The sequence below is a fragment of the Nicotiana tomentosiformis genome, chromosome 2 (genome assembly GCF_000390325.3).
Source record: "Nicotiana tomentosiformis chromosome 2, ASM39032v3, whole genome shotgun sequence".
In the NCBI taxonomy this organism is placed as follows: domain Eukaryota; kingdom Viridiplantae; phylum Streptophyta; class Magnoliopsida; order Solanales; family Solanaceae; genus Nicotiana; species Nicotiana tomentosiformis.
The window spans coordinates 177,751,129-177,823,217 of NC_090813.1; the positions used below are offsets into that span (position 1 = coordinate 177,751,129).

A 72,089-nucleotide genomic window follows, 5' to 3' on the forward strand; every position below is an offset into this window, starting at 1 on the left:
ACAGTTTTATATATATATATATATATATATATATATATATATCAACTTTTGGGTATGTTTACCCCTCAGATGAGAGAGAAGTTATTTTCAGATGATTCAGAATATGGCCTCATTGGCCTAAGTTAAGGGTTACCCCTCCAGAGTTCATAGTTACAGAATGGTATGCTCGGGCGAGTATGGCACCGGGTGTCGGCCACGCCTCTTCAGGTTTGGGGTGTGACAAATACTAATTCTAAACTAAACATTTATTGTCCTTTTTCAAAATTTGATACTTAAAAGTATTTTTTTTAAAAGATTAGCCAAGCACAATTTGCTTGCAAAAAGCACCACTCAAATGAATTGGTCAAATACAAATTAATACTATGCAGAAGTAATTTTTCGAAAAGAACTTTTGAACAAAAGTACTTTTAAAAATAAGCAGATTTTGATAGCCTCCAAATTAGCAGGTGTTGGGTCATACTTTTGTGGATGGGTAAGATGACGCCTCCAAATTAAATGTCGACTCAACTTGTGAAGAAAATTGCATGTAGAAACTATATAGTAAAATTCAAACTCTTTTGAGCAACTTCACCACAAAAGATCATAACTGACAAGGTGAGGGGGAACGAGGAGAATGATAAAATAGAGTGCAACAGGTACACTTGAGCTAGATAATATTTCAGCAATGCGGGCAGACAGAGTTAAATTGACAAATCAGATGACTAAGATGGCAATGGTCAGGCACATCAGATACAACATGTTCAATAAATGGCTACATGTTATGAAATTTGTGGATATAGTCACATGAGTGACCAATTCCTAGTGAGCCTCGAATCTATTTACTATGTGAGCCAGCAAGGCCGGGGTCCAATGAACCAGAATATGTAATACATGAACACTTATAATTCCAATTGGAGGAATCACCCGAACTTCTCATAGGGGAGGAAATCAGGCAAATCATAATCAATACAGGCCCCAAGAAAAATACAATCAATCCCAGAAACCACCACAACAAGCAGAAGAGAGCACCAATGATTGTTGAAAAAGCTGTTACTTGATAACCAATAACTTAAGACTGATTTTCGAAGTTTAGAAAGGCAGATTGGGAGTTGGTGACACACCAAAATACCTGACCCGTGGGAGCTCTTCCAAGTGGTACAGAAAAGAATCCTCAAGTGAATGTTGTAACTTTGAGGAACGATAGGGAATTGGAAGAAGTACCGAAAAAGAAGAAGAAAAAAGTAACTTTTGAAAGTGAATTAATTCCTGGTAAGATGTAAACGAGATAGTCATGGTTATTGAAAGTGTTGTAGGTATTCGCACAAGCAGCAATTTAAATTGCATCAAAAGATGGGAGCAATAGGTTTTGGGTGAATGAACAAAAGTTGAAACACTATCTTGGTATGGTTGATGAGGAAAGACAGGTTGAATGATACTTGGCCAAAGGACGACATCGTGCCATGATGTTAAATAACGCGTTGCATGGGAGACAACTCCCAATTCTAATTCCTTTTTGTTATGTTATTTTTAGTTTATATTAGTTGTAGTAAATTAATTTTATTTGGTTAATTTTGTGTATTTTGTAGAATTAGTAAATAATATCCCGCCCATGAATAATATCCACGGTAAATAATAATAACACAAGAAAATAACAACAACACTAAATTTTTAAGGTAAAATACAATACCCGAGCGAAGTAATATAATATTATAATTTGGTAGTGCCAAGAGACTACTATAACTTCAAAATAAATAACACTATTTATTTTAAATACCTCACTACAATATTACCTCACTCTATTTTCTCACATACTATAAAAAAAAGTCTATGGATTACTCTCAGAGCTCTAGTACTTCTCTCTTGTTTTGATGTACTTAAATTGAAGAACATAAGCTTCTATTTATAGCAAGCCTCACCGTCCAAACAACCAATCAAATTTGATTTTACAAAATCAGATTTGCCTTTTATTGCCACTCTTTCCTCTAATCATATTTTTTTCTTTTTGTTTCTTTTATTTTATTAGGTAGGTCCCACATATATCTCCTTTTATTTTAATTTTTCTTTTTATTCCAAGATTCAATCTCAATCTTTGAAAATCTTTAAACTTGAGCTGCTTTGTGAAAATATCTGCAACTTGATCATGAGACTCCATATATTTGAGTTCTATCTCCTTACTGCCAATTAATTCTCTAATGAAATGATACCTTATAGTTATATGCTTTCTTCGATCATGATACACTGTCTTCTTCGCGAGTGCATGTGCGGATTTGTTGTCAATACAAATCTCCGTAGATTCAATTTGTGAAAAATTGAGTTCCTTTAATAATCTTCTCAGCTAAATAGCACGACATGTATAGGATGTTGCTGCTACATATTCAGCTTTATAAGTCGAGAGAGTAACAATAGACTGTTTCTTTGAACTCCAAGAAATAACAAAATGGCCCAAAAAAAATACAAAATCAGTTATGCTTTTTCTGTCATCAGTATCTCCCGCTTAATAACTATCACAAAATCCCACAAGGTTGAAATCACTAGAAGAAGAATAAAATAGCACAAAGTCAATCGTACCTTTTAGGCAATAAAGAATTCTTCTAGTGACCCTCATGTAAGTGGAGGTAGGAGCTTCTATGAAGCGACCTACTACTCCAAATGCAAAGAGTATATCTGGTTTGGTACAAGTCAAGTACCTTAAACTTTAAACAAGACTCTTGAAAAATATAGGATCCACTTTTTCTCCTTCATTAGACTTTGATAATTTTGTTTCACTTTTCATTGGTGTGTACATGGGGATGCAATCGAGCATGTTTAAATTATTCAATATATCCTTTGTATAGATTTCTTGAGAGATGAAAATGCCTTCTTCCATTTACTTCACTTCTAGGCCCAAATAGTATGACATAAGACCAATATCCCTCATCTTGAACTCAAGGGACATACATTTCTTCAAATAACCTTGGTTTATTAGCCGTGAATAAAATCATCACCATAAAGACAAACAAGTAAGATATCTTCGTTAGTGTGAACTTTAAGATAAATAGCACATTCATGGAGACAACTAGTAAACCCATTGTCTTGAAAATATTTATTGATGCGACTATTCTATGCCCATGGGGCTTGCTTATATAAAGCTTTCTTCAACCACAATACTTTCTCTTCATGGTTTTTTACTATGAAGCCCAATGGTTGTTTAACATAGACTTCTTTTTCAAGATAACCATTTAAGAAGGCTAACTTGATATCTAGTTGATGGATCTTCCATTTCATTTGCGCCGCCAAAGAGATCAGCAAACGAATCGTCTCCATGCAGGCAACAGGTGCATACACTTCTTCATAGTCAATGTCTTGCCTTTGCTTGTACCCTTTAGCCACAAGTCGTACCTTGTATCTCTCCACATTTTCATCAATATTCTTCATTGTCTTGTATACCCATTTCACTCCAATTGCTCAATGACCCTTGGGAAGAGTTGTTAACTCTTAAGTGTTGTTCTTCTCTATTGACTTGATCTCATCCTCCATGGTTTGTCTCCACTTTTTTGTCTGTAACAGCTTCATCCAAGTTCATTGGTTCATTATCAACTAAAAGACAATATAAAAAATCAAAATTAGTAACTTCTTCTTTTCCATCATAGAGCTCTTGAATGTTCCTCGCCCTTTGTGGTTATTAATTTGAACTTTATTGAGAAGAAGGAAATGCAACATTAGTTGGTGAAGGCGGTGGAGTTGCATCTTACACAAGTTCCACGGTCTCTGGTTCTTCTTCATCACCAAAATATGGAAGAAAATCATATGAAGTTTCTTCCTGAGCTTTGCAATTCCATGCCAATTCTTCATCAAATTCAGCATCGCGACTTACCACCACCTTTCCGCTTCTTGGGTTGTATAACTTGTAGCCTTTTGAACTCGTGTCATAGCCAACAAACACATGCTTGACACTTCGATCGACAAGCTTTGTTCTCCCTTGCTATGGCATATGAGCATAGGCTATGCTTCCAAAGATTCTCAAATGCTTGACGCGTGGCTTCATTCCACTCCATGTATCTTGAGGAATTTGATCTCTAAAATTTCTTGTTATAGACATGTTTTTCAAATAAACTGCACAAGAAACAACTTTGGCCCAAAATTCCTTGGGCATACGTTTAGCTTTTAACAAATATCTAGTCATATTAAGAATCATTCGATTCTTTCTCTCTGCAACTCCATTTTGTTAGGGCGAGTAAGATACCGTTAGAGGAAGACGAATCCCATGATACTAACAAAAGTCATTAAATTATTTAAAAGTGAATTCGCCTCCTCTATCGGACCTTAAAGGTTTTATTTCATAGCCACTTTTTTCCCACAAGTGCTTTGAAATTTTTAAAAGCAGTAAACGCTTCAGATTTTTTGTTCAAGAAATAAATCCAAATCTTTCTGCTAAAGTCATTAATAAAGAGCAGAAAGTATTTACTCTTACCAAAGGAAGGAGGATTTATTGGCCTACACACATCAATGTGAACAAGTTGGAGTGGCTTGGTTTCTCTTGACATGGCCTCATTTAGAAAACTTCTGCTTGCATGTTTTCCAAGAAGACCACACAATTGATTGAGATGGTTGATTGACGGCATCCCATGCACCATATTCTTGTCTCCCATTGATTTGAGTGCTTCAAAATTCAAGTACCCAAATTGCATGTGCCAACACCATAATTCATTTTGCACTTTAGCCTTCAAACACTTTGCATCAATTGCCTTAAGATTCAGAGAGAATAATCTATTATTTGTCAAATGTACTTTAGAAATTAGAATTCCACTTGAATCTCTAATCTAAAAATGCATATTTTTCATGTGGATATCATATCCCTTTTCAAGAAGTTGGCCCAAACTCAAAATATTAATTTTCAGTTTTGGGACATAATAAACATCTTGAATTTACTTGTGGCCACTATCTTTATAGGAGATCATCATACCTATTCCTTCGATTTGAATCTTTGAGGCATCTCCAAAGGATACATTACTTCTCACCATTTTATTTATCTCCATAAATTATCTTTGCATCTACACATATGATTACTTGCTCTATTGTCCAAATACCACGAGCTAGAATCATCCTTGTCTTCTTCCTTGAGCGTCTGTAACAATGTTGACTCATCCTTTTCTTTCTTGTCGTCAACAAGGTTAGTTTTCTCTTCAATATTTCTATAATATTTCGAAGAGTAATGGCCAAATTTATGACAATTATTACATTTAATTTTTGATTTGTCATACCTATGTCCATTATTTTCTTGATAGTAGCCACGTCTTCTTCCTCCTCTTTGTCCACAACCACGACCTCTGAATTTTTGGTGGATTTTAACTTTATTGTTGAATTTGTTAATATTACTTCTTCCTCTTCCATGACCGCCATGGTTTCTTCCTCATCCATTCTCTCGATAGCTTTTTTCACCTCCATAATACTTAAAGGATGCCTAAGTTATAAGAAGTTTCACCAGTGACACTTCTTGTCTCCTTTTGATCTTTTCTTCGTGGGCCTGTAAAGAACCCTTCAATTGCTCCACCGTCATAGAATCTAAATTTTTAGACTCCTCAATAACACACACCACAAAATCAAATTTATGTGTTAAAGTGCGAAGAATCTTTTCTACCATACAAATATCTCCCATGTTGTAACGACCCAGCCAGTCGTTTTGAGTGTATTAGCCCCGATCCACTATTGATTGCTCCCTCTATTTCATTCTATGGTTACGTGACTTACCGGGATGTTTGGTTTTGGTTTCAGGTGAGTTTCAGAGTGAAATGGGACACATAATCTCTAAATTAGAAGTTTAAGTAGTAAGCATTGACCGTAGTTTGATTTGGAGGTCCATAGGTCATTTCGGCGCTAATTGGCGAAAGTTGGAAGGTTGGAAGATTTTTGGAAAGTTTGTCCGGGAGTGAACTTTTTGATATCGGGGCCGGATTCTGATTCCGAAAGTTGGAGTAAGTCCGTAATATCATTTATGACTTGTGTGCAAAATTTGAGGTCAATTGGACTTGATTTGGTAGGGTTTGATATCAATCGGAGGGGTTGGCCGCAGGTGCGGACTCACACGTGCGAGCGAGGGAATGCAAAGGCGGAGAAGGCAGCCCAGGCCAGGGCTCGCAGGTGTGGAAAAGATTCCGCAGATGCGGCATCGCTTTTGCAGTGGGGAGATACGAAGGAGCGACTGTGGTCGTAGGTACGACACATTTTGTCGCAGGCACGCACGCGCAGGTGCGGCCAATGGCTCGTAAAAGTGGACTCTGTGGACTTAAGTGAAATCCACATATGCAATGATTTTACGCAGGTACGGAGCCGCAGATGCGGCAGTAAGGTCGCAGGTGCGACATAACTAGGCAGAAAAGGGGAAAATCGAGGGTTTGATTTCATTTTTATTTTGGGACTTTTAGAGCTCGGATAGAGGCGAGATTTTGAGTGGTTTTCAGAGGAAGCATTTGGGTAAGGATTCTTGACCCATTTTTGATTAATTCCCATGAATCTACTATTAATAATACTTTTTAATTATGGTTTTGGAGTTTAAAATTGAGGGAAAAGTGTAGAAGTTCTTAGACCAAGTTTTTGGATTTTGAAAGGCTAAATGAGGTCGGATTTGGATAATTCTTGTATGGTTGGACTCGATATCGAATGGGTGTTCGGATTTTATAATTTTTGCCGGGTTCCGAGATGTGGGCTCGGGTCGATCTTTTGGAGCAAATTTTCAATTCTTAGCTAATATCATTATTTTATTATTTAAATTAGTTTCCTATACTTATATTATAGCATGAAATTATTTTGGCTAGATTTGAGCCGTTCAGAGTTGGAAAATCGAGGGAAAAGCCTTATAATTGATTGATTGAGCGTGGTTTGAGGTAAGTGACATGCCTAACATTTTGTGTGGGAAATTCCCCTTAGGATTTGGTATTTTGGTGATAGTTTGTGATATGTGAAGGCCGTGTACGCACGACTGTGTACACGGGCTAAATGTTGCAATTCTATTTTTTGCTACGTAGTTTCCTTTTCATGCCTTAATTGAGTTACTTTAGCACGTTATAGTCATCATGTTTAGCCAAATTTCACATGTCTACTTGTCTTATCTCCTATTTGTAACTTGTATCACATGTTTAGTTGAATTACTTGCTTGTCTTGATTTCCGTATTCATTACTTAACTGTGGAAATTCTTTACTTTAAATTGCTATCCTTGAAATATCATTTATTTAATTGTTGTGTTTTGGCTTTCGTGTTATTGTTGAGGTGATTGTGTGGTTGTTTGCACGAGGTTTCTACCGTACGGTTGTTATTGTTTACACGAGGTTTCTGCCGTGCGGTTGTTATTGTTGCACGAGGTTTCAGTCATGCCGTTGTGATTATTGATATGCATGCGGTGATATAAGGTCTGGGTGTTCAAACACATGCGGTGAGATAAGGTGGGCTTGATACACGTGGCTAGTAGGGGAACTACTAGAAGCCATGCAGTGTAATAAGGTGGGCTAAAATGCGGGATGCTATTTCGGGAAAATGATTTTCAAAAACCAAATATAAAGGCTCCCGCGGTGATATAAGGAAAGAATGTGATTTGTTTTTAAGATTTGAGACTACGAGGCGGTACCTCGGAAGTGCCCCTATTGATATTCTTTATTTGCTGTATTGTTTGGTTCTTGTTTTCCTTAACATGAAAAATTCTTGTTTTCCTTTTCTGTTGTATTAGCTTTTCCTTGATTCCGTGTTGTTATTTCCCGTAGATTCTTTATTGTTCACTTCCATGTCATTTTCATTATATCATATTATCTCTGCCTTATTTCTTATTATCTCCAGTAGGGCCTTGACTCGATCTCATCACTACTTTACCGAGGTTAGGCTTGGCACTTACTGGGTACCGTTATGGTGTACACATAATATGCTTCTGCACATCATTTTGTGCAGATCTAGGTACATCCTATCAGCCTTGGTATTAGTGCACTGTGTTGCTGCTTGTAGACTTCAAGGTACACCCGCCCGCATCCGCAGGCCTTGAAGTCCCCTTCTACCCTGTTTTCCTTATTTCTTTATGTTTTTATAGACAATGATGTTTAGGATTGTTCAGCATTGTATCTAGAGCTTGTGACTTATATCTCACCGGGTTTTGGGAAATTGTACGTAATGAGCTTATACTCTATTGATGAAATTGATGAAGTTTTGAAATTTTATGTTTTCATTTGATGTTTTTGCATGTTGTTAGGATTAACTAGTCTTAGAGACTAGGTGCCGTCACGACATCCTACAGAGGGAATTTGGGTCGTGACAAGTTGGTATTAGAGCTCTAGGTTCATGGGTGTTATGAGTCACAAGCAAGTTTAGTAGAGTCTCGCGGATCGGTACAGAGACGTCTATACTTATCTCCGGGAGGCTATGGAACTGTTAGGAAATACTTCACTTCTTTGATCCCATATCGTGCGAAATCTTTGACTTAGGATTCTAAATTTTTGTCTTTCTATTCTCTCACTGATGGTGAGGACACGCACAACTGGATTAGATGACCAGACACCCGCACCCCCTACTAGAGCTGCGAGAGGCCGAGGCCGGGCTAGAGGCCAAAGACGTCCACGTGGTGTAGCCGGTAGCCTCAGTTTAGCCCGAGGTTAGGGTAGCAGCTTCTGAGGAGGAGCAACTCAGGCTCGAGAGGTACAAGAAGTACCACCCTCCTACTTTCAGTGGCTTGGCGTCAGAGGATGCCCGGGGTTTTCTTGAGGAGTGCCACCGTATCCTCCGTACTATGGGTATTACAGATTCTAGTGGGGTTGCTTTCACTATGCTCCAGCTTAGGGGAGCGACTCATCAGTGGTGGCGAGCATATGAGTTAGGTAGTCCATCGAGGCAGCTTCACTCACTTAGACTCAGTTCTCAAATATGTTCTTGAGGGAGTATGTTCCCCAAAGTCTCAGAGATACATGGCGTGTAGAGTTTGAGCAGTTACACCAGGGTTCTATGACCGTGTCATAGTATGTGGTCCAGTTCAGTGATTTGGCTAGGCATGCACCAGCCTTGGCTGCTACTATTAAAGAGCGGGTCCGTCGATTTATTGAGGGGCTCAACCCCAGTATCAGGTTAAGCATGGCCCGATAGTTGGAGATAGACATGGTATACCAGCAGGTAGTGGGGATAGCTAGGAGATTGAAGGGTATGTTGACTCGGGGGAGAGAGGAGAGGGAGGCCAAGAGGTCTCGAGAGCCTGGCACATATAGTGGTACCCGTGCCCCAGCTGCAGCTCGTCATGGTAAGGGTTATGTGAGTCGCCCTGTTCATTCAGCACTTCCAGCGGTATTCCGGCCACTCCTAGGCCTCAGGCTCCCAATTATTCACCGCCATTATCTAGTGCACCTCCTGCACGAGGTGCTTTCAGCGGTCAATCTAACCGATCAGGCCCGAGGCAACCACAACAACCACCTCCTCCGAGAGCTTCTTTTGAGTGTGGTGACATAGTTTGAACCTATAGCCACCATAATGAACCTATGTACATTTGAAGCAGCGATTTTAATTAGTCCGATGACATCCATACCCAAAGCAGAGAAGGGCTAGGGTGAACTCATTGCATTGAGTTCGTTGGGCGTCACTCGTATCATATCAGCATGTATCTGGCATTGGTGACACTTTTGAACATAATTGATGCAATTTGTTTCCATAGTCATCCAGAAATATCCTGCTCTTAATATCTTCTTGGATAGAATGAAACCATTTATGTGGGGTCCGCAAGTTCCGGTATGTATTTCCTCAAGCAATCTAGACGCCTCCTTGGCATCGACGCATCGCAACAATCCCAAGTTAGGAGTCCTTCTATACAGAATTCCTCCGCTTTGAAAGAAATGGTTGGCCAATCTTCGAAGCGTGCGATTCTAAGTGTGTGTAGCGTGCTCTGGATATTCTCCATTTTCCAAGTATTCCTTGATGTCGTGGAACCACATATTTTCGTCAATCTCTTCTTCAACATGAGCACAATAAGCTGGTTGCTTATAAATTCCTATTGCGACATGATCGATGAAATTCTTGTCTGGGTTTTGTATCATGGAGGATAAAGTGGCTAATGCATCTGCAAACTCATTCTGAATCCTTGGAACATGCTTGAACTCTATCTTTGTGAATTCTTTGATCAGCTCTTGTACGCAGTGCAAGAATGGCAATATTCTGGTGTTCTTCATAACCCATTCTCCTAGAACTTGGTGCACTAATAGATCTGAATCTCCGATTACCAGCAACTCCTGAACGTTCATGTTAATGGCCAACCTGAGTCCAAGGATGCAGGCTGTTGGTGCACAAAATACTGAGTTTTGCGAATATTGGATAGTGTTGACCAGTTTCTGACACTAAGACAACTCTGATACCCACTCCTTTGAAGTTTACTACTCCGTCGAAGAACATCCTCCAACCATCGTATGCCTTGGTAATATTTTATCCTACAAACGATACCTCCTCATCGGGAAAATACGTTTTCAATGGTTTGTATTCTCCGTCTACGTGATATTTTGCCAAGTGATCCGCCAATGCTTGCCCTTTGACTGTCTTCTGAGTTACATAGACGATGTCGAAGTCACTCAGTAATATCTGCCACTTTGCTAACTTACCCGTAGGCATGGGTTTCTGAAAGATGTATTTTAGCAGATCCATCCTCGATATGAGATATGTAGTGTACGCACCAAAATAATGCCTCAACTTCTGGGCTATCCATGTCAGAGCACAGCAGGTGCATTCCAATAAAGCATACCGGGCTTCATAATGCATGAACTTCTTGCTCAGATAATATATCGCATGCTCCTCCTTTCCAGTTTTATCATGTTATCCTAGAACACAACCAAAGGCCCCATCCAACACAGACAGATAAAGCAGCAGGGATCTTCCTAGTTCTGGTGGGACCAACACGGGCGATTTGGATAAATACTCTTTGATTTTGTCGAAGGCTTTCTGGCATTCTTCAATCCAACTTGTTGCAGCATCTTTCCTTAGCATTCTGAAGATTGGATCACATATCACCGTCGATTGTGCTATAAAACGGTTGATAAAATTGAGGCGCCCTAGAATACTCATCATATCTTTTTTATTCTTTGGAGGTGGCAAGTCCTGGATAGCTTTGATTTTTGACGGGTTTAACTCAATACCTCGGCGACTGACGATGAAACCTAATAATTTTCCAGCAGGGACTCCGAAGGTGCATTTTGCAGGGTTCAACTTCAAGTTGTATTTTTGAAGTCGATCGAAAAATTTCTTCAGGTCTGCTATGTGATCCGAACTCCTTTTAGATTTGATGATAACATCGTCCACATACACCTCTATTTCCTTGTGTATCATGTCATGGAAGATAGTCATCATGGCCCTCATATAGGTGGCCCCAATATTCTTCAAACCAAACGGCATTATTTTATAGAAATATATTCCCCATGGTGTGATAAAGGCGGTCTTTTCGGCACCCTCTTCATCCATCCAAATATGGTGGTATCATGCGAAGCAATCCACAAAGGATTGAAGTTCATGCTTAGCGCAGTTGTCAATCAGTATGTGTATGTTAGGCAGCGGGAAATCATCCTTAGGACTTGCTCTGTTCAGATCTCGGTAATTGACGCATACTCTAACCTTCCCACCTTTCTTTGGAATTGGCACAATGTTGGCTAACGAGGTCAGGTATTTGTCCACTCGGAGAACCTTAGCTTTGATTTGCTTGGTGATATCCTCTTTTATCTTTAAACTCATATCTGGCTTGAACTTTTTGAGCTTCTTATTTACTGGTGTACATTGATGGGTTGCTTTTGACCTACTATGGATGTGCTCAAACCAGTCATATCGTCGTAGGACTATGCAAAGATATCCTCATACTCCTTTAGGAATTTGATATACCCTTCTTTCTCTAACGGTGATAGATGAATGCTTATACGAGTTTCTTTGACTGTTTCAGAATCCCCTAAGTAAACAGCCTCAGTTTCTTCCAGATTAGACTTCAATTTGTTTTCAAAGTTCTCTACTTCTTTGACAATTTCCTCAGGTATTATATCATCTTCCAGATCTTCCAAATCACTGTCCTTATGTTGCATAGTTTCATTACATGTCACAGTTGTAGGCTCATAGGGATATGTAATAATTATGCTGAAAAGAATGTAGAAAGATAATAATAAATATGAAAAGCAGTAATTCATTAAAACTTTAAAATGTCAATAAGTACGACTCGATGGATCGAGTAATTATTTCAAAACAAATTACTGAAAATGTCTTAAATGCTCAGAACTATGTGAAAGTAATTCATGCTAATTTTCCAGGCTACCCAGGAACTCGATAAGCCCGGGACGATGCAACGGTCTAGTTTTTGAGAACAACTCCCTTTTCCATCTTCTGAATGGTAAAGTCTTCCTCCTCCCCCTCCTTAACAATTGCAATGTAGTCCATGTTTTCTTTATCTAGAAACAGCTTCGTCATGCCGGCTAAAACCTCATCTTCCTCATATCCCCATATCATGTCAGCCTGGTGGAATATCTGGTGTAGCGGTGGTTCGAGTTGTTCCAGTGGATAATAAGGAGCACGCCATGGCGGTGGCCAATCCTGATATTCTTGCAATGCATATTCATATCCGAGTCCAAAGGTCATGCCATGGTACTGTGGATGTACCGGTTTGGTGATCCCCTAAAGCTTTTTGCCAAGACCCTTGCCTGGTTCATATCCCGTCCACAACAATGCTTTCTATCGTCTCGCTCCACCATCGGTCTTTTTCAATTGCATTCACCCATTCAATGCGGTGATATGTTTCTCCGCTTAACTTCCTCCTGTTTTCGATGACTAGAATGGTCTGCTTGGTGTAGATGGGGTTGCTTCCATCCTAGTGCAGAGTTGAAGCCACTGTCCCGGCTGCATGTATCCATGGCCGTACCAATAATAGATTGTAAGTAGCAGATATATCTAGCACTTGGAACTCAACATCAAACCAAGTTGGACCCATCTGTAGATCGAGGTTGATCTCTCCGATAGTGGCTCTCTGAGATCCATCGAACGCTTTCACATTCATGCTTCCCATTCGTATCTCGTGCAGGCCTTTACCCAATCTCTTTAGAGTAGTCAGTGGGCATATGTTCAGACTCGAACCTCCATCTATCAAGACCTTGGTGATGAACTTATCCTCGAATTGCACTGTGACGTGCAACGCCCTATTGTGACTCAATCCTTTTGATGGTAACTCGTCTTCGGGGAAAGTGATTTTGTGGTTCTCCAGTACCTGTCCGACCATGTTAGCCATCTCTCCACTAGTGATGCCGACGGGTACATAAGCTTTACTTCACACCTTTATCAAAGCATTCTTGTGCGCGTCTGAGTTTTGCAACAGTGATAAGATGGATATCTGAGCAGGAATCTTGTTCAGATGGTCAACAACGGAGTACTCCCTTGCTTGTATCTTCCTCCAGATATCGTCAGTGCCAATATCAACAACAGGCGGCTTAGATGCAGCTTTCTTACTTGTTCCTCCCATATTCTCAGGTGTGTAAACTCTGCCAGTCCTAGTCATACCTTGCGCGACACATGTTTCTTCCATTTTGGCTTTTCCCTTTCTCCTTGCTTCCGCAACATAATCCCACGGGATGGCATCAGACTCATAAGATGGTGTGGGAGTTACCATTACAGTGAAATGCATAGCTATCTCAACTTCAAATGGCACCTAGGTTTGTACGACAACTGGTGTGAGGGTGACTAGAGATGTTTTAGGAGCGTCTCCATCTCGAATGAGTCCAATGGAACCTTCCTGATCCCACTCTTCATCAGTTTCTATCACGTTCACTCCCTCACCTCTGTGATCCGGGAGAGGGTTGTTGCGAACATTTGGTGCAACTTCCTTTGCTTGTATAACCTTAGTGTCGATCGGCGTCTGAATCTATTCTTTCAACGTGCGACACTCCTCAATGGTATGACCCTTTATGTCTGAATGATAAGCACGTGTTTTGTTGGGGTTGATCCATTGAGAGGGATTTTTCACAACAACAACAGAAATAGGGGTGACGTAACCAGCGACCTTCGGTCCCTCATATAGTTGGGCTATTTCTTCAGCAATTGGGGTGTATTGTCTAGGTGGTCTGCGGACGAAATTTGGAGGTGAATGGTAATATGAAGGTTGAGTGTTGTAGGCATGGTAGGTGGTGGCAGGGTATTGGTATTTAGGTTGTGAAGGTTGATATGTGGGTGGAGGTGTTTGGTATGTGAGGGGAGACTTAGGGCCCTGGGCTACCATCACGGCACCCACTTCTTTCTTCTTTGAGATACCTCCTGATTGCAAGGATTTATTCGTGGCTTGCAGCGTCTCAAAATTAGTTACCATCCCGCTCTTGATTCCTTCTTATATTCTTTCCCCTAACTTGATGATGTCGGAGAACTTGTGATTTTCGATGACCATCAACCTTTCGTAATACTGCGGATCTTGAGCCCTAACAAAGAACTTGTTCATTTGTTCTTCTTCAAGTGCTGGCTTTACCTTTGCGGCCTCTGATCTCCAACGAGTAGCATACTCGTGGAAGGTTTCTGTCGGCTTCTTTTTGAGGTTTTGAATGTAGAAAACATCTGGCACATTTTTAGTGTTGAACCTGAATTTATCCATGAAATCTGATGCCATACTCACCCAATTAACCCACTTCTTTGGGTTTTGACTGATATACCAAGATAAAGCATCTCCTGTAAGGCTTCGCATGAACAGTTTCATGCAGATTTGTTCATTCTTACCAACTCCAACAAGATTGTCGCTGGAGGTTTGTTCATGCACATTCGGATTACCAGTACCATCGAACATTTCGAACTTGGGAGGTTTGTAACCCTTCGGCAGTTCCACATCCGACTGAATACACGGGTCCTCATAGTTTAGACGTTCAACGCCTTTCCCACCTTCAACACTCTGGACTCTTCCTGTGAGCTTCTTAAGTTCCTCTGCCATATTTCTAATGAGCAGGTCCTTCTTAGTTGGTTCAGGTATGTATAGGGTTTGCTGCGGGGTATGGAGTAAGGTTTCCACATATATCGGATTGCTTTGATGAGTTCTTGGAACTTGGGTATACGGGTGGTCGTTGGTCAAGTTTTTGTGATCGGTTGTAGGTTGTGGTGCATTTTGGGGAGTGTGATAAGTGGTGATTTGCGGGTATTGAGGTTGATGATGGTGGTGTTATTGGGGGGTTGGCATTGGTGGCGGGTTAAGGTTCTAGAGAGGTGCGAGATTATGATACTAGTGTTTTGCGGGAGGGTTCAGAACTATGGGTGGTGGATTTTGATTTTGTGCGTTTTGTGGTGGTGTTTGGTTCTGGAAAGTAGGGTTTTGCTGGTTGATGTCGGGAACGTTGAGAGTAAGAGAGAGGTTTGCCAGATTTCGGACCTGTTCACGCTCGCCCAATAATTTAAGGTTTTTCTGCTCTAAACGTAAACCAACATATTCTGCCCCGGAGTGCTTCTACCATCTGAAGTTTTAACATTTTTTGCCATAGTAGTATTATCTTTCCGGATACCACTTAAATCATCCATTTTCCCTTTGCCCTTGATTTTGCCTTTTGGGTCGCTAGGTGGAGGAGGTGGTGGAGGACCTCTAGATCTACTGTGGTATGCTGATGATGCCAGTATACACGAACCAACCTTTTAGAATTGGAAAAATCAGAAAAAAAGAAAAACAAAAGGTAACCAAGTCAGTAAGGTGAAATAAAAGAGTGTTCGCAATATTTAAACATGTTTCACAAAGTCATACAATAATTCGCGTCCTAATTTGGGGACCTCATTGTGCCTGAGGTAAGCCTAAGCGACACATAAACTTGGAGAAAATTGGTGCTTCATTTCATTAATGCGAAAATGAGCCAAAACAATCTTTTACTAAATCGACAATAATAAAATAAAGTTATTAATGGCATTTAGCCTTATTACATCGATATCTAATCTAAGCTAGAAAGCAGTAAAGAACATCATCTCCTAATCTACTTGGTCCCTGAAGGACCTTCTCCATGCTTGGCTCTCTTGATCCCATCAATTATATTTCCCAGATCGCGCATATCCATCAATAAGTAAGCTTTTTCCATCTTTCCTCCTTCATCGTCGTCCACGTCTTGATAATCCGAAAGTCTTTTTCTCATCTTCCCTTCTAGCTCCATCAGTTCTTGTTCCAGGTATTCCAATCTTTTCGTTGACTTAGTGGAAATCTCCTTCCATTCCCTTATCACCTCCATATTCACTTAGTGCTGTTCCAGACGTTTAGCCTCGGACTCTAACACTTTTTCGCGTAGCATCTTGTACTTCACCTGTGCCTCAGCCACTTCATCTATGATCCTATCCTTTAGGTTGACTCCTAGTTTGACATCCCCAGCTACGTCGTCTTCCAGCCATGATAGATAGTAGTACATATGACCGGCGTAATACCTGTTTGGCTCAATAGTTTCTCTTTCCACAACGATCTTTTGGTTCCACATGTGTTGCGCTTCGAACTTGAACGAGATGACATCTCCCTTGAAATCTGCCTTGTACTGGACCATGTTGGAAACCCTAGGTATGACTTGTTTTCTTCCTACTTGTCTCATTACCCTTATAGGAGCTTAAGGGTAGATACCTCGTAGCCCGATCAGTACCAAATGAGTAGTCCCCCTTGACCTGATGATGAACTCACTACTAGGAAACTATTCAAACATCCAATGCACTTGCTCGTCTGTCAGATTACTGAAGAAACACACCCAACTTACAGTATTTCCAGGCTTTGCAAACTTGTCTGGAGTAAACGTCATTTTCTTTCGGTGATGGTTGGTTATGTAGTCATATAGTGGCTTCGCAGAAGCTGTTGACAATACTCACCCCTGTGAAAGTGTTCCAGCAGCCAGACTTGTAGTAATAGATTGCAACCCTCTAAGTGGCCGAACCCACGCTTACACCGATCTAGAACATGGTACATCTCAGCTAAGATCCTTGGTATGATAGTATAAGTTTGTCCTTCGATACCATCCATTAAGGTCCTGGCGACCATGGCTAAGTGAGTATGCATTCTCGCCCCTTTTATTGGAAAGATCAACAACCCCAGGAAGCAGACAATGAAAACATAAATTCGGCGATGCACCCATCCTAAAGAAGTAATGCCTAGTTCATCATGATGAAGACGATATAACTTTCTATGCCCATAACGCTTGTAAAGAAACTCAAAAGGGATGTTTGATTTCTTCAGACAGAGCAGTTCATCATTCTTCTTGAAACCCAACATTTTCAAAAAACTGTGGGAGTGAGATTCTCTGGTACTAGAAGTCCCGGACTATCCTATGGTAACCTGGTGAAACCCCCTATTTTTTCTCGGAGAGGAGCCATTTCTATATCGCCGAACCGAAAAATATCTAGTTTTCGTCCCCCTCGTTTTCCTATTTGGTTGAATGTTCAGCAAAGATGGTAGGTCACCAAGTACTCTCCTCATATGATTCTTGTCACAAGGCGCAAGGTCTTTCCACTAGTCAAGTAGCAGAGGCGGGATATTCTGGACCATACCCAACCTGGGGATTTCGTGCTTCATTTTCTGCAAACAAACAAAGGTTAGCCCTTTTCCCCTTCAAATTTGACTACTTACGCAATAATGATCAACACGTTGGCACATTTTCTCCAAGTAATGCACATAATATGATAGTGTCCATTGGGACTGTGGAAATCCCGTCGGACTTTGGACAAGGCTCATCTTAGCAGGTTGTTTCGTTAACAACGCTTCAACCCGTACTAGGTTTAGCATGATGCATGTACATTTCAAATTGGAGTAGGGTTTCTAGAGGGGTCTAGAGTGGTACTCCTAAATGGGCGACTTGAGAACAATCTTAGTAGAGTAGTTTTAGCATAAAGAATGACAATATAAGTTCATAACAAGTGAAAGACTAGCATGTGCAACATTAGCAGAATTGAGGAGGCATATCACTTAGATCAACATGGCAAGCATACATGCTTAGTTTCAGAACAACAAGATTATAGTAAAGCATGAATTAGCCTAAAAGAGACTCAAAACTAAGAATTTAAGGCATGAAGGTCTAACAAGTTATAGTCAGAGAATGGCAAGTAAACAAGTAAGTAGGCATGGTTTATAATAGTCGATAAGAATCCTAATTACAAAGATTTCTAAGTCCAAAGATCATGGTAGGAAGATATATCAATCTTAAGGTTATAGGATAGACAAACTTCAAAACTTAAGCAAGTCATAATGATAAAACAAAGTTTATTGGGGTTTAACTAGAAACCTGGGCAATACTAAAGAATGCAGGATTTACCAAATGCCAAATTAGCAATATGTTAGGCTAAAACATTGAGACAGTAATGGACACATAAGGTTCATGTAAGCAGAAGAGCAGTAGATCATGCATGAAGGATTCATTTAGAAAGAAATTTTCTCAAACAAATTCTGAGAAGGAGATAACATCCTTTAGAATGCAGGAATCCAAGGCAAAACATGAGGAAAGGCTTTTGAAGAATAGCTAGTAATCAGAATAGCATAAAAGGCTAAGAATAATCATAAATCTTTCAATTGCGCACATATAACATGCATGAAACTCAGAATTCAAGTAGGTTCAGACATTAAAAAAAACACAGGGGTGCAGGATAATGATAATACAAACATGAATACGAACAGAGACACGCTATATCATATTGGTTCACAAAAGACTGACTGACATGGATGCAGGTAAAAGAGAGAAAAATAGCAAGAGTCACATTACTCACCAATTTGCAGAATTAACGAGCTAGTAAGGTAGAGATTAAGAGTCAACAACTTGCTTATCATTAACACGGAAAGAACAGTAGAAACCTCCAAAATTCTCAGTGCGTTAGAGTTTCCAAGGGCTCCAGGTGAACCTCGAGCAATGCTCGCACTGAGAGAGGTCGTATAATTGGATTTCGGTGGTCTTGGCTTCCAGCCGGCCAAGAGCTCGAATTTTAGAATAGTATAGGACTTAGTGAGAGTAAGAATATAGTGCTTAAGGTCCGTCCTAGGAGATTTGGGGAAGGGTTTATATAGTAGAAGATATTGAAAGAACAAACATGGAAAACAATCAATTAAGTGAGAATAAGGAAAGAAAATATCACATGCAAATCAAAAGCAGTAAAGGAAATTGAGAGTCTCAAACCCTAGTTATGGTTTAATCGTCTGAAAATCAATCCAAAAGTACAAATCGTTCTTCGTTGTGCGTATATAGACTAAATAACGCCCAAAAATTAAAGATTCGAGCCGTTCCAGTTCGATCTCGAAAGTGATACTTGCCAAACTTAGGCTAGTACCTAAGTAACACCATAAACGGGAGACCAATGATGAGAGAAGATTAATAAGGTAAGTGTATCATAGGCAGATCCCATCTCTAGGTTGGAATCGAAGAGGAATTAAGTAGTAGAGACTAGGGTATGTAAAGAAAAAGAGAGGAGTAGAGAGAGTAGAGGCGGCGAAGATGAGAGAATGGGGTCTAGGGTTTGGGTTATGGGGGATATAAGGAGAATAGGGGAATTATTATGGGTCGCTGATCATTTGAGATCAACGGCCAGGATCGAAAGGGAATGTGGCGGGTTGTTTAAATGGGCCGCGATCGGGTTATTTAAAAGAGGGTAGTTTGGTTTGGGCTGAGGCGTTATTGGGCTAAGGTGTGGTGTCTGGGCTGCCAATTAATCCAAAAAATGGCATGTTTTGGGCCAGCTTTTAAAAATAAAAAAATTAAGGAAAACAAAATTAATAAAATATCTGAATAAGTGTAGAAAATATTATTTAAGAAAATAAATATTTTAAAATAATAGCTGAAGGTTGTAAACATAATTTTGACTTTGAATAAATTAATAAAATGCAAAATATAGGCTACTATCGCAAAAATGTGTAAATAGCACAAACAATGTAAATGAAATTATATAAAATGAAATAAAATATTGTAAAGTATATATGTGATTGTAAATAATAAATTTGGATGATTTAGTATTCAAAAAACAATTTAAAAGGGTAATTAATACATATTTAAATAATTTAAATGCAAGCAAAATCGATTTTAAAGTTTTAATAATTATGAATAATTATAGAAAATACTTGTATGACTCTTGTAACTTGGTGATGGTGCATGAGTGATATTTTAAAAGCATATATGATCTTTATAAAAATATGAGGGCAAAATTGGGTATCAATAGCTACCCTTCTTTACCTGGGAATGATGAAAGAGTTATCGGGTAAAGAAAATGATGACTAATTTTGTCCGAAGTGAGTGAGGAATGACGTGTTTTGAAAAATGGGGGCCGAACCCTGGTTCTTGAGTTGCCTACATATCCCTGGTGTTAAGCGAATCAGGATGTGTGTAGTTCTGGGTCCAACGACGAACGAAGACGATGGGGTTGTTATAAGAGTAGTCGTATGTTTCGGAAAAGATCTTTTGGATGCAATATTGTCATGAGTAACATATGATTTCAGGTGGAGATTTTGATGAGAATTTGAATATTACAGATGTATAAGGCAAATATTTGAACGGAGATGGAACAAAGGGTAATCAATTGCTGATTATCGGTTACGAAGGATGTGAATGTTGTGAACGGAAACCGGAGCAAGAATTGCTCTTGTTTGTATAACGGTTACCCCTTGAGTTACCTACAAAACTTAAAACACGATGCACACGAATATATATGGGTTATTGCGACAATTTAAACATGATGCAAATTCTCTTTGGGCTGTGAAGGTCACCTTCGGACGGTGAGGATGATGTCCTTAGACCATGACGTCCTGGGCCATGAAGTGTATGACAAGGGATTTGCCGACCATGGAATGGTGTCCTCGGGCCATAAAGATGGTGCCTCTGGACCATGACACCTTTGAATAATGATATGCAATTTCGAGAGATCCTCCGGCCATTGCATTATGTCTTCGGGCTACGCGGATGATGCCCTCAGACTATGACACCTTCGAAAAATATGGCGATGTTTCAGCCCATGAGATGCAAAGATGCGGCGATATCGATCGTGTGATAGAGGAAACATATAAATGCTTAGTCATAGGTAAGAACGAGACGAGACAAGGTTTAGTCTTGTATGAGATGAGGGCAGTGCTTAGCCCGATGCAAAGTGCGGATACAATGTTTAGTCTCATGCAAGGAAAGGCAATTTCTAGCATTATGTAACAATGAAGGCAATGCTCAGCCTCGTACAAAGAATGGAGAAAATGCTTAGTCTCTGGCAAGGAAAGCCAATGGTTAGCCATATGCAATAATTGAGGCAATGCTTAGCCTCATGCAAGAAATGGAGACAGTGTTTAGTCTTATGCAAGGAAAGGCAATGCGTAGCCTTATGCAATAATGGAGACAATGCTTAGTCTCTGGCAAGGAAATGCAATGCTTAGCCTTATTCAATAATGGAGGCAATGCTAAGCCTCATGAAAGTAATGGTGATAGTGTTTAGTCTTATGTAAGGAAAGGCAATGCTTAGCCTTATGCAATAATGGAGGCAATGATTAGCCTCGTGCAAGGAAAGGCAATGCTTAGACTTATGCAATAATGGAGTCAATGCTTAGTCTCATGCAATAAATGGAGACAATGTTTAGTCTCATGCAAGGAAAGGCAATCCTTAGCCTTATGCAATAATGGAAGCATTGCTTAGCCTCATGCAAGGAATGGAGGCGGTGTTTTGTCTCATGTAAAGAAAGGCAGTGCTTAGCCTTGTGCAATGTGGAGACAATGCTTAGCCTCATGTAAAGAATGGAGACAGTGTTTAGTCTCATGAAAAGAAAGGCAGAACTTAGCCTTATACAATGTGGAGACAGTGCGTAGTCTCATGCAATAAATGGAGACAGTGTTTAGTCTCATGCAATGAAAGGCAATACTTAGTCTTATGCAATGTGGAGGCAGTGCTTAGCCCTATGCAAGAAAAGCAATGACTGAATGTGAGATAATAAAGCATTTCTTAGCTTGATGTGTTTGCGTTTGGCGATCTTTATCGTTGTGAAGATAGTGATCTTGCATTGTGCATGTATTTGCGGATGTTCCTGTTATGTTCATTGTGCTTGCATCCAAAGAAAAATCATGAGTTTTCCGGGGGAAAGGTTGGTTCATGCTCTCTATTTCTTGCTTCACCTTTTCTTTTGTCCGAAGTCCCTACTTGAGTTACCCCGAGTAACGTCTGGCTGCTATAGAAATAAAACTTTTGAAAAACATGCGTTTGACAAATTATTTATGAAAAATATAGTTGTTTGATATATGTGATAATGCACGAGAGCAAATAATTTGTTGAATTGATGATTGTGACACGCTTTTGAGACATTGCAACCTCCTTGACTCGGAATTTTGAGGATCCTCCTCAAAATTGTGCCCCAGTTTAAGTGCATACTTCTTGCGATATATTCCTTGGCGATTCTAAACATGATGAGGTCAGGTAAACTCGAGATCCTACCCCAGTTTCTAACCATAGGGGGAATGAAGATTTTATTGTGATGTGACCGAACCCACATGGCTGCCTACATATTCCCTCTTAAACAGGAATCAGGTCAAGCATAGTTCAGTTACATCAAATAGAAAGTGCGAACATAGTCTTAAACATAGTATCTCTTGACTGCGTCCAAATTGATGGGTTTTGGCCAAATCTCTCTGTCCATTTCTTCAAGTATAAGTGCTCCTCCTGTTAATACTCGATGAACCATGTAAGGGCTGTTACACCCTATATTTTCGTATGTAAAAATGCGTCGTAAGCAAACTAATGTAGGACAAAAAAATGAGATAATATTTAAAAGTATATAAAGTAAGTTAATCATGTTACCTCTGAGGTTACAAATATTGAAGATCATGAACAACAAGTACAAAGAGGGTTGGACAGTTCAGAAGCTAAAGCAATTAAATAAAATAATGTTTCATCGAAAGTCGACAAGTTGGGAATGTTATAACATGTACCTTTGGGGTGAGACTAGGGTGATTAACATGATAAAGAGATTATGTTATGATTTATATTAGTCGTATTACATCCGTGTGTTATGTTTTTAAGTCAAGCGAGTTGTGGAACAAAAGTCGATGAAAGTCATCACAAGTTACATTCATAAGTTTTACTGAAACTTTGGGTCAAATGTAACTGCAATTTTCTCCCAATATACTTAGAGTTATGGTGTGTTCCACACATCAAATTAAATATCTATGAGTCTATTTTCCAACGCATTAAACCATTTGTCAATACGACATCGGAGTAGAGAGATATGTGCATTTTTGCGATACTGCGCAAGCTGCTAGGTGACAAGTAGGTGTGTCACCTACTTGCTTAAATGAAAGCCCAAAAATGGGCCATTTCGGGTCGTCCAAAGAGGCCTTTTAAGGGCCTATTTTCTTCATATATTAGACTTAAAATAGAGCATAATAACCAGACATAAGCTCTGCAAAGAATCCTCCCAAAACTTTCCCACAAACCCTAATTGATTTTCTCTCCCTTTCAAGTTCCAATTGGAGGTAAAACTTAGAGTTTGAAGAACCAAGATAGGAGCTGAGTTATCCAACAAATAAGGTGAGTTTACTGCTCTCTTTCATCCATTTTTTCTTCTGTAAATTCATGGTAAGTCGTTCTATACTTGTAAGAACTCACGGGATGGTGATCGGAAGCCGTGAGTTCGAGTTATTCACTTGTAGCGGACTGTTTTGTGGACTGTTTTGTGTTGCTGTTGGGCTGCGTGTTTTATTACTATTTTGTGGAGTTTTGGAGGAGGAAGGGGGTTTATAAACACCATATAAATGTAGGGTGGTTGGCTGGTCGTTCGTCATAACATTTTCGGGTCGTTTGACACTACTACGGTGGTCGTTTTGTGTACGAAGAGATTGGGGTGTGTTGGGCTGTTTTGTAGTATTTGATGGTGTATATAGGGCTGGAAAATGATGTATATATGTTGTTATTGTTCTGTCCTTGTATTGTTGGTGTTATCTTGAAGTTGGAGGAAGGGCATATTATAGGGGAGATGCTGCCCGTTTTAATACAAAATAGGTTTGTCGTTCGTTGTGCGATAGTTGTACCTTTCGTAACTTAACGATAGTATTATTATCATTCTTGTAGATTAAGGTGCGAAGAGGTGAGTTCAACTTGGTGATTGAAAAGATTGTGATAAGGTATGTTAAGGCTAAGCCTTCCTTCATTTTGGCATGATCTCGTAGCTACATGTGTTAGTAATGAGACAAAAAGAGAAGTTCATATTCATGAATTTATTCACACTATTCTAGTCTCATAAGTTACAATATTATTCCTTATCGAGACTCTATATTCAATTTTAGTATTGTCTTCTTCCAGTCAAGAGAGCAGCAAGCCTATATATACAGTATTACAGTATTTTCATTACCATCGAGCTATAATCGATGGGCAGGCCCCTATTGGGCAACCTCTGATCAGATGGAAAGTTATATACCGAGCCTACTGTGGCCGAGCGCCTATGAGCGAGCCCAGCATGGTCGAGATACATAGCCTAGTATGGCCGAGCGCCTATGAGCGAGCCTACTATGGCAGAGCAGTTATATATACCGAGCCTTATAAGGCCGTACAATTATTTTACTTACTATATTGAAGGAGTTGAGTCAGTATCAGCAGGTAAGTATATCTCCAGATCATCTTTGACTCCCAGTTAATTTCAGTTATCATATTATCAGTTCAGTTTCAGATTTCAGTTATTTTATTGCCTTACATACTCGGTACATTATTTCGTACTGACGTCCCTTTTTGGGGGCGCTGCATTTCATGCGTGTAGGTTCAGACAGACAGACGGGTAGACCTCCTCAGTAGGTGTTTTCCGAGTTCCGCCTGATCGGTAAGCTCCACGTCTTTCGGAGTTGCCAGGACTAGAGTTTTGTGTACATCTTATGTATATCTGTATATATGTTATGGGTAGGTCGGGGCCCTGTTCCGATCACAGTACATCTATCAGTAGAGGCTTGTAGGCATATCCTGTTGGTTAGTGCATTATGTTGGGTTTGTATAAATTGGTGGTTTGTCAGCTGTAGTAGCTATGACGGCCTTGTCGGCCTAGCTTTATATTGATATTTAGTTAGTGCTAGTTTCCATTCAGTTTTATATTTTGCTTCGCAAATTGTCTTGCAAGGTGGCCCCATGGCCAAAGTATGACATTATGTGTTCAGAGTCCCTTAGTCGCAATTTGGTACGCCAGGTTAGGTGAGGCACGGGGTGCTTGTCTCGCTCCTAGGTTCGGGGCGTGACAAGGGCCTTGCCAGTTGGGTGAGAATTTTCCCTTTGCTTCATTCTGATACGGGAAGATATGTTTTAGTACCAATTGCCCCAGTGTGAATAGCCTAGACCTAACCTTTCTGTTGAAAGATCTTGCCATTCTATTCTGGTAGAGTTGACCATGACATATTGCGTTCATTCTTTTTCCATCAATGAGAGCTAGTTGTTCATACGGGCTCCGTACCCATTATGCGTCGCTGAGCTCGACTTCCTGTATGATTCTTAACGAAAGGATTTCTACTTCGGCAGGAATAACGACTTCAGTACCGTAAACCAATAGATAGGGGGTTGCCTCAGTGGATGTACGAACTGTGGTGCGATACCCGAGCAAAGCAAACAGTAGCTTCTCGTGCCATTGTTTGTAATTGTCTACCATTGTCCTCAATATCTTCTTGATGTTCTTGTTAGAGGCTTCTACGGCTCCATTCATTTGCGGCCTGTATGCTGTAAAGTTTCGATGCTTGATCCTGAATGTTTCACACATGGATTTCATCAAGTCACTGTTGAGATTGGCGGCATTATCAGTAATGATTGACTGGGGTAATCCAAACCGACAAACGATGCAGTCCGGAACAAAATCTGCTACCACCTTCTTAGTTACAGCCTTGTAGGATGCGGCTTCAACCCATTTCGTGAAGTAGTCTATAGACACCAAAATGAACCTATGTCCGTTTGAAGTAGCGGGTTCAATTGGTCCGATGACATCCATACCCCAAGTAGAGAAGGGCCAAGGTGAACTCATTGCATTGAGTTCGTTGGGCGGCACTCGTATCATATCAACATGTATCTGCTCTTAATATCTTCTTGGCCAGAACGTAATCATTCATGTGGGGTCTGCAAGTTCTGACATATATTTCCACGAGCAATCTAGATGTCTCCTTGGCATCGACGCATCGCAACAATCCCAAGTCAGGAGTCCTTCTATACAGAATTCCTCCGTTTTGAAAGAAATGATTGGCCAATCTTTGAAGCGTGCGCTTCTTAGTGTGTGAAATGTGCTCTGGATAATCTCTCTTTTCCAAGTATTCCTTGATGTCGTAGAACCACGAATTTTCGTCAATCTCGTCTTCAACATGAGCACAATAAGCTGGCTGCTTATGAATTCCTATTGGGATATGATCGATGAAATTCTTGTTTGGGAGTTGTATCATGGAGGATAAAGTGGCTAATACATCTGCAAACTCATTCTGAATCCTTGGAACATGCTTGAACTCTATCTTTGTGAATCTCTTGATCAACTCTTGTACACAGTGCAAGTATGACAATATTTTGGTGTTCTTCGTAGCCCATTCTCCCAGAACTTGGTGCACCAATAGATCCGAATCTCCGATTACCAGCAACTCCTGAACGTTCGTGTCAATGGCCAACCTGATTCCCAGGATGCAGGCCTCATATTTCGCCATATTGTTGGTGCACGAAAACCTGAGTTTTGCAGATAGCGGATAGTGTTGACCGGTTTCTGACAACTAAGATAGCTCCGATACCTACTCCTTTGAAGTTTGCTGCTCCGTCTAAGAACATCCTCCAACCATCATATGCCTCTATAATATCTTCTCCTACAAACGATACCTCATCGTCCGAAAAATACATTTTCAATGGTTCGTATTCTCTGTCTACGGGTTTTTCTACCAAGTGATCCACTAATGCTTGCCCTTTGACTAACTTCTGAGTTACATAGACGATGTCGAACTCACTCAGTAATATCTGCCACTTTTCTACCTTACCCATAGGCATGGGTTTCTGAAATATGTATTTTAGCAGATCCACCCTCGATATGAGATATGTAGTGTACGCATAGAAATAATGCCTCAACTTCTGGGCTATTCATGTCAGAGCACAGCAGGTGCGTGAACTTCTTGCTCAGATAATATATCGCATGCTCCTTCTTTCCAGTTTCATCATGTTGTCCTAGAACACAACCAAAGGCCCCATCCAACACAGACAGATAAAGCAGCAAGGGTCTTCCTGGTTCTGGTGGGACCAACATGGGCGGTTTGGATAAATACTCTTTGATTTTGTCGAAGGCTTTCTGGCAATCTTCAGTCCAGCTTGTTGCAACATCTTTCCTCAACATTCTGAAGATTGGATAACATATCACCATCGATTGTGCTATAAAACGGTTGATAAAATTGAGGCACCCTAAAATACTCATCACATCTTTTTTATTCTTTGGCGGTGGCAAGTCCTGGATAGCTTTAATTTTTGACGGGTCTAACTCGATACCTCGGTGACTGACGATGAAACCTAATAATTTTCCAGCAGGGACTCCGAAGGAACATTTTGCAGGAATCAACTTCAAGTTGTATTTTTGAAGTCGATCGAAAAATTTCTCCAGGTCTGCTATGTGATCCGAACTCCTTTTAGATTTGATGATAACATCGTCCATGTACACCTCTTTTTCCTTGTGTATCATGTCATGGAAAATAGTCGTCATGGCCCTCACATAGGTGGCGCCAGCATTCTTCAAACCAAATAACATTATTTTATAGTAATATATTCCCCATAATGTGATAAAGGCGGTCTTTTTGGCATCCTCTTCATCCATCCAAATATGGTGGTATCCTGCGAAGCAATCCACAAAGGATTGAAGTTCATGCTAAGTGCAGTTGTCAATCAGTATGTGTATGTTAGGCAGCGGGAAATCATCCTTAGGAGTTGCTCTGTTTAGATTTCGGTAATTGACGCATACTCTAACCTTCCCACCTTTCTTTGGAGCTGGCATAATGTTGGCTAACCAGGTCAAGTATTCGACCATTCGGAGAACCTTAGCTTTGATTTGCTTGGTGACCTTCTCTTTTATCTTCAAACTCATAGCTAGCTTGAACTTTTTGAGCTTCTGCTTTACTGGTGGACATTGATGGGTCGCTCAAACTCAAACCAGTCATATCGTCGTAGGACCATGCAAAGATATCCTCATACTCCTTTAGGAATTTGATATACCCTTCTTTATCTGACGCTGATAGATGAATGCTTATACGAGTTTCATTGACTGTTTCAGAATCCCCTAAGTAAACGGCCTCAACTTCTTCCAGACTAGACTTCGGTTTGTTTTCAAAGTTCTCTACTTCTTTGACAGTTTCCTCAGGTATTATATCATCTTCCAGATCTTCTGAATCACTGTCCTTATGTTGCGTAGTCTCATTACATGTCGCAGTTGTAGGCTCATAGGGATATGTAATAATTATGCTGAAAAGAATGTGAAAGATAATAATAAATATGAAAAGCAGTAATGCCTTAAAACTTTAAAATGTCAATAAGTACGACTCGATGGCTCGAGTAATTATTTCAAAACAAAATACTGAAAATGTCTTAAATGCTCATAACTATTTGAAAGTAATTCATGCTAATTTGTCAGGCTACAGAGGAACTCGGCAAGCTCGGGACGGTGCAGCGGTCTAGTTTTTAAGAACAGCTCCCTCTTCCATCGTCTGAATGGTAAAGTCTTCCTCCTCCTCCTCCTCCTCCTCAATAATTTCACTTTAGTCCATGTCTTTTTCATCTAGAAACAGCTTCCTCATGCCGGCTAAAACCTCATCTTCCTCAAATCCCCACATCATGTTAGCCTGGTGGAATGTCTTGTGTAGCGGTGGTACGGGTTGTTCCAGTGGATAATAAGGAGCACGACATAGCGATGTCCAATCCTGATATTCTTGCCATGTATATTCATATCCGAGTCCAAAGGTCATGCCATGGTACTGTGATTGTACCGATTTGGTGATCCCCTGAAGCTTTTTGCCAAGACCCTTGCCTGGTTTATATCCCGTCCACAGCAATATGCTTTCTATCTTCTCGCTCCGCCATCGGTCCTTTTCAATTGCATTCACCCGTTCAATGCGGTGATATGTTTCTCCACTCAACTTTCTCCTATTTTTGATGACTGGAACGGTCTGATTAGTGTAGATGGGGTTGCTTCCATCTCCATGAATGATCACCTCCTGATGATTAAACTCAAACTTCACAGCCTAGTGCAGAGTTGAAGCCACTGCCCCGAATGCATGTATCCATGGCCGTCCTTACAATAGATTGTAAGTAGCAGATATATCTAGCACTTGGAACTCAACATCAAACCAAGTTGGACCCATCTGTAGATCAAGGTTGATCTCTCCGATAGTGTCTCTCTGAGATCCATCGAACACTTTCACATTCATGCTTCCCATTCGTATCTTGTGCAGGCCTTTACCCAATCTCTTTAGAGTGGTCAGTGGGCATATGTTCAGACTCGAACCTCCATCTATCAAGACCTTGGCGATGAACTTATCCTCGAATTGCACTGTGTTGTGCAACGCCCTGTTGTCACTCAATCCTTCTGATGGTAACTCGTCTTCGGGGAAAGTGATTTTGTGGTTCTCCAGTACCTGTCCGACCATGTTAGCCATCTCTCTACTAGTGATGCTGGCGGGTACATAAGCTTCACTTAACATCTTCATCAAAGCATTCTTGTGCGCGTCTAAATTTTCCAACAGTGATAAGATGGATATCTGAGCAGGAGTCTTGTTCAGGTGGTCAACAACGAAGTACTCCCTTGCTTGTATCTTCCTCCAAATATCGTCATTGCCAATCTCAGCAACATGCAGCTTAGATGCAGCTTCCTTGCTTGTTCCTCCCATATTCTCAGGTGTGTAAACTCTGCCAGTCCTAGTCATACCTTGCGCGACACTTGTTTCTTCCATTTGGGCTTTTCCCTTTCTCCTTGCTTCCGCAACATAATCCCACAGAATGGCATCAGACTCGTAAGATGGCATGGGAGCTACCATTACAGTGAAGGACGTAGCTATCTCAACTTCAAATGGCGCCTATGTTTGTACCACAACTGGCATGAGGGCGACTAGAGATGTTTTAGGAGCGTCTCCCTCTCGAATGAGTCCAATGAAACCTTCCTGATCCCACTCTTCATCAGTTTCTATCACGTTCACTCCCTCACCTCTGTGATCCGGGAGAGTGTTGTTGCGAACATTTGATATAGCTTCCTTTGCTTGTATAACCTTAGAGTCGATCAACGTCTGAATCTATTCTTTCAACGTGCGGCACTCCTCAATGGTATGACCCTTTATGACTGAATGATAAGCACGTGTTTTGTTGGGGTTGATCCATTGGGAGGGATTTTCCACAACAATAGCAGAAATAGGGGTGACGTAACCAGGGACGGTCCCTCATATAGTTGGGCTATAAGTTCAGCAATTGGGGTGTATTGTCTAGGTGGTCTGCGGACGAAATTTGGACGTGGCTTTGGGTAGTTTTGGCAGGCGGGTGGTGGTGAATGGTATTATGAAGGTTGGGTTTTGTAGGCATGGTAGGTGGTGGCAGGGTATTGGTATTTAGGTGGTGAAGGTTGATATGTAGGTGGAGGTGTTTGGTATGTGAGGGGAGACTTAGGGCCCTGGGCTACCAACACGGCACCCACTTCTTTCTTCTTTGAGATACCTTCTGATTGCAAGGCTTTATTCGTGGATTGTAGCGCCTCAAAATTAGTTACCATCCCGCTCTTGATTCCTTCTTCTCTTCTTTTCCCTAACTTGATGATGTTGGAGAACTTGTGAATTTCAATGATCATCAACCTTTCGTAATACTGCGGATCTTGTGCCCTAATAAAGAACTTGTTCATTTGTTCTTTTTCAAGTGCTGGCCTTACCTTTGCGGCCTCTGATCTCCAACGAGTAGCATACTCGTGGAAGATGTTTGTCAGCTTCTTTTTGAGGTTTTTAATGTAGAAAATGTCTGGCATATTTTTCGTGTTGAACCTGAATCTATCCATGAAATATGATGCCATACTCACCCAATTAACCCACTTCTTTGGGTTTTGACTAATATACCAAGACAAAGCGTCTCCTGTAAGGCTTCACATTAACAGTTTCATGCAGATTTGTTCATTATTACCCACTCCTACAAGCTTGTCGCAGTATGTTCTTAGATGCACCTTTGGATCACCAGTACCATCGAACATTATGAACTTGGGAGGTTTGTAACCCTCCAGCAGTTCCACATCTGACTGAATACACAGGTCCTCATAGTTTAGACCTTCAACGCCTTTCCTATCTTCAACACTCTAGACTCTTCCTGTGAGCTTCTTGAGTTCATCTGCCATGTTTCTAATGAGCAAGTACTTCTCAGTTGGTTCAGGTATGTATAGGGTTTGCTGCGGGGTATGAGGTAAGGTTTCCACATATATCGGATTGCTTTGATGAATTCCTGGAACTTGGGTATATGGGTGGTCGTTAGTCGAGCTTTGGGGATTGGGAGTAGGTTGTGGTGCATTTTGGGGAGTGTGCTAAGTGGTGATTTGCAGGTATTGAGGTTGATGGTGGTGTTGCTATTGAGGGGTTGGTACTGGTGCGGGTTAAGGTTCGGGATTATGATACTAGTGTTTTGTGAGAGGGTTCAGAACTATGGGTGGTGGATTTTGATTTTGTGCGTTTGTGGTGGTGTTTGGTTCTGGATAGTAGGGTTTTGCTGGTTGATGTCGGGAACATTGAGAGTAAGAGAGAGGTTTGCCAGATTTCGAACCTGTTCAAGCTCGCCCTGTAATTTAAGGTTTTTCTGCTCTAAACGTAAGACCAACACATTCTGCCCTAGAGTGCTTCTACCATCTGAAGTTTCAACATTTTTTGCCATAGTAGTATTATCTTTCCGGATACCACTTAAATCACCCATTTTCCCTTTGCCCTTGATTTTGCCTTTCGGGTCGCTAGGTGGAGGAGATGGAGGAGGACCTCTGGATCTACTGTGGTATGCTGATGATGCCAGTATACACGAACCAACCTTTAGGAATGGGAATAATTAGAAAGAAAGAAAAACAAAAGGTAACCAAGTCAGTAAGGTGAAATAAAAGAGTGTTCGCAATATTTAAACATGTTTCACAAAGTTATGCAGTAATTCGCGTCCTAATTTGGCGACCTCATTGTGCCTGAGGTAAGCCTAAGCGACACATAAACTTGGAGAAAATTGGTGCTTCATTTCATTAATGCGAAAATGAGCCAATAAAATCTTTTACTAAATCGACAATAATAAAATAAAGTTATTAATGGCATTTAGCCTTATTACATCGATATCTAATCTAAGCTAGAAAGCAGTAAAGAACATCATCTCCTAATCTACTTGGTCCCTGAAGGACCTTCTCCATGCTTGGCTCTCTTGACCCTATTAATTATATTTCCCAGATCGCGCATATCCATCAATAAGTAAGCTTTTTCCATCTTTCCTCCTTCATCGTCATCCATGTCTTGACAATCTGAATGTCTTTTTCTCATCTTCCCTTCTAGCTCCATCAGTCCTTGTTCCAGGTATTCCAATCTTTCCATTCACTTAGTGGCAATCTCTTTCCATTCCCTTATCGCCTCCATATTCACTTAGTGCTGGTCCAGACGTTCAGCCTTGGACTCTAACACTCTTTTGCGTAGCCTCTTGTACTTCACATGTGCCTCAACCACTTCATCTATGATCCTATCCTTCAGGTTGACTCCTGGTTTGACATCTCCAGCTACGTCGTCTTCCAGCCATGATAGATAGTAGTACATATGACCGGCGTGATACCTATCTAGCTCAATAGTTTCTCTTTCCATAATAATCTTTTGGTTCAACATGTGTTGCGCTTCGAACTTGAACGTGATGACATCTCCCTTGAAATTTGCCTTGTATTGGACCATGTTGGAAATCTAAGGTATGATTTGTTTTCTTCCCGCTTGTCTCATTACCCTTATAGGAGCGTATGTGTAGATACCTCACAGCCCGATCAGTACCAAATGAGTAGTCCCCCTTGACCTGATGATGAACTCACTACTAGGAAACCATTCAAACATCCAATGCACTTGCTCGTTTGTCAGATTACTGAAGAAACACACCCAACTTACAGTATTTCCAGGATTTGCAAACTTTTCTGGAATAAACGTCATTTTATTTCTGTGATGGTTGGCTATGTAGTCATTTAGTGGTCTTCGCAGAAGCTGTTGACGATATTCACCCCTTTGAAAGTGTTCCAGCAGCCAGACTTGTAGTAATAGATTGCAAACCTCAAAGTGTCCGAACCCACATTTACACCGATCTAGAGCACGGTACATCTCAGCTAAGATCATTGGGATGATAGTATAAGTTTGTCCTTCGATACCATCCCTTAAGGTCCTATCGACCGTGGTTAAGCGAGTATGAATTCTTCCCCCTTTCATTGGAAAGATCAACAACCCCAGGAAGCATAAAATGAAAACATAAACCTGGCGATGCACTCATCCTAAAGAAGTAATGGCTAGTTCATCATGATGAAGACAATATAACTTGCTATGACCATAATGCTCATAAAGAAACTCAAAAGGGATGTATGATTTGTTCAGACATAGCAGTTCATTATTCTTTTTGAAACCCAACATTTTCAGAAAATTGTGGGGAGTGCGATTCTATGGTACTAGCAGTCCCGGGCTATCCTATGGTAACTTGGTGAAACCCCCTATTTCTTCTAGGAGAGGAGTTATTTCTATATCACCGAACCGAAAAATAGCTCATTTTTCATCCCGGAATATGGTAGAAGCCTCGATCAATTTCCTATTTGGTTGAATGTTCAACAAAGATGGCAGATCAGCTAGTACTATCCTCACATGATTCTTGTCACAAGGCGCAAGATCTTTCTACTAGTCAAGTAGCAGAGGCGGGAAATTCTGGACCATACCGAACCTGGGGATTTCGTGCTTCATATTTTGCAAACAAACAAAGGTTAGCCCTTCCCCCCTTCAGATTTGACTATTTACGCAATAATGATCAACACGTTGGCACATTTTCTCCAAGTAATGCACATAATATGATAGTGTCCATTGGAACTGTGGAAATCCCGCCGGACTTTGGTCAAGGCTCATCTTAGCAGGTTGTTTCGTTAACAACGCTTCAACCCGTACTAGGTTTAGCATGATGCATGTACATTTCAAATTGGAGTAGGGTTTCTAGAGGGATCTAGACTGGTACTCCAAAATGGGTGACTTAAGAGGGAAAGGCACGGGACCGTTGACTGCACCGCGGATTGACTAGTCTACCGCAAATAAGCCTTTCCGATCTTAAAAAAAAGGTGATTTCAGGAAAGCGCGGACACCTATTTGAGAATAACTCTGTTTGACTAGTCCGTGTCAGCAAAGATCGGGTAAGGGCTCAAATTACCTCAAAGAGAAGGTGTTAGGCACTCTTCGAGGTCCACAACTGTGGGTCCCGACCGAACTTTAAACTATGTGGATTATGTAATTAGACTAGGTGAGTAAATAAATAAAAGAAAATTTAGAAGTCAGAAAGTCTTATTATAACTCATGAGAATCGATACAAAATCTTAATGACTACAATGATACAACTACATTGATTTATGTTAAGTGACTAAGTGTAAATAACGAGTTCAAAAAGAAAGGTGGGAGGGGTCCTAAGTTTTTTAGCCTAAAGGGTCACCTCGTGCAACATAAATAATATTTTGCAACTCCCTTAACGTATGAAGTTGCTTATATTATTCAGCGGGCACAAACTATCATCTTCTGCTACCCAATTACTATGTTGAAGTCGTTACCTAAATGTTTTCTAATTCAATTCTAAACCATACCCTATGCGTGCACTACCCGTCCCATACCTGTGGTCCATGAGGCTTTGGACCTCTATTGGGTGATTATAGACTTTACCTAGGTTGCTCAAAATGATAAACTAATCGCGCATTCAAAACAAGTAGGACTGCACATAATCAATACCAAAGGCTCAAATTCACCTCCTCATATAGACACGAATTCACGCTATCAATTAGGCAGACAATTATAGCTATACTAGCGATGTTCAGGTTATTTAAACGGACAACTTAGATAAGCAAGTTTGGTATGTTAAATTGTTCCAGACCTATAGGCATAGTTTCTATGTGATTCCGATTTTAGCATTATACAAGCATTGCTGCAGCTAGTAGACTAACGCATATGCAGGTTGAAAAGCATCGCAAATCCTATAGGCAAGATCTCTTATTGTTTGCACAAATAGGTAGTAAAACAATTCGAAAACTTAAACTTACCAGTGTCTGAGTTTAGTCTGAGTTTATATACAGGCTCTCTAGGTGGGCGACATTATCTTATAGGCAGGATTTCTAATAGTTGGAACTAATTTTTGTATATTTTTATCCTTATAGACATGTCGTCTAAGTGTGGTAAAGCGACAAAATAACCAAGTAGTTGATTAGAATCCTATATGCATGATATCTAATGGAGCAGTGTGCCAAAAGCAATAAAAATAATTGATTGACTGATTAATTGAAACCCTATAGACATGGTATCTATATGGGCAGTATGAATATGTGTTATTCATCCTATAGACATGTTGTCTAAGTGGTGAAGGGTAGAAAGGGAAACAACATAACAATTACTTGAGTTCGACATGTTTTGACAAGTTAGGTGAAGTATGTGCATGATTCCGATAGACATGATTTCTATTGATGTGCAGAAATAAAGAAAGTTAAACAAAAGAACACATAAAGCATGTAGACCCTATAGGCATGTTTTCTACCCTTTCATGCAAATATTAGAATATCCCAGCCCCCTTTTATTAACTTCCCCATCATTCGTTATTACAAGTTATTATAGCCCGAATGAAATAATACAAATCAAGTATGAATAGTTATAGAAGAAGATACCTATCGGCTTAATGTTAAGCCCAGTACAGATAACCTAATGCTTTTCCTAGGCCTTCGACGGCCCCAGTAGACTCAAAACCCAGCTCATAAGACCAGTAGTAAGTCTGAACCCAACAGCCACGCCCAACATCACATAGAACATACACCAAGCTCAAATGAATGATTCACGCATGATTACAAGCAACAGACTATATGTTGGACTAACTAAACAAGGAAGGAAGCCCACACGCTTATTTCTTAAGACTGTAAAGCTAATTATCACCAAGATGTATAGACAAATTCATGTGACATGTTGGCAGGGCACACACAAGATGAGTTCATGCTTGCATCTTCCAGGTTTAGGGGGGACATGATGGATCATCATAGGATAATAGACTACTTCTAAAGATGTCTCAAACATTAACATGGTAAAAAATAGCTTAAGGCAATTTCAAGTAGGGGATCTAATTATGAAAGCTGAAGGATCAACAGAGAATAGTCTTAATAGAGTAGTTTTAGCATAAAGAATGACAATATAAGTTCATAACAAGTGAAAGAGTAGCATGTGCAACATTAGAAGAATTGAGGAGGCATATCACTTAGATCAACATGGCAAGCATACATGCTTAGTTTCAGAACAACAAGATTATAATAAAGCATGAATTAGCCTAAAAGAGACTGAAAACTAAGAATTTAAGGCATGAAGGTGTAACAAGTTATAGTCAGAGAATGGCAAGTAAACAAGCAAGTATGCATGGTTTATAATAGTCGATAAGAATCCTAATCACAAAGATTTCTAAGTCCAAAGATCATGGTAGGAAGATATGTCAATCTTAAGGTTAGAGGATAGACAAACTTCAGAACTTAAGCAAGTCATAACGATAAAACCAAGTTTATTGGGGTTTAACTAGAAACCTGGGCAATACTAAAGAATGCAGGATTTACCAAATGCCAAATTAGCAATATGTTAGACTAAAACATTGAGACAATAATGGACACATAAGGTTCATGTAAGCAGAAGAGAAGTAGATCATGCATGAAGGCTTCATTTAGAATGAATTTGCTCAAACAAATTCTGGGCAGGAGATAACACCTGTTAGAATACAAGAATCCAAGTCAAAGCATGAGGAAAGCATTTTGAAGAGTAGCTAGTAATCAGAATAGCATAACAGGATAAGAATAATCATAAATCATTCAATTGCGCACATATAACAGGCATGAAACTCAGAATTCAAGTAGGTTCAAACATTAAAAGAAAAAAACACAAGGGTGCAAGATAATGATAATACAAACATGAATATGAATAGAGACAAGCTATATCATATTGGTTCACAGAAGACCGACTGACATGGATGCAGTTAAAAGAGAGTAAAATAGCAAGAGTCTCATTACTCACAAATTTGCAGAATTAACGAGCTAGTAAGGTAGAGATTAAGAATCAACAAATTTCTTATCAGTAACACGGAAAGAACAATAGAAACCTCCAAAATTCTCAGTGCGTCAGAGTTCCCAAGGGCTCCAGGTGAACCCCGGGCAGTGCTCGCACTGAGAGAGGTCGTATAATTGGATTCCAGTGGCCTTGGCTTCCAGCCGGCCAAGAGCTCGAATTTCAGAATAGTATAGGACTTAATGAGAGTAAGAATATAGTGCTTAAGGTCCGTCCTAGGAGATTTAGGGAAGGGTTTATATAGTAGCAGATATGTGCAGAACAAACATGGAAAACAATCAATTAAGTGCGAATAAGGAAAGAAAATATCACATGCAAATCAAAAGCAATAAAGGAAATGGAGAGTCTCAAACCCTAGTTAGGATTCAATCGTCTGAAAATCAATCCAAAAGTGCAAATCGTTCTTTGTTGAGAGTATATAGACTAAATAACTCCCAAAATTCAAAGATTCGAGCCATTCCAGTCCGATCTCGGAAGTGATACTTGCCAAACTTAGGCAAGTACCTAAGTAACACCATAAACGAGCAACCAAATGATGAGAGAAGATTAATAAGGTAAGTGTATCATAGGCAGATCCCATCTCTAGGTTGAAATCGAAGAGGAATTAAGCAGCGGTGACTAGGGTATGTAAAGAAGAAGAGAGGAGTAGAGAGAGTATAGGCGGAAGAGACGAGAGAATGGGGTCTAGGGTTTGGGTTATGGGGGATATAAGGAGAATGGGGGAATTATTATGGGTCGTTGATTTTTTGAGATCAATGGCCAGGATCGAAAGGGAATGTGGCGGGTTGTTTAAACGGGTCGCGACCGGGTTATTTAAAAGAGGGTCGTTTGGTTTGGGCTGAGGCATTATTGGGCTAAGGTGTGGTGTCTGGGCTGCCAATTAATCCGAAAAATGGCCTGATTTGGGCCAGCTTTTAAAAATAAAAAAATTAAGGAAAACAAAATTAATAAAATATCTAAATAAGTGTAGCAAATATTATTTAAGCAAATAAGCATTTTAAAATAATAGCTAAAGGTTGTAAACATATGAAAAATTATTTTGAATTTGAATAAAATAATAAAATGCAAAATATAGGCTACTATCGCAAAAATGTGTAAATAGCACAAAAAATGCAAATGAAATTATATAAAATGAAATAAAATATTGTAAAGCATATATGTGGCTGTAAATAATAAATTTGGATGATTGAGTCATCAAAAAATAATTTAAAGGGGTAATTAATACATATTTAAATAATTTAAATGCAAGAAAAATCGATTTTAAATTTTTAATAATTATGAACAATTATAGAAATTACCTGTATACTCTTGTAAATTGGTGATGGTGCAGGAGTGATATTTCAATAGCTGCCCCTCTTTACCCGGGAATGATGAAAGAGTTGCCGGGTAAAGAAAATGATGACTAATTTTCTCCGAAGTGAGTGAAGAATGACGTGTTTTGAAAATGGGGAACGAACCCTAGTTCTTGAGTTGCCTACATATCCCTGGTGTTACGGGAATCAGGCCGTGTGTAGTTCTGGGTCGAACGACGAACAAAACCGATGGGGTTGTTATAAGAGTGGTCGTATGTTTTGGAAAAGATCTTTTGGATGTAATATTGTCATGAGTAACGGATGATATCGGGTGGAGATTTGGATGCGAATTTGAATATTACGGATGTATAAGACAAATATTTGAACGATGATGGAACAAAGGGTAATCAATTGCTGATTATCGGTTTCGAAGGATGTGAATGTTATGAATGAAAACCAGAGCGAGAATTGCTCTTGTTTGTATAACGGTTACCCCTTGAGTTACCTGCAAAACTTAAAACACGATGCACATGAATATATATATATATATATATATATATATATATATATATATATATATATATATATATATATGGGTTATTGCGATAATTCAAACATGATGCAAATTCCCTTTGGACCGTGAAGGTCACCTTCGGACGATGAGGATGATGTCCTTAGACCATGACGTCCCGGGCCATAAAGTGTATGACAAGGGATTCACCGGCCATGGAATGGTGTCCTCGGGCCATAAAGATGGTGCCTCTGGACCATGACGCCTTTGAATAATGATATGCAATTTTGAGAGATCCTCCGTCCATGGCATGATATCTTCGGGCTATGAGGATGATGCCCTCAGACTATGACGCCTTCGGAAAATATGGTGATATTTCAGCCCATGAGATGCAAAGATGCGCCGATATCGATCGTGTGATAGAGGAAACATATAAATGCTTAGTCATAGGTGAGAACGAGACGAGACAAGGTTTAGTCTTGTATGAGATAAGGGCAGCGCTTAGCCCGATGCAAAGTGCGGATACAATGTTTAGTCTCATGCAAGGAAAGGCAATTCCTAGCCTTATGTAACAATGGAGGCAATGTTTAGCCTCGTGCAAATAATGGAGACAATGCTTAGTCTCTAGAAAGTAAAGGCAATGCTTAGCCTTATGCAATAATGGAGGCAATGCTTAGTCTCATGCAAGAAATTGAGACAATGTTTAGTCTTATGCAAGGAAAGGCAATGCTTAGCCTTATGCAATAATGGAGACAATGCTTAGTCTCTAACAAGGAAAGTCAATTCCTAGCCTTATGTAACAATAGAGGCAATGTTTAGCCTCGTGCAAAGAATGGAGACAGTGCTTAGTCTCTGACAAGGAAAGGCAATGCTTAGCCTTATGCAATAGTGGAGGCAATGCTTAGCCTCATGCAAGAAATAGAGACAGTGTTTAGTCTTATGCAAGGAAAGGCAACGCTTAGCCTTATGCAATAATGCAGAAGTCTCTGGCAAGGAAAGGCAATGCTTAGCCTTATGCAATAATGGAGGCAATGCTTAGCCTCATGCAAGAAATGGTGATAGTGTTTAGTCTTATGCAAGGAAAGGCAATGCTTTGCCTTATGCAATAATGGAGGCAATGATTAGCCTCATGCAAGGAAAGGAAATGCTTAGCCTTATGTAATAATAGAGTCAATGCTTAGCCTCATGCAAGAAATGGAGATATTGTTTAGTCTCATGCAAGTAAAGGCAATCCTTAGCCTTATGCAATAATGGAAGCAATGCTTAGCCTCATGCAAGGAATGGAGACGGTGCTTAGTCTCATGCAAATAAAGGTAGTGCTTAGCCTTATGCAATGTGGAGACAATGCTTAGCCTCATGTAAAGAATGGAGATAGTGTTTAGTCTCATGAAAAGAAAGGCAGTACTTAGCCTTATGAAATGTGGAGACAGTGCTTAGTCTCATGCAAAGAATGGAGACAGTGTTTGGTCTCTTGCAAAGAAAGGAAGTGCTTAGCCGGCTTCTACGGCTCCATTCATTTGTGGCTTGTATGCTGTAGAGTTTCAATGATTGATCTTGAATGTTTCACACATAGATTTCATCAAGTCACTGTTGAGATTGGCGGCATTATCAGTAATGATTTACTCAGGTTATCCAAATCGACAAACAATGCGGTCCCGAACAAAATCTGCTACCACTTTCTTAGTTACAGCCTTGTAGGATGCGACATCAACCCATTTTGTGAAGTAGTCTATAGCCACCAAAATGAACCTATATCCGTTTGAAAGAGCGGGTTCAATTGGTCCGATGACATCCATACCCCAAGCAGAGAAGGGCCAAGGCGAACTCGTTGCATTGAGTTCGTTGGGCGGCACTCGTATCATATCAACATGTATCTGGCATTGGTGACACTTTTGAGCATATTTGATGCAGTCTGTTTCCATAGTAATCCAGAAATATCCTGCTCTTAATATCTTCTTGGCCAGAACGAAACTATTTATGTGGGGTCTACAAGTTCCGGCATGTATTTCCTCGAGCAATCTAGACGCCTCCTTGGCATCGACACATCGCAACCATCCCAAGTCAGGAGTCCTTCTATACAGAATTCCTCCGCTTTGAAAGAAATGGTTGGCCAATCTTCAAAGTGTGCGCTTCTTAGTGTGTGTAACGTGCTCTGGATAATCTCTCTTTTCCAAGTATTCCTTGATGTCGTGGAACCACGGATTTTTGTCAATCTCTTCTTCATTATAAGCACAATAAGCTAGCTGCTTATGAATTCCTATTGGGATATGATCGATGAAATTTTTGTCCGGGTATTGTATCATGGAGGATAAAATGGCTAATGCATCTGCAAACTCATTATGAATCCTTGGAACATACTTGAACTCTATCTTTGTGAATCTCTTGATCAGCTCTTGTACACAGTGCAAGTATGGCAATATTTTGGTGTTCTTCATAGCCCATTCTCCTAGAACCTGGTGCACCAATAGATCTGAATCTCCGATTACCAGCAACTCCTGAATGTTCATGTCAATTACCAACCTGATTCCCAGGATGCAGGCCTCATATTCCGCCATATTGTTGGTGCATGGAAACTTGAGTTTTGCAGATACCGGATAGTGTTGACCGGTTTCTGATGCTAAGACAACTCGATACCCCCTCCTTTGAAGTTTACTGCTCCGTCGAAGAAAATCCTCCAACCATCGTATGCCTCGGTAATATCTTGTCCTACAAACGATACCTCCTCGTCAGGAAAATACATTTTCAATGGTTCGTATTCTTTGTCTACGGGATTTTCTGCCAAGTGATCCACCAATACTTGCCCTTTGACTGCCTTCTGAGTTACATGGACGATGTCGAACTCACTCAGTAATATCTGCCACTTTGCTAACTTACCCGTAGGCATGGGTTTCTAAAAGATGTATTTTAGTGGATCCATCCCCGATATGAGATATGTAGTGTACGAATAGAAATAATGCCTCAACCTCTGGGCTATGTATGTCAGAGCACAGCAGGTGCGTTCCAATAAATAATAACGGGCTTCATAAGGCGTGAACTAATTGCTCAGATAATATGAGGACCTGTATATAACAGGAAGAGTCCAGAATTGCCTTAAGCTGTTTTTGATGATCCATCATGCCCCCTAGACCTGGAAGATGCAAGCATGAACTCGTCTTGTGTGTGTCCTGCCAACATGTCACATGAATTTATCTATACATATTGGTGATAATTAGCTTTACAGTCTTAAGAAATAAGCGTGTGGGCTTCCTTCCTTGTTTAGTTAGTCCAACATATAGTCTATTGCTTGTAATCATGCGTGAATCCTTCGTTTGAGCTTGGTGTATGTTCTATGTGATGTTGGGCATGGCTGTTGGGTTCAGACTTACTGCTGGTCTTATGAGCTAGGTTTTGAGTCTACTGGGGCCGTCGAAGGCCTAGGAAAAGCACTAGGTTATCTGTACTGGGCTTATCATTAAGCCGATAGGTATCTTCTTCTGTAACTATTCATATTTGATTTGTATTATTTCATTCGGGCTGTAATAACTTGTAATAACGAATGATGGGAAAGTTAATAAAAGGGGGCTGGGATATTCTAATATTTGCATGAAAGGGTAGAAAACATGCATATAGGGTCTATGTGCTTTATGTGTTTTTTTGTTTAACTTTCTTTATTTCTGCACATCAATAGAAATCATGTCTATCGGAATCATGCACATACTTCACCTAACTTGTCAAAACATGTCGAACTCAAGTAATTGTTATGTTGTTTCCCTTTCTACCCTTCACCACTTAGACAACATGTCTATAGGATGAATAACACATATTCATACTGCCCATATAGATACCATGTCTATAGGGTTTCAATTAACCGGTCAATCAATTATTTTTATTGCTTTTGGCACACTGCTCCATTAGATATCATGCATATAGGATTCTAATCAACTACTTGGTTATTTTGTCGCTTTACCACACTTAGACGACATGTCTATAAGGATAAAAATATACAAAAATTAGTTCCAACTATTAGAAATCCTACCTATAAGATAATGTCGCCCACCTAGAGAGCCTGTCTATAAACTCAGACTAAACTCAGACACTGGTAAGTTTAAGTTTTCGAACTGTTTTACTACCTATTTGTGCAAACAATAAGAGATCTTGCCTATAGGATTTGCGATGCTTTTCAACTTGCCATTCTCTGACTATAACTTGTTACACCTTCATGCCTTAAATTCTTAGTTTTGAGTCTCTTTTAGGCTAATTCATGCTTTATTATAATCTTGTTGTTCTGAAACTAAGCATGTATGCTTGCCATGTTGATCTAAGTGATATGCCTCCTCAATTCTTCTAATGTTACATATGCTACTCTTTCACTTGTTATGAACTTATATTGTCATTCTTTATGCTAAAACTACTATATTAAGACTATTCTCTGTTGATCCTTCAGCTTTCATAATTAGATCCCCTACTTGAAATTGCCTTAAGCTATTTTTTACCATGTTAATGTTTGAGACATCTTTAGAAGTAGTCTGTTATCCTATGATGATCCATCATGTCCCCCCTAAACCTAGAAGATGCAAGCATGAACTCATCTTGTGTGTGCCCTGCCAACATGTCACATGAATTTGTCTATACATCTTGGTGATAATTAGCTTTACAGTCTTAAGAAATAAGCGTATGGGCTTCCTTCCTTGTTTAGTTAGTCCAACATATAGTCTGTTGCTTGTAATCATGCGTGAATCGTTCATTTGAGCTTGGTGTATGTTCTATGTGATGTTGGGCGTGGCTGTTGGGTTCAGACTTACTACTGGTCTTATGAGCTGGGTTTTGAGTCTACTGGGGCCGTCGAAGGCCTAGGAAAAGCATTAGGTTATCTGTACTGGGCTTAACATTAAGCCGATAGGTATCTTCTTCTATAACTATTCATACTTGATTTGTATTATTTCATTCGGGCTATAATAACTTGTAATAACGAATGATGGGGAAGTTAATAAAAGGGGGCTGGGATATTCTAATATTTGCATGAAAGGGTAGAAAACATGCCTATAGGGTCTACATGCTTTATGTGTTCTTTTGTTTAACTTTCTTTATTTCTGCACATCAATAGAAATCATATATATAGGAATCATGCACACACTTCACCTAACTTGTCAAAACATGTCAAACTCAAGTAATTGTTATGATATTTCCATGTATACCCTTCACCACTTAGACAGCATGTCTATAGGATGAATAACACATATTCATACTGCCCATCTGGATACCATGTCTATAGGGTTTCAATTAATCGGTCAATCAATTATTTTTATTGCTTTTGGCACACTGCTCCATTAGATATCATGCATATAGGATTTTAATCAACTAATCAACTACTTGGTTACTTTGTCGCTTTACCACACTTAGACGACATGCCTATAAGGATAAAAATATATAAAAATCAGTTCCAACTATTAGAAATCCTGCCTATAGGATATTGTCGCCCACCTAGAGAGTCTGTCTATAAACGCAGACGCTGGTAAGTCTAAGTTTTCGAGCTGTTTTACTATCTCTTTGCGTAAATAATCAGACATCCTGCCTATAGGATTTGCGATGCTTTTCAACCTGCATATGCGTTAGTCTACTAGCTGTAGCACTGCTTGTATAATGCTAAAATCAGAATCTCTTAGAAACTATGCCTATATTTCTGGAACAATTTAACATACCAAACCTGCTTATCTATAACTGTCCGTTTAAAAAACCCGAACATCGCTAGTTTAGCTATAATTGTATTCCTAATTGACAGGGTGCATTCGTGTTTATATGAGGAGGTGAATTTGAGCCTTTGGTGTTGATTATGTGCAATCCTACACGTCGAATCCCGCTTTGGCGAGAAAACAAGGCACGACAGTATGGCGACTCAGCTGGGGATATACTTAGGCTCTTTCCGTAATGAACTTGACTTATATGTATTACTTTCTCTGTCTTAAAAATGCTATTACATGCACATACCTTTCCCTATTCACCTTTATTTGTATTAAAACACTATTGCCTGCAACTCCCTTTCCTCATTCACATTTATTTTGCTATGACATGCATATCCCTTCCCTTACTCTCCTTTATTTGCTATGACATGTTCGACCTCTCTCCATTCCCTTCATCTTCTGTAAGACCGGTATATTATGACTCTCCCATCCCTATTTCCCTACCTGCTTCATTACTTTCTCGCATATTTTTTTTATGAGCTAAACTAACTTCTCTCTTTTGTCTCTCTTTTCTTTTCTCTTCATGCTCACTTTTGCTATTTTATGCTTTTACGTACTTTTATCATGCAAATACTTGGAAATGTGTTAATATTTTTGCATAAAGCATTCTCCGCATCATACTCTACTCGTGCCAATTATCAACATAGTGGCGCTTGATGAGTGTCCGCGCTTTCCTGAAATCACCCACTTTTAAATCGGAAAGGCTTATATCCGGTAGACTAGTCGATCAGCGGTGCAGTCGACGGTCCCGTGCCTTTCCCTCTCAAGTCGTCCACTTGGGAGTACCAGTCTAGACCCTTCTAGAAACCCTACTCCAATTTGAAATGTACATGCATCATGCTAAACCTAGTACGGGTTGAAGCGTTGTTAACATAACAACCCGCTAAGATGAGCCTTGTCCAAAGTCCGATGGGATTTCCACAGTCCCAATGGATACTATCATATTATGTGCACCACTTGGATAAAATGTGCCAACGTGTTGATCATTATTGCGTAAGTAGTCAAATCTGGAGGGGAAAGGGGCTAACCTTTGTTTGTTTGCAGAAAATGAAGCATGAAATCCCCAGGTTCGGTATGGTGCAGAATATCCCGCCTCTGCTACTTGACTAGTAGAAAGACCTTGCGCCTTGTGACAAGAATCATGTGAGGAGAGTACTTGGTGACCTTCCATCTTTGCTGAACATTAAACCAAATAGGGTATTGATCAAGGCCGCTACCATATTCTGGGATGAGAAACGAGCTGTTTTTCGGTTTGGCGATATAGAAGTGACTGATGTTAAACCAGGAGTCAACCTGAAGGATAGGATCATAGATGAAGTGGCTAAGGCACATGTGAAGTAAAAAAGGCTACGCAAAAGGGTGTTCGAGTTCGAAGCTAAACATCTGGAGCAACACAAAGTAAACATGGAAGCAATAAGGGAATGGAAGGAGATTGCCACTAAGTCAACATAAAGAATGGAATACCTGGAACAAGGACTGATGGAGTTAGAAGGGAAGAGGAGAAAAAGACTCTCGGATTGTCAAGGCATGGACGATGATGAAGGAGGAAATTTGGCGAAAGCTTACTTACTATCGGATATGCGTGATCTGGAAAATCTGATTGATGGGGTCAAAAGAGCCAAGCATGGAGAAGGTCCTTCAGGGACCTAGTATATTAGGAGATGATGTTTTTACTGCTTTCTAGCTTAGATTAGATTTCAATGTAATAAGGCTAAATGCCATTAGTAACTTTATTTTATTATTGTAAATTTAGTAAAAGATTGTTTTGGCTCATTTTCGCATTAATAAAATAAAGCAAACGTTGGCACCAATTTTCTCCAAGTCTATGTGTTGCTTAGGCCTACCTCTGGCACAATGAGGACCCCAAATTAGGACACGAATTATTGCATGACTTTGTGAAACATGTTTAAATATTGCGAACACTCTTTTATTTCACCTTACTGACTTGGTTACCTTTAGTTTTTCTTTCTTACTGATTATTCCCATTCCCAAAGGTTGGTTCGTGCATACTGGCATCATTAGCATACCACACTAGATCCAGAGGTCCTCCACCTCCTCTTCCACCTAACGACCCGAAAGGCAAAAGCAAAAGCAAGGGCAAAGGGAAAATGGATGATTTAAGTGGTATCCGGAAAGATAATACTACTTTGGCAGAAAATGTTAAAACTTCAGATGGTAGAAGCACTCTGGGGAAAATGAGTTGGTCTTATGTTTAGACAAGAAAATCCTGGAATTACAGGGCGAGCTTGAACAGGTCTGAAATCTGGCAAACATCTCTCTTGCTCTCAACGTTCCCGACCAACTAGCATAACCCTAACACACATAATCAAAATCCACCACCCATAGTTTCGAACCCTCCCGCACAACACCAGTATCATAATCCCGTACCTCCCCAGAACCTTAACCCGCCACCAGTGCCAACCATCAACAATACCATAATCATCCAACTCAATACCCGCAAACCACCATTTATCACACTCCCAAAATGCACCACAAACTACTCCCGATCCCCAAAACTTGACCAACGACCACCCGTATACCCAAGTTCCAGGAACTCATCAAAGCAATTCGATATATGTGGAAACCTTACCCCATACCCCGCAGCAAACCCTATACATACCCAAACCAACTAAGAAGGACCTGCTCATTAGAAACATGACAGAGGAACTCAAGAAGCTCATAGGAAGAGTCCAGAGTGTTGAAGGTGGGAAAGGCATTAAAGGTCTAAACTATGAAGGCATGTGTATTAAGCCGGATGTGGAACTGCCGGAGGGTTACAAACCTCCCATGTTCGAAATGTTCAATGGTACTGGTGATTCCAAGGTGCATCTGAGAACATACTGCGACAAGCTTGTAGGAGTGGGTAAGAATGAAAAAATATGTATGAAACTGTTCATGCGAAGCCTTACAGAAGACGCTTTGTCTTTGTATATCAATCAAAACCCAAAGAAATAGGTTAATTGGGTGAGTATGGCATCAGATTTCATGGATAGATTCATGTTCAACACGGAAAATGCGCCAGAAATTTCTACATTCAAAACCTAAAAAAGAAGCCGATAGAAACCTTCCACGAGTATGCTACTCATTGGAGATCAGAAGCCACAAAGGTAAGGCCAACACTTGAAGAAGAACAAATGAACAAGTTCTTTGTTAGGGCTCAAGATCCGTAGTATTACAAAAGGTTTATGGTTATCAAAAATCATAAGTTCTCCGACATCATCAAGTTAGGGGAAAGAATAGAAGAAGGAATCAAGAGCGGGATGGTAACTAATTTTGAGGCGCTGCAAGTCATGAATAAAGCCTTACAATCAGCAGGTATCTCAAAGAAGAAAGAAGTGGGTGCCCTGATGGTAGCCCAGGGCCTTAAGTCTCCCCTCACATACCAAACACCTCCACCCACATATCAATCCTCACAACAAAAATACCAATACCCTACCACCACCTACCATACCTACAACACTCAACCTGTGTATTACCATTCATCTCCACCCGCCAGCCAAAACTACCTAAAGCCACGGCCAAATTTCGACCGAAGACCACCTAAACAATACACCCTAATTACTGAACACATAGCCTAACTATATGAGAGACTAAGGCCGCTGGTTACGTCACCCCTATTCCTGTTGTTGTTGTGGAAAATCCCTCCCAATGGATCAACCCCAACAAAATATGTTCTTATCATTCAGGCATGAAGGGTCATACCATTGAGTAGTGCCGCACGTTGAAAGACAAGATTCAGACACTGATAGACACTAAGGTTATACAAGCAAAAGAAGTTGCACCAAATATTCGCAACAACCCTCTCCCGGATCATACAAGTGAGGGAGTGAACGTGATAGCAACTGATGAAGAGTGGGATCAGGAAGGTTTCATTGGACTCATTCGAGCGGGAGACGCTCCTAAGACATCTCCAGTCACCCTCACGCTAGTTATGGTACAAACCTAGGCGCCATTTGAAGTTGAGATAGCTACGCCATTCACTGTAATGGTAGCTCCCACACCATCTTATGAGTCTGATGCTATCCCGTGTGATTATGTTGCGGAAGCAAGGAGAAAGGGAAAAGCCAAAATTGAAGAAACAGGTGACGCACAAGGTATTACTAGAATTGGCAGAGTTTACACACTTGAGAATCTAGGAGGAACAAGCAAAGAAGCTGCACCTAAGCCGCCTGTTGTTGAGACTGGCACTGACGATCTCTGGAGGAAGATACAAGCAAGGGAGTATTCTATTGTTGACCACCTGAACAAGACTCCTGCTTAGATATCCATCTTATCACTGTTAGAAAATTTAGACGCGCAAAAGAATGATTTGATGAAGGTGTTAAGTGAATATTATGTACCCGCCAACATCATTAGTGGAGAGATGGCTAACATGGTCGGATAGGTACTGGAGAGCCACAAAATCACTTTCACGAAGACGAGTTACAACTAGAAATATCGGTAGCCTGGGTAGCCTGGCAAATTAGCATAATTTACTTTCAAATAGTTTTGAGCATTTAAGATATTTTCAATATTTTGTTTTGAAATAATTACTCGACCCATCGAGTCGTACTTGTTGACACTTTAAAGTTTTAATGCATTACTGCGTTTCATATTCATTATTATCTTTCTACATTCTTTTCAGCATAATTATTACATAATACCGATGAACCTACAACTGTGACATGTAATGAGATAATGCAACATAAGGACAGTGATACGGAAGATCTGGAAGATGATATAATACCTGAAGAATTCATCAAAGAAATTGATAAATTTGAAAATAAACCGAAGTCTAATATGGAAGAAACTGAGGCTGTTAACTTAGGGGATTCTGATATAGTCAAGGAAACTCATATAAGCATTCATCTATCACCGTCAGATAAAGAAGGGTATATCCGATTCCGATATCTTTTCATGGTCCTACGACGATATGACTGGGTTAAGCACATCCATAGTAGCTCACAAGCTACCTACCAATCCCATGTGTCCATCGGCAAAGCAGAAGCTCAGAAAGTTCAAGCTAGATATGAGTCTGAATATAAAAGAGGAGGTCGCCAAGCAAATTAAAGCCAAGGTTCTCCGAGTGGTCGAATACTCGACCTGGTTTGCCAACATTGTGCCAGTTCCAAAGAAAGATGGGAAGGTTAGAGTATGCGTCGATTACCTAGATCTGAAAAGAACAAGTCCTAAGGATGATTTCCACTGCCTAACATACACATACTGATTGACAACTGCGCTAATCATGAACTCCAATCCTTTGTGGATTGCTTCGCAGGATACCACCAGATTTGGATGGATGAAGAGGATGCCGAAAATACCGCCTTTATCACACCATGGGGAATATATTGCTATAAAATGATGCCGTTTGGTTTGAAGAATGTTGGGGCCACCTATATGAGGGCCATGATGACTATCTTCCATGACATGATACACAAGGAAATATAGGTGTACGTGGACGATGCTGTCATCAAATATAAAAGGAGTTCGGATCACATAGCAGACTTGAAGAAATTTTTTGATCGGCTTAAAAAATACAACTTGAAGTTGAACCCTACAAAATGTGCCTTCGGAGTCCCTGCTGGAAAACTATTTGGTTTCATCGTCAGTTGCCGAGGTATCAAGTTAGACCCGTCAAAAATCAAAGCTATCCAGGACTTTCCACCGCCAAAGAATAAAAATGATGTGATAAGTTTTCTAGGGCGCCTCAATTATATCAGCCGTTTTATAGCACAATCAACTGTGATATGTGAGACAATCTTCAGAATGCTGAGAAAAGATGCTGCAACAAGCTAGACTGAAGAATGCTAGAAATACTTTGACAAAATCAAAGAGTATTTATCCAAATCACTCGTGTTTGTCCCACAAGAACCAGGAAGACCCATGTTGCTTTATATGTCTATGTTGGATGTGGCCTTTGGTTGTGTTCTAGGACAACATGATGAAACTGTAAAGAAGGAGCAGGCGATATATTATCTTAGTAAGAAGTTCACACCTTATGAAACCCGGTATTCTTTATTGGAACGCACCTGCTGTGCTATAACATGGATAGCCCAGAAGTTGAGGACTTATTTCTGTGCGTACACTACATATCTCATATCGAGGATGGATCCGCTAAAATACATCTTTCAGAAACCCATGCCTACGGGCAAACTAGCAAAGTGGCAGATATTGCTGAGTGAGTTCGATATCATCTATGTAACCTAGAAGGCAGTCAAAGGGCAAGCACTGGCGGATCACTTGTTAGAAAATCCCATAGACGGAGAATACGAACCATTGAAAATGTATTTTCCTGACGATGAGGTATTGTTTGTGGGAGAAGAACTTATCGAGGCATACGATGGTTGGAGGATGTTCTTCAATGGAGCAGCAAACTTCAAAGGAGTGGGTATCGGAGTTGTCTTAGTGTCAGAAACTGGTCAACACTATCCGGTATCCGCAAAATTCAGGTTTCCGTGCACCAACAATATGGTGGAATATGAGGCCTGCATCCTGGGACTCAAGTTGTCTATTAACATAAATGTTTAGGAGTTACTGGTAATCAGAGATTCAGATCTATTGGTGCATCAGGTTCTAGGAGAATGGGCTACAAAGAACACCAAAATATTGCCATACTTGCACTGTGTACATGTATGGAACGGTCCAACGGACATATTACAACATACCCGTTCAATGCCGTGATATGTTTCTCTGCCCAACTTCCTCCTATTTTTGATGACTGGAATGGTCTGATTTGTGTATATGGGGTTACTTTCATCTCCATGAATGATCACCTCCTGATGATTCCACTCAAACTTCACAGCCTGGTGCAGAGTTGAAGCCACTGCCTCGACTGCATGTATTCATGGCCGTCCTAACAATAGATTGTAAGTAGCAGATATATCTAGCACTTGGAACTCAACATTAAACCAAGTTGGACCCATATGTAGATCGAGGTTGATCTCTCCGATATTGGCTCTCTAAGATCCGTCGAACACTTTCACATTTATGCTTCCTATTCGTATCTCGTGCAGGCCTTTACCCAATCTCTTTAGAGTGTTTAGTGGGCATATGTTCAGACTCGAACCTCCATCTATCAAGACCCTGGGGATGAACTTATCCTCGAATTGCACTGTGATGTGCAACGCCCTGTTGTGACTCAGTCCTTCTGGTGGTAACTCGTCTTCGTGAAAAGTGATTTTGTGGCTCTCCAGTACCTGTCCAACCATGTTAGCCATATCTCCACTAGTGATGCTGGCAGGTACATAAGCTTCACTTAACACCTTCATCAAAGCATTCTTGTGCACGTCTGAGTTTTGCAACAGTGATAAGATGGATATCTGAGCAGGAGTCTTATTCAGGTGGTCAATAACAGAGTACTCCCTTGCTTGTATCTTTATCCAGATATCGTTAGTGCCAGTTTCAACAACAGGCGGCTTAGGTTCAGCTTTCTAGCTTGTTCCTCCCAAATTCTCAGGTGTGTAAACTCTGCCATTTCTAGTCATACCTTGTGTGGCACCTGTTTCTTCAATTTTGGCTTTTCCCTTTCTCCTTGCTTCCGCAACATAATCCCACAGGATGGCATCAGACTCGTAAGATGGTGTGGGAGATACCATTACAGTGAAGGGCATAGCTATCTTAACTTCAAATGGCGCCTGGATTTGTACCATAACTGGCGTGAGGGTGACTGGAGATGTCTTAAGAGCGTCTCCCTCTCGAATGAGTCCAATGAACCCTTCCTGATCCCACTATTCATTAGTTTCTATCACATTCACTCCCTCACTTATGTGATCCGGGAGAGGGTTGTTGCAAACATTTGGTGCAACTTCCTTTGCTTGTATAACCTTAGTGTCGATCAGCGTGTGAATCTTGTCTTTCAACGTGCGGTACTCCTCCATGGTATGATCTTTCATGCCTGAATGATAAGCACATGTTTTGTTGGAGTTGATCCATTGGGTGGGATTTTCCACAACAACAGCAGGAATAAGGGTAACGTAACCAGCGTCCTTCAGTCTCTCATATAGTTGGGCTATGGGTTCAGTAATTGGGGTTAATTATCTAGGTGGTCTGCGGTCGAAATTTGGATGTGGCTTTGGGTAGTTTTGGCGGGCGGGTGGAGATGAATGGTAATATGCAGGTTGAGTGTTGTAGGTATGGCAAGTGGTGGAAGGGTATTGGTATTTTGGTGGTAAGGGTTGATATGTGGGTGGAGGTGTTTGGTATGTGAGGGGAGACTTAGGGCCCTGGGCTACCATCATGGCACCCACTTCTTTCTTCATTGAGATACCTCCTGATTGCAAGGCTTTATTCGTGGCCTGCAGTGCCTCGAATTAGTTACCATCCCACTCTTGATTCCTTCTTCAATTCTTTCCCCTAACTTGATGATGTTTGAGAACTTGTGATTTTCCATGACCATCAACCTTTCGTAATACTACGGATCTTGAGCCCTAATAAAGAACTTGTTTATTTATTCTTCTTCAAATGTTGGCCTTACCTTTGTGGCCTCTAATCTCCAACGAGTAGCATACGCGCAGAAGGTTTCTGTCGGCTTTTCTTTTTAGGTTTTGAATGTAGAAAACGTCTGGCGTATTTTTTGTGTTGAACCTGAATCTATCCATGAAATCTGATTCCATACTCACCCAATTAACCCACTTCTTTGGGTTTTGACTGATATACCAAGACAAAGTGTCTCTTGTTAGGCTTCGCATGAATAGTTTCATGTGGATTTGTTCATTCTTATCCACTCCTACAAGATTATCGCAGTATGTTCTCAGATGCACCTTCGGATCACCAGTACCATCGAACATTACGAACTTGGGAGGTTTGTAACCCTCCGGTAGTTCCACATCCGGTTGAATACACAGATCCTCAAAGTTTAGACCTTTAATGCCTTTACCACCTTCAACACTCTAGACTCTTCCTGTGAGCTTCTTGAGTTACTCTGCCATGTTTCTAATGAGAAGGTCCTTCTCAGTATAAGGTTTGCTGCAGCGTATGGGGTAAGGTTTCCACATATATCAGATTTTTTTGATGAGTTAATGGAACTTGGGTATACGAGTGGTCGTTGGTCGAGTTTTTTGGATCGGGAGAAGGTTGTGATGCATTTTTGGGAGTGTGATAAGTGGTGGTTTACGAGTATTGAGTTAGATTATGGTGGTGTTGTTGAGGGGTTGGCACTGGTGGCGGGTTAAGGTTCTGGGGAGGTACGAGATTATGATATTGGTGTTGTACGGGAGGGTTCGGAACTATGGGTGGTGGATTTTGATTTTGTGTGTTTTGTGGTGGTGTTTGGTTCTGGATAGTAGGGTTTTGTTGGTTGATGTAGGGAACATTGAGAGTAAGAGAGAGGTTTGCTAGATTTCGGACTTGTTCAAGCTCGCCCTGTAATTCCAGGATTTTCTGCTCTAAACGTAAGACCGACCCATTCTGCCACAGTGTGCTTCAACCATCTGAAGGTTTAACATTTTCTACCATAGTAGTATTATCTTTCCGGATACCACTTAAATCATCCATTTTCCCTTTGCCCTTGCTTTTGCCTTTTGGGTCGCTAGGTGGAGGAGGAGGTGGAGGACCTCTGGATCTAGTGTGATATGTTGATGATGCCAGTATGCACGAACCAGCCTTTTGTTCACAATATTTAAAAATGTTTCACAAAGTCATGCAATAATTCGCGTTCTAATTTGGGGACCACATTGTGCCTGAGGTAGGCCTAAGCGACACATAGACTTGGAGAAAATTGGTACCAACGTTTGCTTCATTTCATTAATGCAAAAATGAGCCAAAATAATCTTTTACTAAATCGACAATAATAAAATAAAGTTACTAATGGCATTTAGCCTTATTACATCGAAATCTAATCTAAGCTAGAAAGCAGTAAAAATATCATCTCCTAATCTACTGGGTCCCTGAAGGACCTTCTACATGCTTGGCTCTTTTTACCCCATCAATTCATATTTCCCATATCGCGCATATCCAACAGTAAGTAAGCTTGCGCTAGATTTCCTCCTTCATCGTCGTCCATGCCTTGACAATCCGAGAGTCTCTTTCTCATCTTCCCTTCTAGCTCCATCAATCCTTGTTCCAGGTATTCCAATCTTTCTGTTGACTTAGTGGCAATCTCCTTCCATTCCCTTATTGCTTCCATGTTTACTTTGTGTTGCTCCAGATGTTTTGCTTCGGACTCGAACACCCTTTTGAGTAGCCTCTTGTACTTCACCTATGCCTCAGCCACTTCATCAATGATCCTATCCTTCAGGTTGACTCCTGGTTTGACGTCCCCAACTACGTCGTCTTCCAGCCATGATATATAGTAGTACATATGACCGGGGTGATACCTGTCTGGCTTAATAGTTTCTCTTTCCACAATGATCTTTTGGTTCCACATGTGTTGCGCTTCGAACTTGAACGAGATGACATCTCCCTTAAAATCTGCCTTGTTTTCTTCCTGCTTGTCTCATTACCCTTATAGGAGTGTAAGGGTAGATACCTCGCAGCCCGATCAGTACCAAATGAGTAGTCCCCTTTGACCTGATGATGAACTCACTACTAGGAAACCATTCAAACATCCAATGCACTTGCTCGTCTGTCAAATTACTGAAGAAACACACCCAACTTACAACATTTCAAGGCTTTGCAATCTTGTCTGGAATAAACGTCATTTTCTTTGGGTGATGGTTGGCTATGTAGTCATTTCCTTTGCAGAAGCTGTTGGCGATACTCACCCCTCTTAAAGTGTTCCAGCAGCCAGACTTGTAGTAATAGATTGCAACCCTCAAAGTGGTTGAACCCACGCTTACACCGATCTAGAGCACGGTACATCTCAGCTAAGTTCATTGGGATGATATTATAAGTTTGTCCTTCGATACCATCCATTAAGGTCCTGGCGACCATGGCTAAGCGAGTATGAATTCTTCCCCCTTTCATTGGAAAGATCAACTACATCACGAAGCAGACAATGAAAACATAAACCCGACAATGCACCCATCCAAAAGAAGTAATGGCTAGTTCATCATGATGAAGACGATATGACTTGCTATGCCCATAACGCTCGTAAAGAAACTCAAAAGGGATGTATGATTTCCTTAGACATAGCAGTTCATCATTCTTCTTGAAACCCAACATTTTCAGAAAATCGCAGGAGTGCGATTCTCTGGTACTAGCAGTCCCAGACTATCCCATGGTAACTTAGTGAAACCCCCTATTTCGTCTAGGAGAGGAGTCATTTTTATATCGCCGAACAAAAAAATAGCTCGTTTCTCATCCTAGAATATGGTAGAGGCCTCGATCAATTCCCTATTTGGTTGAATGTTCAGCAAAGATGGCAGGTCGCCAAGTAATCTCCTCACATGATTCTTGTCACAAGGCGTAAGGTCATTCCACCAGTCAAATAGCAAAGGCAGGATATTCTGGACCGTACCGAACCTGGGATTTTGTGCTTCATTTACTACAAACAAACAAAGGTTAGCCCTTTTTCCCTTCATATTTAACTACTTACGTAATAATGATCAATACGTTGGCACATTCTCTCCAAGTAATGCACATAATATGATAGTGTCCATTGGGACTATGGAAATCCCGTCGGACTTTCGACAAGGCTCATCTTAGCGGGTTGTTACGTTAACAACGCTTCAATCAGTACCAGGTTTAGCATGATACATGTACATTTTAAATTGGAGTAGAGTTTCTAGAGGGGTCTAGACTGGTACTCCCAAGTGGACGACTTGAGAGGGAAAGGCACGGGACCGTCGACTGCACCGCTGATCGACTAGTCTACCGCAAATAAGCCTTTCCAATTTAAAAAAGGGTGATTTCTGAAAAGCGCGGACACTCATCAAGCTCCACTATGTTGATAATTGGTATGAGTGGAGTATGATGCGGATCATGATTTATGCAAAAATAATAACACATTGCCAAGTATTTATACGATAAAAGTACGTAAAAGCATAAAATAGCAAAAGTGATCATGAAGAGAAAAGAAAAGAAAGACAAAAGAGAGAAGTCAGTTTAGCTCATAAACAATGTGCGAGAACGTAATGAAGCAGCTAGGGAAATAGGGATGGGAGATTCATTTATAGCGGTCTTAGACAAGATGAAGGGGGTGGAGAGAGGTTGTACATGTCATAACAAATAAAGGAGAGTAAGGGGAGGGATGTACATGTCGTATCAAAATAAAGGTGAATGAGGAAATGGCAGTGCATGTAATAGCATTTTAAAATAAATAAAGGTGAATAGGGAAAGGGATGTGCATGTAATAGCAGTTTTAAGATAGAGAAAGTAATCCACATAAGTCAAGTTCATTATGGTATGAGTCTAAGTATATCCCCAGCAGAGTCGCCATGCTGTCGCGCCCCATTTTCTCGCAAAAGCGGGTTTTGACTTGTGACAACTCTTTTAAATGGGTATTAAAATAGAAGAGTTGCCACCTAACGATTTTAAGGTACATTAGGGCACCTATTTACAAATAACTCTGTTTGACTAGTTCGGGTCACCAAAGATCAGGTAAGGGCTCAAATTACCTCAAAGAGAAGGTGTTAGGCACTCTTCGAGGATTATGTAATTAGACTAGGTGAGCAAATAAATAAAAGGAAATTTAGAAGTCGGAAAGTCTTATTATAACTCATGAGAATCGATACAAAATCTTAATGACTACAAGGATACAACTACATTGATCTATGTTAAATGACTAAGTGTAAATAACGAGTTCATAAAGAAAGGAGGGATGGGTCCTAAGTTTTTTAGCCTAAAGGATCACCCTGTGCAACATAAATAATACTTCGCAACTTCCTTAAGGTATGGAGTTGCTCATATTATTTAGCAGGCACAAACTATCATCTCCTGCTACCCAATGCGTTACCTAAAGACGTGTTAATTAATTCTAAACCGTACCCTATGCGTGCACTACCCGTCCCATACATGTGGTCCACGAGGCTTTGGACCTCTATTTGGGTGATTCTATACTTTACCTAGGTTGCTCAAAATGATAAACTAATCGCGCATTCAAAATAAGTAGGACTGCACATAATCAACACCAAAGGCTTAAAGTCACCTCCTCATATAGACTCAAATGCACGCTGTCATTTAGGCAGACAATTATAGCTATACTAGCGATGTTCGGGTTATTTAAACGGACAGCTATAGATAAGCAGGTTTCGTATGTTAAATTTTTCCAGACCTATAGGTATAGTTTCTATGTGATTCCGATTTTAGCATTATACAAGCAGTGTTGTAGTTGTAGACTAACGCATATGCAGGTTGAAAAGCATCGCAAATCCTATAGGCAAGATCTCTGATTGTTTGCGCAAAGAGGTAGTAAAATAGTTCAAAAACTTAGACTTACCAGCGTCTGAGTTTATAGACAGGCTCTCTAGGTGGGCGACAGTATCCTATAGGCAGGATTTCTAATAGTTGGAACTGATTTTTGTATATGTTAATCCTTATAGGCATGTCGTCTAAGTGCGGTAAAGTGACAAAGTAACCAAGTAGTTGATTAAAATCCTATATGCATGATATCTAGTGCCAAAAGTAATAAAATTAATTGATTGACATATTAACTGAAACCCTATAGACATGGTATCTAGATGGGCAGTATGAATATGTGTTATTTATCCTATAGACATGTTGTCTAAGTGTTGAAGGGTAGACATAGAAACATCATAACAATTACTTGAGTTCGACATGTTTTGTCAAGTTAGGTGAAGTGTGTGCATGATTTCTATTGATGTGCAGAAATAAAGCAAGTTAAACAAAAAAACTAGCACGTAGACTCTATAGGCATGTTTTCTACCCTTTCATGCAAATATTAGAATACCCCAGCCCGCTTTTATTAACTTCCCCATCATTCGTTATTACAAGTTATTACAACCCGAATGAAATAATACAAATCAAATATGAATAGTTACAGAAGAAGATAACTATATGCTCAATGATAAGCCCAGTATAGATAACCTAGTGCTCTTCCTAGGCCTTCGACGGCCCCAGTAGACTCAAAACCCAGCTCATAAGACCAGCAGTAAGTCTGAACCCAACAGCCATGCCCAACATCACATAGAACAGACACCAAGCTCAAACGAAGGATTCACGCATGATTACAAGCAACAGACTATATGTTGGACTAACTAAACAAGGAAGGAAGCACACACGCTTATTTCTTAAGACTGTAAAGCTAATTATCACCAAGATGTATAGACAAATTCATGTGACATGTTGGTAGGACACACACAAGACGAGTTCATGCTTGCATCTTCCAAGTTTAGGGGGGACATGATGGATCATCATAGGATAATAGACTACTTCTAAAGAAGTCTCAATCATTAACATGGTCATAAACAGTTTAAGGCAATTTCAAGCAGGGGGTCTAATTATGATAGCTGAAGGATCAACAGAGAACAGTCTTAATAGAGTAGTTATAGCATAAAGAATGACAATATAAGTTCATAACAAGTGAAAGAGTAGCATGTGCAACATTAGCAGAATTGAGGAGGCATATCACTTAGATCAACATGGCAAGCATACATGCTTAGTTTCAAAACAACAAAAAGCATGAATTAGCCTAAAAGAGACTCAAAACTAAGAATTTAAGGCATGAAGGTGTAACAAGTTATAGTCAAATAATGGCAAGTAAACAAGCAAGTATGCATGGTTTATAATAGTCGATAAGAATCCTAATCACAAAGATTTCTAAGTCCAAAGATCATGGTAGGAAGATATGTCAATCTTAAGGTTAGAGGATAGACAAGCTTCAGTACTTAAGCTAGTCATAATGATAAAACCAAGTGTATTGGGGTTTAACTAGAAACTTGGGCAATACTAAAGAACGCAGGATTGACCAAATGCCAAATTAGAAATATGTTAGGCTAAAACATTGAGACAGAAATTGACACATAAGGTTCATGTAAGCAGAAGAACAGTAGATCATGCCTGAAGGATTCATTTAGAAAGAAATTTGCTCAAACAAATTCCGGGCAGGAGATAACATCCTTTAGAATGCAGGAATCAAAGGCAAAGCATGAGGAAAGGCATTTGAAGAGCAACTAGTAATCAGAATAGCATCACAAGCTGAGAATAATCATAAATCATTCAATTGCGCACATATAACAGGCATGAAACTTAGAATTCAAGTAGGTTCAAACACTAAAATAAATAAACACAGGGGTGCAAGATAATGATAAGACAAACATGAATACGAATAGAGACAAGCTATATCATATTGGTTCACAAAAGACCGAATGACATGGATGCAGGCAAAAGAGAGTAAAAAAGCAAGAGTCTCATTACTCACCAGTTTGCAGAATTAACGAGCTAGTAAGGTAGAGATTAAGAGTCAACAACTTGCTTATCAGTACCACGTAAAGAACAGCAAAAACCTCCAAAATTCTCAGTGAGTCAGAGTTTCCAAGGGCTTCAGGTGAACCCCGGGCAGTGTTCGCATTGAGAGAGGTCAAATAATTGGATTCTGGTGGCCTTGGCTTCCAGGCGGCCAAGAGATCGAATTTCAGAATGGTATAGGACTTAGTGAGAGTAAGAATATATTGCTTAAGGTTCGTCCTAGGGGATTTGGGGAAGGGTTTATATAGTAGCAGATATTGAAAGAACAAACATGGAAAATAATCAATTAAGTGCGAATAAGGATAGAAAATATCACATGCAAATCAAAATCAGTAAATGAGATGGAGAGTCTCAAACCCTAGTTAGAGTTAAATCATCTGAAAATCAATCCAAAAGTGCAAATCGTTCTTCGTTGAGCGTATATAGACTGAATAACGCCCAAAAATCAAAGATTCGAGCCATTCCAGTCCGATCTCGGAAATAATACTTGCCAAACTTAGGCAAGTATCTAAGTAACACCATAAACGGGCGACCAATGATGATAAAAGATTAATAAGGTAAGTGTATCATAGGCAGATCCCATCTCTAGGTTGGAATCGAAGAGGAATTAAGCAGCGACAGCTAGGGTTTGTAAAGAAGAAGATAGGAGTAGAGAGAGTAGAGGTGGCATAGATGAGAGAATGAGGTCTATGGTTTGGGTTATGGGGATATAAGGAGAATGGGGGAATTATTATGGGCCGTTGATCTTTTGAGATCAATGGCCAGGATAGAAAGGGAATGGGCAAGTTGTTTAAACGGGTCGCGGCTGGGTTATTTAAAACAGGGTTATTTGGTTTGGGCTGGGGCATTATTGGGCTAAGGTGTGGTGTCTGGGAGGCCAATTAATCCGGAAAATTGCCTGGTTTGGGCCAGCTTTTAAAAATAAAGAAATTAAGGAAAACAAAATTAATAAAATATCTAAATAAGGGTAGAAAATATTATTTAAGAAAATAAGCATTTTAAAATGATATTTGAAGGTTATAAACATATAAAAAGTTATTTTGACTTTGAATAAAATAATAAAATGCAATTAATTGCAAAATATAGGCTACTATCGCAAAAATATGTAAATAGCACAAAAAATGCAAATGAATTATATAAAATGAAATAAAATATTGTAAAGTATATATGTGGTTGTAAATAATAAATTTGGATGATTTAGTCATCACAAAATAATTTAAAGGGGTAATTAATACATATTTAAATAATTTAAATGCAAGAAAAATCGATTTTAAAGTTTTAATAATTATGAACAATTATAGAAATAACCTGTATGACTCTTGTAACTTGGTGATGGTGCAGGAGTGGTATTTTAAAAGCATATATGACCTTTATAAAAATATGAGGACAAAATTGGGTATCAACAACTGCCCATCTTTACTCGAAAATGATGAAAGAGTTGTCGGGTAAATAAAATGATGACCAATTTTGTCCGAAGTGAGTGAGGAATGATGTGTTTTGAAAAATGGGGGCCGAACCCTGATTTTTGAGTTTCCTACATATCCTTGGTGTTACGGAAATCAGGTCGGGTGTAGTTATGGGTCCAACGGCGAACGAAACCGATGGGGTTGTTATAAGAGTGGTCGTATGTTTCGGAAAAGTTCTTTTGGATGCAATATTTTTGTGAGTAACGGATGATTTTAGGTGGAGCTTTGGATGCAAATTTGAACGTTACGGATGTTTAAGGCAAATATATGAATGGTTATAGAACAAAGGGTAATCAATTGATGATTATCGGTTACGAAGGATGTGAATGTTATGAATGGAAACCGGAGCAATAATTGCTCGTGTTTGTATAACGGTTACCCCTTGAGTTACCTGCAAAACTTAAAACATGATGCACACGAATATATATGGGTTATTGCGATAATTTAAACATGATGCAAATTCCCTTTGGACCGTGAAGGTCACCTTCGGACGATGAGGATGATGTCCTTAGACCATGACGTCCCGGGCCATAAAGTGTATGACAAGGGATTCACCGGCCATGGAATGGTTTCCTCGGGTCATAAAGATGGAGCCTCTGGACCATGACGCCTTTGAATAATGATATGCAATTTCGAGAGATCCTCCGGCCATGGCATGATGTCTTCGGGCTATGAGGATGATGCCTTCAAAATATATGGCGATGTTTCAGCCCATGAGACACAAAGATGCGGCGATATCAATCGTGTGATAGAGGAAACAGATAAATGCCTAGTCATAGATGAGAACGAGACGAGACAAGTGCTTAGCCCGATGCAAAGGGCAGAGACAATGTTTAGTCTCATGTAAGGAAAGGCAATTCCTAGCCTTATGTAACAATGGAGGCAATGCTTAGCCTCGTGGAAGGAATGGAGATAGTGCTTAGTATCTGGCAAGGAAAGGCAATGCTTAGCCTTATGCAATAATGGAGGCAATTCTTAGCCTCATGCAAGAAATGAAGACAGTGTTTAGTCTTATGCAAGGAAAGGCAATGCTTAGCTTATGCAATAATGGAGACAGTGCTTAGTCTATGGCAAGGAAAGGCAATGCTTAGCCTTATGCAATAATGGAGGCAATGCTTAGCCTCATGCAAGAAATGGAGACAGTGTTTAGTCTTATGCAAGGAAAGACAATGCTTAGCCTTATGCAATAATAGAGGCAATGCTTAGCCTCGTGCAAGGAAAGGTAATGCTTAGCCTTATGCAATACTGGAGGCAATGCTTAGCCTCATGCAAGAAATGGAGACAATGTTTAGTCTCATGTAAGGAAAGGCAATCCTTAGCCTTATGCAATAATGGAAGCAATGCTTAGCATCATGCAAGGAATGGAGACGGTGTTTGTCTCATGCAAAGAAAGGCAGTGCTTAGCCTTATGCAATGTGGAGACAGTGCTTAGCCTCATGCAAAGAATGGAGACAGTGTTTAGTCTCATGGAAAGAAAGACAGTGCTTAGCCTTATGCAATGTGGGGACAATGCGTAGTCTCATGCAAAGAATGGAGACAATGTATAGTCTCATGCAATGAAAGGCAATGCTTAGCTTATGTAATGTGGAGACAGCGCTTAGCCCTATGCAAGAAAAGCAATGACTGAATGCGAGAGAATAAAGCATTTCTTAGCTTGATGTGTTTGCGTTTGGCGACCTTTATCGTAGAGAAGATAGTGATCTTGTTGTGTGTATGTATTTGCGGACATTCCTGTTATGTTTTGCGGGGGAAAGGTTGGTTTGTGATCTCGATTTCTTGCTTCGCCTTTCCTTTTGTCCGAAGTCCTTGCTTGAGTTACCCCGAGTAACGTCTGGCTGCTATAGAAACAAAACTTTTGAAAAACATACATTTGATAAATTATTTATGAAAAATGTAGTTGTTTGAAATATGTGATAATGCACGAGAGCAAATAATTTGTTGAATTGATGACTGTGACATGCTTTTGAGACATTGCAACCTCCTTAACACGGAATTTTGAGGATCCTCCTCAAAATTCTGCCATAGTTTAAGTGCATACTTCCTGCGATAGATTCCTTGGCGATTCTAAACATGATGAGGTCGGGCAAGCTCGAGATCCTACCCGAAATTCTAACCGTAGGGGGAATGAAAATTTTATTATGATATGACCGAACCCACATGGCTGCCTATGTATCCCTTCTTAAATGGAAATCAGGTCAAGCGTAGTTCAGTTATATCAAATAGAAAGTGCGAACATAGTATTAAACATAGTATCTCTTGATTGCGTCCGAATTGATAGGTTTTGGACAAATCTCTCTGTCCATTTCTACAAGTATAAGCGCTCCTCCAGTTAATACTCGGTGAACCATGTAAGGACCTTGCAAGTTGAGTGAGAATTTTACCTTTGCTTCATCCTGATGTGGGAAGATCCGTTTTAGTACCAATTGCCCCGGTGTGAATTGCCTAGACCTAACCTTTTTGTTAAAATATCTTGCCATTCTATTCGGGTAGAGTTGAACGTGACATACTGTGTTCATTCTTTTTCCATCAATGTAAGCTAGTTGTTCATACCGGCTCCGTACCCATTCTGCGTTGTTGAGCTCGACTTCCTGTAAGATTCTTAAGGAAATGATTTATACTTCGGCGAGAATAACGACTTTAGTATCGTAAACCAGTAGATAGGGAGTTGCCCCAGTGGATGTACGAACTGTGGTGCGTTACCCGAGAAAAGAAAACGGTAGCTTCTCGTTCCATTGTTTGTAATTGTCTACCATTTTCCTCAATAGCTTCTTGATGTTCTTGTTAGCGGCTTCTACGTTTCCATTCATTTGTGGTCTGTATGTTGTAGAGTTCCGATGCTTGATCTTGAACACATGGCTTTCATCAAGTCACTGTTGAGATTGGCAGCATTGTCAGTAATGATTGACTCAGGTAATCCAAACCAACAAACGATGCGGTCCCGAACAAAATCTGCTACCACCTTCTTAGTTACAGCCTTATAGGATGCGGCTTCAACCCATTTCATGAAGTAGTCTATAGCCACCAGAATGAACCTATGTACGTTTGAAGCAGCGGGTTCAATTGGTCCAATGACATCCATACCCCAAGCAGAGAAGGGCTAGGGCAAACTCGTTGCATTGAGTTCGTTGGGGGGCACTAGTATCATATCAGCATGTATCTGGAATTGGTGACACTTTTGAACATATTTTATGCAGTCTGTTTCCATAGTCATCCAAAAATATCCTGCTCTTAATATCTTCTTGGCCAGAACGAAACCATTCATGTAGGGTCCGTAAGTTCCGGCATGTATTTCCTCGAGCAATCTAGACACCTCCTTGGCATCGACGTATTGCAATAATCCCAAGTCAGGAGTCCTTCTATACATAATTCCTCCGATATTTTTGAGCTCACCTTCAAGATTAAGTTGTGCCTCACTGGCCACTTGCTTTACCTTAGGGGTGTTCATCCATTTTTCCATTTGATTTTTTAATAAGGTATTTTCTCTCATTATTTCTTCCACTTGTTCCTTTAGATCTACAATTATAAATACCAAATCATCTCTCTCTTGTTCTACCACTTCAATTTCCTCGGTTAAAACATATTTACCATTAATGAGGTTGTGATAAGCAACAATTAAAATATTTTCTAAGCATATCAGTTTCTTTTGAGAGTAAGTTTTCATGTTTCTTTGAACGTCAAGGAAATTTACCTCATCATTATTATTGTCCTCATATCATATGATTTGACCATGAGTGCAAAATATAGAATCATACTCTGTAGATCCACTTTCAACAGCCATCATGGAGGTGTCTCATTGGTTATCCTCACCTTCAGATTCACTGGAGGAATCTCCCCAGGCAGCCAGAGCTTGCTTCACAACGTTGTTAGTGGCATCTCTTCTCTTGAACCTCTCATCGGGGATTAGGTTCCTCTTGACCACCTTGTCAGCGTTGTATTTGTAATGGTCCTGCTTGTGAAGAGGGCACTATTTGATAAAATGTCCTGGCTTTTCTCATTTATGACAACATTCATTTCCTTTAGTGTTTCTTCTAGAACTTCCTCTCTTGGGAATTACTCCATTTCTTCGAACCATTTTTTGGAATCTTCAAGTAAGATAGGCCATGTCTGTCTCATCACCACTTGAGTCACTGTTGTCAGCCCTGAGAACTAGGCTCTTCTCCTTTTTGGGCTCTCTTCTTTCAAGATATTTCTTCTTATTCTTCTTCATCTCATAGGTTTTCAAATTTCCAATAAGTTCACCAATGGTCAGCTTCTACAGATCCTTGGCTTTAGTGATATCATTCACTTTACTTTCCCAGGAACCTGGTAAAATACTGAGTATTTTTCGCACCAGTTTGTTTTTTGGGATGACTTTTCCAAGGGAGTGAATCTCATTGATAATGGAGATGAAACATGTATGCATATCCTGAATAGATTCATCCTCCCTCATCTTGAAAAGCTCATACTCAGTAGTAAGCATATCAATTTTGGACTGCTTAACTTGAGTAGTTCCCTCATGGGTAGTCTGGAGAGCTTCCTAGATCTCCTTAGCAGACTGACAAGCTGAGATGCGATTTTATTCATCTGGTCCAATTCCACAAACAAGAATCATCATTGCCCTGAAGTTCTTCTCAATAGTATTTCTATCAACATCGTTGTACTCTTTTCTTATTTTTGGGACCGTAAGTTTTCCCTCACCAACAAATTTTATGGGAACAAAAGGACCATCACATATCACATCCTACAGCTCTGAGTCCTCAGCCATGATGAAGTTATACATTCTTGTTTTCTACCAACCATAGTATTGGTCGTTGAATCTTGATGGTCTATAAGTTGATTGTCCTTCCTCGAAGTTTGGTGGAGCAACCATGAAGATCATTTCTAGGTGTTAACCTTTTAGAAAGAACCTGCTCTAATAACAATGGATAATAACTAAGGGTCCACCAAACAGTATACAAAACCAGGTTCTCTATCAGTTCCCACATTAAACAACAATAAATAAAGAACACACAACATTTATGTGAAAAACTCCCAAATCACGGGATTAAAAACCATGACCTACCCTAGTAGGATTTGAACTTCACTAACTGAGCAAACTTCAGATTATAACCTATTGCAATCTAGGAATTAAACTCTTAATCCCTCACCTCTTATAATAACTCTATTGTAAGCTCTTTGTAATAACTCTATTATAATGTCACACTCTTGACTAACTCTAGTCAACAACCAAAAGCAATGATGGTTAAATGATGTCTGACTAGATGCTTTCAAAAAGATGTATAGGAATACAAGTAAATAACAAAAGACAAAGACACAACAAATTAAAGGACACAAGACATATTCAATACTAGGATCTGGTCCTTTGTTTTATAGCAGCTTTGTTCTTCATTGCATATGAGAGAACAGAGGCGGCTGCACACTTGAGAGAATATATATTTTTGTGTTGGAAAGTGTTAGGTCAAAACCTTGTATCATGTTGTTTATATATGTGAGATCATAAGGGTTGATTACAAGGGCATTTCTGATTTCTAGCAAATTGCAGTTGTTCTGCTGTACTGTTGCAAGTACGTGCAGCAGCTTTAACATCTGTAGAATTAAATTGCGCGACGACCTGAGGACCGGATCTTATATGTTCCCTTTGTTGTTCCCTTATCTAGTTTCGTTGAGAATTAAACTAGACAGCAAAGTATGTTGCAATGAGCACAAGAGAACTGATTGTATTAGGTTCCTATCTGGTTCTTCCATGAAGTTTGACAAATCATCAAACCATACTCGCACAACTTATCAACCCGCCACTCCTTAGAGAAGGATTGTATAGTACTTGTGACCTGTTGTCATGGTAGTTGTGATGATCTTTCATGATGGAAATCTTCCCTTCTTAGAGTCTCCAATATTGTTTCAACGGAAATAAAATGCCCTTGTCGCATTTTGTAAGTATTTTGAAACTATATAAATTTGATCTGCTTAGTAGGCAGCTGGAATGAGTGTGAAACCAAGTGCCTATGCATGAAACATGGAAGGTATTAGAGCACAATTAGGCAAGTAATTCAACCATTCACCTTCATCAAATTCACGAAAACAACTGCACAATTTGTTGTATCATTTGATTTGGTTTCTTGGTCTGGTTTGTGTTGAGGTTTTAATTTTTAAGATGAAATAGTCTTAAAATGAGGGTGAATAGGAAATGGAGGGAAAATAAAATTTTTGAGTAAAATTTTAAGTTACCCCCTCTTGACAATGAGACATTGTCCCATATTGGAAGAGGAAGAGATTTTTGGTGGGTATATATATAATTGCTCTTCTTGTAGCTCTTAAAGAGTTAAGAAGAAAGCAAGCCTCACGCCGTTGTCGTCGTCGCTCGCTCGGCTCGGCTTCAGCTATGGCTACGGCTTCGGCTTCGTATTCGGATTCGGATTTGGATTTGGATTTGGATTTGGTCAAATGATTGATTGATTAATTTTTTGGACCAAATTTATTTGTTAATAGTAAATATTAACGTAAGATTATCCGCATTTGTAACGGATATTTTCCAATCCGTGTATTGACCATTTGGCAGCCGCCTAATGCTCTTTCCACCATGAATGTGCTTGTTCCACAAACAAGCTAATGCTTGCTCCACCATGGAGGGTGGACGATTGGTCTTCTTCAACACTGGCCGCTATATATATGTGCAGCAGCTGTTGAAGAAAGACACACAATACACAATACACAAGACCAACAAACTGAAAATCGCTCAACAGATTTGGCTATACATTGCACTTCTTCCTCTCAGCATTTCCATACGATCTTCTGAGTTTCTACTCCCTCGTTCTGCATTATTTTTAACTTCAAACAAAGCAACTGTAAGTGTGATTTGCTACCGAACTTTGTGTTCGCTTAAACACTGGGGTTTGAAGTACCGCTACACCAGTGTGTGATTTGTTCTATCCTGGGAGGAAATAATCCATTACCTTGGGTACTAGGAGGGGATTAAATTCCTTAAGGAAATACTGTGAATTCAGTGGGCTCGAATTATTTATTGTTTCATTACGATAACTTATATTTTGCAGAATTATTATTTACATATACAACAATATTGGCGGGACTAACAATCTTAAGGAATTTAATATTTATTTATGTATTTGTGTTATTCTTATTATTCTGCAAACTAAAACCTTTGTGGTTTTGTGTACTCCCGTTTTGGAGAGTAAAGCCTTTGTGGCGATTTGTTGGAGATTAAAATCTACGTGATTTTTATTCCTGTTTGAAAACGTGTATTAAACGTTTGTTTGTGTCATTCTTTTACAGAAAAAAAATAACGACTAAAAATGAAAACCAAGCTATTCCGATGGTGACTGCCAACGCATCGACAAGCCGAACACCGGCGTTGGCACCGGCAGAAAAACCCGAAAAAATTTTCGGGATTGATTTCAAGCGCTGGCAGCAGAAGATGTTCTTCTACTTAACTACGTTATGTCTACAGAAGTTCATCAAGGAAGATGTTCCTGATCTGCCAGATAAAACTCCAGAGAATGAACGCTTTCTCGTGATTGAAGCGTGGAAGCATTCTGATTTTTTATGCAAGAATTATATTCTTAGCGGACTGGATGATAATCTGTATAATGTATACAGTAGCATGGAGACGTCAAAAGAATTGTGGAATGCGCTTGAAAAGAAATATAAAACTGAAGATGCCGGGATGAAGAAATTCGTTGCCGCAAAATTTTTGGACCACAAAATGGTAGATAGCAAGTCTGTTATTACCCAAGTCCAGGAATTGCAAGTGATTATTCATGATCTACTTGCTGAAGGTCTTGTAATCAACGAAGCATTCCAAGTAGCAGCAATGATTGAGAAGTTGCCTCCATTGTGGAAGGACTTCAAAAATTATTTGAAACACAAACGAAAGGAAATGTCCCTTGAAGATCTCATTGTTCGGTTGAGAATCGAAGAGGACAATAAAGCTGCTGAAAGGAGAGGCCGTGGAAATTCAACAATAATGGGAGCAAATATTGTTGAAGCTAACAAAAAGAGGAAGAAGGCTTCTGGTCCGAAATACAACCCAAGCAAGAAGCGGTTCAGTGGAAACTGCTACAACTGTGGGAAAACCGGACACAAATCTACGGAGTGTCGTGCTCCGAAGAAAGACAAGAAAAGGGGTCAAGCAAACATGGTAGTAAACCATGATGATGTTGATAACTTGTGTGCCATGCTTTCTGAATGTAACTTGGTGGGAAATCCTAAACTGTGGTGGTTTGATTCAGGAGCCACTCGCCATGTTTGTGCAGTTAGAGAAGCTTTTGCTACTTATGCTCCTGCTGGACCCGGAGAGACAGTTTATATGGGAAATGCTTCAACAGCAAAAGTTGAAGGATATGGGAAGATATTTCTGAAAATGACTTCTGGCAAGGTCATGACTTTGAACAATGTCCTTCATGTTCCCGAAATGAGAAAGAATTTAGTCTCTACTGGACTTCTTGTTAAGCACGGTTTTAAGTGCGTTTTTGTGTCCAACAAGGTTGTCATTAGTAAGAATGAAATATTTGTAGGAAAAGGTTACCTCACCGAGGGCCTTTTCAATTTGAATGTAATGGTTGTGGAAAACAATAATAATATTTCAGCTTCTTCTTACTTACTTGAGTCAAATGATTTATGGCATGTACGTTTGGGTCATGTCAATTATAAAACCTTGCGGAAAATGATTAACTTGGAAGTACTGCCCAAGTTTGAATGCGAAAAATCAAAATGTCAAACATGTGTGGAATCTAAGTATGTTAAACATCCTTATAAGTCAGTTGAAAGGAATTCAAATCCTTTAGACTTAATTCACACAGATATTTGTGACATGAAGTCAATACCATCTCGCGGTGGAAAGAAGTATTTCATAACTTTTATTGACGATGGTACTCGATATTGCTATGTTTACTTACTGAATAGTAAAGATGAAGCAATAGACGCATTCAGGCAATACAAAAATGAAGTTGAAACGCAACTTAACAAGAAAGTAAAAATGATAAGAAGTGATAGGGGTGGTGAATATGAATCTCCTTTTGAAGAAATATGTTTAGAATATGGAATTATTCATCAAACAACAGCCCCTTACACGCCCCAATCTAATGGGATTGCGGAAAGAAAGAATCGCACATTAAAGGAGATGATGAATGCGTTGTTGATAAGTTCTGGTTTGCCACAGAACTTGTGGGGGGAAGCCATTCTTACGACTAATCGAATATTAAATCGAGTGCCCCTTAGCAAAACACAATCCATTCCATATGAAAAATGAAAAGGAAGGAAGCCCAACTTGAATTATTTTAAAGTGTGGGGGTGTTTGGCAAAAGTGCAAGTTCCTAAACCTAAAAGGGTAAAGATAGGACCGAAAACCGTTGATTGTGTTTTCATAGGATATGCGACAAATAGTAAAGCATATCGATTTCTGGTTCATAAATCAGAAAATCCCGACATTCATAATAATACGGTTATAGAATCAGATAATGCTGAGTTTTTTGAAAATATATATCCGTATAAAAAGGAATGTGAGTCGTTTGGTGAAGGATCTAAATGACCTCGGGAAGAAACAAAAGAAAGTACATGTAATCAGGAGGATCCAAGACGTAGTAAACGTCAAAGAACGTCTACTTCATTTGGACCAGATTTTGTGACTTTCTTATTGGAGAATGAGCCTCAAACATTTAAAGAAGCTATGACTTCTTCGGAATCATTGTTTTGGAAAGAGGCAGTCAATAGTGAAATAGAATCCATATTGAACAACCATACATGGGAATTGGTTGATCTTCCTCCTGGAAATAAACCTTTGGGTTCTAAATGGATTTTTAAGAGAAAAATCAAAGATGATGGCACTATTGATAAATTCAAGGCAAGGCTCGTAGTCAAAGGGTATAGACAACGAGAAGGTCTAGACTACTTTGATACATACTCTCCAGTTACAAGAATTACGTCCATACGGATGTTAGTAGCATTAGCTGCAGTGTATGGTCTTGAAATTCATCAAATGGATGTTAAGACGGCATTCTTAAATGGAGAGTTGGAGGAAGAAATTTACATGGAACAACCTGAAGGGTTTGTGGTTTCAGGTAAAGAAAAGAAGGTATGTAGACTTGTTAAGTCTCTTTACGGACTAAAACAAGCACCCAAACAATGGCATGCGAAATTTGACCAAACAATGTTGTCAAATGGTTTTAAGATAAATGAATGTGATAAATGTGTGTACATTAAAAATGTTCCAAATCACATAGTCATTGTTTGCCTATATGTGGATGATATGCTGATAATGAGTAATAACATTGCCAACATAAATGCTACTAAGCGTATGCTCAATAGCAAGTTTGATATGAAAGACTTGGGAGTTGCTGATTTAATTCTGAGAATTAAGATCCATAAGACTCCTCAAGGTCTGGCATTGTCACAATCTCATTATATTAAGACAGTACTTGAAAAATTCAAGCACTTGGGCTTTAAAGTTGCAAAGACTCCAATTGACGTGAATCTTGCATTAGCAAAGAATAAAGGCCAAAGCATATCACAATTGGATTATGCTCGTGTGTTGGGATGCTTAATGTATATCATGAATTGTACACGACCAGATATAGCTTGTGCTATAAGTAAACTGAGTCGATATACGAGCAATCCAGGCCAATCTCATTGGATGGCAATGAAACGA

At 39.9% G+C, this 72,089-nt stretch overlaps 2 protein-coding genes across 2 annotated transcripts; both read right to left on the reverse strand.

Annotated features, from left to right (window-relative positions):
* Nucleotides 1–12,797: 12,797 nt before the first annotated feature.
* LOC138906160 (uncharacterized) lies at nt 12,798–13,211 on the reverse strand. Its single transcript, XM_070194685.1, has one exon. The coding sequence runs from the start codon at nt 13,209–13,211 to the stop codon at nt 12,798–12,800; it is 414 nt and encodes a 137-aa protein (XP_070050786.1).
* A 12,706-nt stretch (nt 13,212–25,917) lies between these two features.
* LOC138906161 (uncharacterized) lies at nt 25,918–26,544 on the reverse strand. Its single transcript, XM_070194686.1, has one exon. It carries the CDS (start codon nt 26,542–26,544, stop codon nt 25,918–25,920), a length of 627 nt encoding a protein of 208 aa, XP_070050787.1.
* Between the last annotated feature and the right edge of the window lie 45,545 nt (nt 26,545–72,089).

Bases quoted from the DNA above. Each gene is read 5' to 3' on its own strand.
- LOC138906160 (XM_070194685.1), bottom strand. From the start codon at position 13,211: ATGGCTAACATGGTCGGACAGGTACTGGAGAACCACAAAATCACTTTC.
- LOC138906161 (XM_070194686.1), bottom strand. From the start codon at position 26,544: ATGGCGAAATATGAGGCCTGCATCCTGGGAATCAGGTTGGCCATTGAC.